Source organism: Sardina pilchardus, chromosome 19 (genome assembly GCF_963854185.1).
Source record: "Sardina pilchardus chromosome 19, fSarPil1.1, whole genome shotgun sequence".
NCBI classification, from domain to species: domain Eukaryota; kingdom Metazoa; phylum Chordata; class Actinopteri; order Clupeiformes; family Clupeidae; genus Sardina; species Sardina pilchardus.
Window position 1 is genome coordinate 14,887,411 of NC_085012.1, and position 71,181 is coordinate 14,958,591.

The 71,181-nt window shown below is 43.6% G+C and overlaps 4 protein-coding genes and 1 long non-coding RNA gene across 10 annotated transcripts in view; 2 read left to right on the top strand and 3 right to left on the bottom strand.

The window, feature by feature from the left end:
* The window catches only part of dip2ca (disco-interacting protein 2 homolog Ca), a 98,396-nt gene extending 84,468 nt beyond the window's left edge, over positions 1–13,928 (bottom strand). For both annotated transcript variants that reach the window (XM_062521898.1, XM_062521897.1), the window contains exon 1: positions 13,609–13,928. In XM_062521898.1, coding sequence (XP_062377882.1) covers positions 13,609–13,687 — 79 coding nt within the window. In that variant the 5' untranslated portion in view covers positions 13,688–13,928. The remainder of the gene's footprint in view (positions 1–13,608) is intronic.
* A 1,206-nt stretch (positions 13,929–15,134) lies between these two features.
* Positions 15,135–34,021, bottom strand: larp4b (La ribonucleoprotein 4B). 5 transcript variants are annotated; one of them, XM_062520573.1, is made up of 17 exons: positions 33,926–34,021; positions 30,396–30,532; positions 25,263–25,410; positions 24,877–25,002; positions 24,598–24,679; positions 23,289–23,425; positions 23,044–23,147; positions 22,777–22,887; positions 22,530–22,583; positions 22,209–22,418; positions 21,976–22,085; positions 21,552–21,842; positions 18,993–19,038; positions 18,679–18,864; positions 18,400–18,527; positions 18,137–18,248; positions 15,135–17,920 (listed from the first exon to the last, which is right to left on the bottom strand). In XM_062520573.1, the coding sequence occupies exons 2-17, from the start codon at positions 30,477–30,479 to the stop codon at positions 17,666–17,668; spliced, it is 2,184 nt and encodes a 727-aa protein (XP_062376557.1). In that variant the 5' UTR covers positions 30,480–30,532; positions 33,926–34,021; the 3' UTR covers positions 15,135–17,665. The 5 variants fall into 5 exon arrangements, with proteins under 5 accessions (XP_062376557.1, XP_062376561.1, XP_062376560.1 ...); XM_062520577.1 differs by lacking the exon at positions 33,926–34,021 and adding an exon at positions 32,350–32,832 and having other exon boundaries at positions 21,552–21,815; XM_062520576.1 differs by lacking the exon at positions 33,926–34,021 and adding an exon at positions 32,350–32,832 and having other exon boundaries at positions 15,135–17,917.
* On the top strand, positions 33,397–59,330 carry LOC134065618 (cohesin subunit SA-1-like). The gene is made up of 34 exons (XM_062520571.1): positions 33,397–33,537; positions 40,542–40,740; positions 40,863–40,986; positions 41,100–41,252; positions 42,971–43,067; positions 43,187–43,263; positions 43,370–43,574; positions 43,873–44,024; positions 44,203–44,276; positions 44,378–44,501; positions 46,192–46,290; positions 46,550–46,629; positions 46,741–46,848; positions 47,655–47,769; positions 48,355–48,472; positions 48,662–48,765; positions 48,943–49,035; positions 49,840–49,929; positions 50,374–50,577; positions 50,724–50,794; positions 50,922–51,009; positions 51,095–51,175; positions 51,461–51,553; positions 51,837–52,011; positions 52,193–52,332; positions 52,432–52,533; positions 52,699–52,847; positions 52,966–53,094; positions 53,210–53,415; positions 53,739–53,913; positions 56,788–56,904; positions 57,129–57,255; positions 57,357–57,437; positions 58,025–59,330. Exons 2-34 carry the CDS (start codon positions 40,712–40,714, stop codon positions 58,046–58,048), a joined length of 3,804 nt encoding a protein of 1,267 aa, XP_062376555.1. The 5' UTR covers positions 33,397–33,537; positions 40,542–40,711; the 3' UTR covers positions 58,049–59,330.
* A 1,489-nt stretch (positions 59,331–60,819) lies between these two features.
* msl2b (MSL complex subunit 2b) lies at positions 60,820–66,999 on the top strand. The gene is made up of 2 exons (XM_062521075.1): positions 60,820–62,297; positions 63,453–66,999. Exons 1-2 carry the CDS (start codon positions 62,156–62,158, stop codon positions 65,159–65,161), a joined length of 1,851 nt encoding a protein of 616 aa, XP_062377059.1. The 5' UTR covers positions 60,820–62,155; the 3' UTR covers positions 65,162–66,999.
* Positions 67,000–69,102: 2,103 nt separating this feature from the next.
* Positions 69,103–70,102, bottom strand: LOC134066206 (uncharacterized). The gene is made up of 3 exons (XR_009936389.1): positions 70,086–70,102; positions 69,733–69,868; positions 69,103–69,461 (listed from the first exon to the last, which is right to left on the bottom strand). It is a non-coding gene; the product is annotated as an uncharacterized LOC134066206 (long non-coding RNA).
* Between the last annotated feature and the right edge of the window lie 1,079 nt (positions 70,103–71,181).

Genomic DNA, 71,181 nt, shown 5'->3' on the forward strand with positions numbered 1-71,181 from the left:
GGGGGGGAGAAGAAAAAAATCTGAAACACCCACTAATGACGTCATCACCGGGCGAAACAAGCGATAAAAATTATACAGAAGCCGGGAATTGCTTCTAAGCCAGTTGCTTCAACGCCCTATAAGCTTTCCCCTTGATCACTTTCTCTTTTGTGAGCACGGATCCATTAACAGGTTGGCTAGGTATAAATGAGGCAAATCAAGTGGCCACCATATTGATTTTCCTCTTCCGCCTTTTATGAAATCAGTGCTGCTGGAGCTGGAGGAGGCTGTGTGGCGGTAAAGGGAGAGGGCTGCCCCGGTGGAGGGTAGGCTGCTGTGTGATGGCAGTTGGTGATACGACACAGAGCACAAAAGGGGCCTCAGTTCCAGCGGGGAGTTCTTCAAACTCCTGAAGCGTAGCTTCAAACCAAACCCCGACCAATCCCAAATGATCCAATATTAAATATAGCGCTGCAGTCTCTAGGGATATACGGACTGGCTAGTGGCTATGTGATTCAATCATAGTCTAACTCTGTGCCAGCAGTGATGCAGAGGGCTAATAAAGCCAGCATTTTCCATGTAAATCAACAAATGCACTTATGAAGCCAGATAGGCCATGGGGATTTAATGTCTTAAAAACTTCATTTCTTTTATTCCTCGGAAAAAAAATCCAGGCAAGATCTTTTTTTTCCCTTTATAATGGAATAGGGATAATTTAGGTCACGCTTTAATTGCAAATGCACATCTCTCCATTTCCTCCTCCTCCACTCTCTCTCTCACTCTCTCTCTCTTTCATTCTGTGTTTGTGCCGTTCCCCCTCCCTCACAAGCCAAAAAAACCCATGACTCAACGCAACGCAGACTCGCTGATGGCACAGCTTAGTGCGACGGGGATGCGCGTGAAGCCTCCACGCAGAAATGCCTTCTCATGAGACAAAGCGCAGGGCTCTCTTTCAAGCCACTGCCTTCACATGCTCCTAAGGACTAAAAAAGGGCCTGCCACAGAGACACAGACAGAGAGAAAGAGAGGGAGAGAGAGAGAGAGAGAGAGAGAGAGAGGGAGAGAGAGGGAGAGAGAGAGAGAGAGAGAGAGAGAGGGAGAGACTATGAATAGAGTGCATTGTCATGGTAGGCCCTCTCGGTGGCCGTGGTCTCGGTGAGGGCCCTCTGGCTTCCTGGGCTGAATAATTAGAGTCGAGGCAGCGGCCTCCAGAGAGGCAGGCTGGGGAGCAGGGCAGCAGGCAGGCTCCCATGACTCATGTGCTTTCTATCTCTCCCTCCGTCTTTCTCTCACTCCTTTTTTCGCTCCTTTTATTCTGTGTCTTCTTTTGCGTCATGTCTGTGACCTCCACTCTTTCCAGTCCACTCTCGTTCACTCGCTCACCTCTCTCTCCCTCCCTCCCTCGGCCTCTCTTTATCTCTGTCTGCTATGTTCTCTGGTTTTAGATCTCTTTTTTCTCTTTTCTCTCTCTCTCTCTCTTTCTCCATTGCCCACCCTTTCCTTCACTCCATTTGAGAGGCGCGGTGATCAGCCATGATACAGCCCCAGTCACGGCGAGAAATGAGATCCCTTCTGTGTCCCTCAGCCAGGGGGGCCGGGCCGGTCGGCCGTGACGCTGTCTTGGATAACGACCCAACCGACAGGCTGCCAGCATCTGTCGCCAAATATCACAGAGTGAGCAAACGTCCCTCTGCGTCAGGCTCCTCCTTCCCCCTTTTCTCTCTTTCCCTCTCCCTCTCTGCCTCTCTCCATTCCAACGAGCGCCACAGCCCTTTCTTTCCCTTCATCTGTCTCGCTGTCTGTCTATCCTTCAGAGCCCTCCGTCCGTTCCTGTCTTTTATTTTTCCGTTTTTTTTTTTCGGCGTCCCTTTTCTGCACACATGCACGGCCGAACAAAATGTGAGAAGCGGAGCGGGGGAAAAAAGATTGTCCATGACTGCTAACGTTTTCAACAACACGTGCTGCTGGGTCCAAAAACACAAAGGCACATTCTTTCCCATGCAGGGGAATGTGAAATTGAAAACAGAGCACATCAGCCAACCTTTTCCACCCACTTTCATTTTTTCCCCCTCCCTCTGTTTGTGTCAAAAAGACTCAGGGCTGTGTCTTTAACACTACCCATGTTTGGATTACAAGAATGTACATATTCATCAGACAGTCAACATATTGCCACCGAAATACAACCTTCAGCAGAGGTCACATTTTTGGCCTGTGTCACCACGCCTGGATCTCCAAGCTTGTGGATAACCATTGGGAAGGGTCCTCTGACACACCCGAACACAGAGTGGGCTTGGCAGCTCTCTTTCAAATAGGCCAAATTCTGGGAATGCCTGCTTCTCCTCATCAATGGTCAGACATTTGCTTTCAGTTCCCATCGGTGTAGTCCCCAAGTGTCCCACCTCTACCAAAGGCCTTGGGAATCAACACGGATGAGAATGAGCAGAAAATTGGCTCATTCTCACGCACACAAACTCAAAGAATCTATAGATCAATACCAAAGCATGGTTGTGTCAATGGTATCGCTGGTACCACATGTTTTTGCAAAGGTCTCCTGGTCCTCTGTACTCCTCATGGACTTTCTTTGAGGCATTATTATAGTTTCACATCCCCGATGAAAGCCCTGACCGAAAGGTTGATCTTTGCTGGACCAACTGACGTTTATTTGTTGGTGAAATAAGTGGGCACTATCATTACCAGAGAGTGGGCGGAAGAGTAGTCGATGGGATTGAGAAGGGAGGGTATTGATTGGTTGGTAATACAGCTTCTCAAAGGATTGCTGATATAAAAATAAGTGGGATGGACTCCTCTACTCTCTCTCTCTTCCTCTCTCCCTTTCGTAAGCTCAGCTGAAAGCTGTGTCATACTAGGGGGGTGCTGGGTGAAACCACCAAAACCTTGAAGGTTGCAGAGATCAACACCTCCCACTCTGGTAAGTCCAGTGTTGGACACGTAAATCTTTTTCTAAAAGATTTTCTAACATCCCCCAGAGCTCCATCGACCACACTTCCAGCTGCACACCACTTGTGAAAACCAACACATTCTCCGAGAGCAACAAAGCCACCAAAATGTCACATCACAAAAGCAGATCTGAAAACATTGACCAAGTCAGGACTTTTTCTCAGTGCCAGTGTGAGTTGCCTCTTTTGGGTGGAGGCAGTGTGGGTGCAGCAAAGAGGGCCCAGGATAAACCGAGAGCCCGACACAAGCACATTGTTCAGGAGCAGCACTGTGATATAAACAGAGGGGCCGATTGAGCCCACATGACCGCATTCCTCCAGAGTCTGCGGGGAAGCACTGGGATAGGCAAACTCAGGGAGGGGAGAGGACGCATGTGTGTCTGGGAGGGTGGAGGCCTCGCCAGGCCGTGCAGTTGCACAGCTCAAGAGTGGGTGACCTGTCTGCACTCAGAGGTCATATGACACCGGAGGCTCCTAACAGGGCCTTGTGCTAACCCCAACCAACCCACAGTTGCCTCACAGGGCACGACACGTACGTTAGCACTGAATTCCATGTGCAAGGCGTAGCCTTGCTAAGCCATGACTAGGAGTTCTTTACTAGCTTCCAAACTGAGAAAACCTTAACATATATCAGTAAGAATGTTAATTAGAACGACAAGCTAATCCGAACTGTATCCAAACTTTCAATGAGTTGGATATACATCAGAAATGGCTTCACAAGGAGGGGAGAAAACTTCTCTTTGATACCTATAAATGCTATTTTTTAAGCTAACTGAAGCAAAATGCAATTGATATTAAACCACATGCTTTGTGTTAAAAACTCTATTCTGGCCAGAATTTGTCAAGAATTAACTCATTTAAATCTAAAAGCAATTTCTCCAAGTGCTTTAGGAACATTTCTTGAGCATTAACATTTCAACAACTTCGGGTGGAATGAGACCATCAAGCTACAGTTGTAATGGCTGTAAAGTAGGCTAATGATTAACTAAGGATAATCCTATTTTATTGGCTGCAATTGGGTGGAACATCTAGGATGTTCTTCAGGCAGCATTTGGCACAGATTTCTTCCTTCCTGATATACTGTAATTACTCTTCTACACACCCTCATTGTGCTTTATGCAGGTTTGACAATTAGCCCTTAGTGTAAGTAATGAACAACTCTGGCAGGCCAAACAAATATGCTTAGATAAATGGCATGGCTATGCCTACATGAGTAAGACAGTCACAGGAAGCAACGTACAGAATTTCCCTAGACTAAGCTTCACTTCACTTTAACTGTCTCACTTCTTCACTGACACTCGATAAACCATCAGGGTGAGAGCTCAGTCTGCATAAACTCAGTGGCTCTCAATCAAACCTTCAGCGCACACAAAAAAAGGGGGGGGAAAAAGAAACGAGGAGACATCTGCAGCTGTTAGCCACACAAGTTCAACAGAGCTCTGCTGTTGCCTTGGTGGTGGCAGCAGCAGCGCATTCTTCTGCTCATGTGTTTGAAACTCAACCCCCCCTCCTCCTCCTCCTCCTCCTCCACTACCACCACCAGGACCAATCCCTTCCCAATCGCCACTCCTCCCAGCCTTGTGAAGTCATACAGGATGCCAGGTGTCTCCCTTTCCTATTTATTTAGCATGGCCACCTCTCTCCGTCTCTCTCTTTCTCTCTCTCTCGACAAGACAGACTGTGGAAAGGAAACAGAGCCTGTACCTCATTGCTTGGCCACGGGGTCAAAGTTCACTCAGCGCTCCCTCCTCCCTCGGCATGTACAGGATGTGGGTGTTTGGGAGCATGTACATGGCATGTGTGTGGAGGTAACAGGCAGCTAGGAAGGCAGTCAGTCAGGCAGGCAGGCAGGCAGCAGCTGTGCACTCTGGTTTTGGGAGGGTCTCTGAGGTGCGGGCTGAGAGCCAGCTCACTCCGAGGGGGCCAGTGGGGACCCGGGCCTGAGTGGCTACTGAGGCTCAGCAGGGGCCCCCGTCGACGAGGCGGGGGGAGAGCTGAGCTGAGTTGAACGGGCGGCCCCTCAGCAGCGAAGGAAGGCCCTGGAAGTGCGGGGGCAGCCGGGTGTGAAATTGTTTACTGACTTTCTCGGAGGACGCCAAGCTACTCTTAATAATTAATGATAACGACAGCGCACAATTACAGGTCATCGCTGCGTGTGGGGGGAGAGGAGGAGGAGGTGTTGAGTATGACCTTGGCTCTCTTCATAGTCACACTTTCTCTCTCTCTCTCTCTCTCTCTCTCTTCCTCTCTCTCTGTTTATCAGTATGGGCAAGATCATGAGGGAGTCCAACTCAGGTTGCTTGGGGATGGTAGACTGGATTTCTGATATTATCACAGCTTTGGTATCCCTGGGCATCCTTCAAACAGTCACAACAAAGAAGTAAACAACAGAGTTTCGGTCTCAAAGAGAACGAGCCAAGGGAAAAACCCCTCACACATACTTTTTTCCAGGCTCAGTTAAAAGAGTCTTAGTGTCCGCGCCAGTGGAATTCACTGCATTCACTCAAGTATGTCAAATGCTCCAAAAGCAGGCAATTTTTTAAACATCTAAAAATAGTGATCAAAGTGTATCAAACTATATTGGGTATTAACCTCTAACCTTTTAGAGGTCATGGGGTCAACAAGGAACAGTGATTGGATTAAAGATGAGACTGAGCAATCTGAAGGTCAGTGGGATGACATAATCCCTGTGGCAGCCAGCACTGGAAACAGCTCCATGGTAGCAGATGGGACTCAGACACGCACACACAAACGCACACACACACTCTCTCTCTCTCTCACACACACACACTTACTTACTTACTCACTCACATACACATAAACATAAACAAAAGAACACACACACTCACACTCACACACACAGATTCACTTACAAAGCAATAACACAGCCATTCTGCATTTTCTTCCTCACACAGGGACTATTTTATGGTGTGTTCAACAGATGTACTGCTTTCTCAGCACATTTCAACCAAAGATACAGAGGGAGGTCAGACAAGGGAAGGAAATCCATCATCTATCATTTTTTAAATCCCTTGTCTGGTGGCATTTGGAAAGAGTGCAGGGACCCGTTTGATCGCAAAAAAATGGCTGTTGTGTGAATCTGCAGCCCAGAACCAGAACCCGAAAGCCTGTTCCAGACAGACACTGGGGCCGGGGAGTCTGTGCTTCCCTCTGTGACAGCAAGCCCTGTCTGCAGGGGAAGGGAAGAGGAAATGAGGTCTTGCAAGGTGCCTCAACATCTGGCTCCTTCACTGTGAGGTGAATTTCATGACTCTCTTTGAGATCCAACCCACTATTTAATTACCTGCGAATGAGACAAACAAAACTCACAGTTTTGAGTTCAATGCGGGCCAATGTGGAGATATGCCATAATACACACAGTGGGTGCAAGTGGCTTCGGGCTGGAAACGTGGCTTGGAAAAAGTAACATGCGGGCAGGCAGGCAGGCAGGCTGCATAGTCAGGGAAATACTCTGACTCCTTTGTGGCATTCAAGAAATGCCATGGCTCATCTGTAGAGCCATGTTGCTGTCTGTGATGCCACAACCCTCACACTGCTAGCCAGGGTAACACACAACCTGAAGACCTGACTGCCAACCTCCCTGTCGGCCCTGATAAACTTAACACGCCCGTCAGTGTGTGCATGTGTGTGTGCATGTGTGTGTGCGTGCGTGCGTGCGTGCGTGCGTGCGTGCGTGCGTGCGTGCGTGCGTGCGTGCGTGCGTGCGTGCGTGCGTGCGTGCGTGCGTGCGTGCGTGCGTGTGTGTGTGTGCATGTGTGTGTGTGTCCACGCATTTAAATGCCAGACACTGCAAAAATACCAGCAGGATACATGTTATGGAATACCTGACATTCCCCGCCCCCCCAAAAATGTAACCAGATTCCAAGGCGTCCCCTACTGTCGCCCACACAGGAGCGCAAACCTGCCGGTGATCAAAGCATCCTTTTAACTGCAGATCTGAAAGTGAGCTGACCTGAGCAGCCCCCACTGAGAAAATCACGCCAATCGCAACAACATCGAGCTTCAAGGGAACTGAGATTTATAAACAACAATAAAAAAAAAAAAAACCTCCGGAGGAATGCTTTAAAAATAAAAGGGGATGATAACGAGATGGCATGACGGCACATTCCTTGTTGCCACGGCAGCAAACTGCTACAGTCGGCTCTCCTCTCCAGTGTTCAAGGCAGTTTTGTATTTCGTCTGAGAGGCGGAGGGAGGGGTGGAGACATTTGGATAAGGAAACTATTTCCTCATGTCAGACAGACACATATGGCCATACCATCACTAAGGAAGGACACATACCTTACATTCCCATGGGAGATGTGTTACAGCTTGGTCACTGTAGTCACACACACACACACACACACACACACACACACACCGCACACACACACACACACACACACCTGTTGACCACACAAAAGCCAAAATGTACTAAAATCATTCTTAGCACTCTGTCTACACTTACAGTAATGCCCCAAACCGGATGCAAAGTGCAGTGTGTTCTATAAAAAGGCAAATCATATCAAACACATCCTTAATGCATTAGGCCTTATAATACTGTAAACACTTTACTGGATGTGTGTTTTTAATTCAGAGTCAGAGTGTGTTTGTTTGTGTGTGTGTGTGTGTGTGTGTGTGGCACAGAGAAAGAGAGAGAGAGAGAGAGAGAGAGAGAAAGGCATTAGCATACTCTTCATTTCATTCAACATTCTGTCCATTAAGAGATCAGTACGACTCAGAGAGAGAGGACAATGGCTTGGCTAGAGATGACACGGCAAATCTGTTCTGCTTGAATCCTGCGCTAAAGCACCAACACATCATCAGATGCATCATCGGAGATGGCCCAGTGGCAGACAGCACTGACAGCCAGGCTATATTCTCTCCTGGAAATCCATCCTCTCCCCAACACTTGACACCGTCAATGTGCGCTAAGACCTCTTCACTGTATACAGAAATCAACACGAACAGCAAAAGTGGAAATGAATAAATAAATAACACTCGTATCATCCGTGTCAAAATGACCGAGGGCAGGCCAGTCGTGCGGCAGCATCCCCTCGTGTGTGTGTGTGTGTGTGAGCGAGCGTCTCCCTGCACCACGCTGGCCCCCCTGATGAAAGGGGTCCTGACCACGGCCTCGGTAGATGTAGGTCACAGAGGATTGTTCTAATCCGAGCCCCCGGAGACTCTTCGTTTTACAACTTAAACCAGACCTCCTGTTAATGCGACACCGGCGTGTGAAACCTGATCCCCAGGCTTTACCCGACACTTAAGGAGCTAATGTTGATTTTGGCTTTTTAACAATCAAAGGGGGGCCTCTTCGCGTGGACACTGGGCCCCCAAGAAGGATAGAGCGCTGTTTGGGGATAATACCAATACTATTGAGTTCAGGCTCAATTAAATCACTCATTCACTCTCTCTCTCTCTCACTCACTCACACACACACACACTTTCTCTCTCTCTCACACACACACACAAACATACACACATGCACACATACACACATGCACACACACAAGAGGAGGGAGCACCGCCCAGCTCACAGGGGACCCGTGAATCTGCTACAGAATGAGCCAATCACAGCCCCGCAAGGCTCATAAAAAGTAGGACACAAACCTACATGGAGCAAAACAAACATGAATGATGATGTCAGACACAATTGTGTGTAGAATTAAGTGAATTCCCCTTTATATTCCCCACAAGTAGCCTGTTTATTTAAACACTGATGTGTTGAAGGATGCCTTGTAAATCAGCTTAGGAGTAACTGGACCAGGGGTCAAAATTAACTTTTTGAAATGTGAATATCTACCAGCCAGAGACAGATGAACTGGTGAAATCCACCAGCCATTCAATAGGAAATACTTATTTTCTGTCTGAAATCTACCAGCCAACTTAAAAATTTACCAGCATTTGGCTGGTGGCTGGTGCTAATTTTGAGCCCTGAACTGGACTTGCACAATCTGGGTTTGTGGGTGAAATACAGATCAGGGAAAGTATTAGTCAAAGCACTACAGTTCAACAGAACTTGATGAGTCAAATTCAACTGCAACGTTTGAATTGCGAATATAAATATTTTGTGCTCAGGTCATTACATGGTAAATTAAAAACGAATCTCCCCATGTCACACGGTATTGTAAATACCACGACTGAACAAGATCGAGCTGGTTTGATCTGCGCAGACTCATCATCACTATGGCAACCACTGATTAAATGAAAACAAAAGGGACGCGGTGATGTTGCTGCCCATGCGCTTTAAACCCTGCAGTCTTGTCTGGCGGTAATGACATCACCCTTTTGATTCAAACATAAACACACATATACTTGCGAACCCACACACACCCACACAGAGCTTACAGATGACCGAGTGACACAGAACTTCCGTCAGGAGATAAGAGGGCTTATCTTCCACTGGGTCCAACAGCTCTTTATTGCACACTGTGCTTTTGGCCCATTTCTGTACAGTTATGGGCGGGGTGCTAGTTCAATGAGTTTAAGTCACAGGGACAGGTGTTCCAACTGTCAACAGGTCAACTGCGCCCTCTCCCTCTCTCACAGACACAAACACACACACGCTCTGACACACACTCACCTACTCTTTCACTCAACCACTCTCTCTCTCTCTCTCTCACTCAATCACACTCTGTCTCTCTCTCTCTCTCTCTGTCTCTGTCTCTCTCTCTGTCTCTCTCTCTCAATCTGTCCTCTCTTTGCTGTCCTCTCACCTTTTGTACTGTTGGCCCCTGTCCACTTCGAATCATGCATCATGTCCGACGGCAGCCACTGGCTCTCTGCTATGATTTACATGTGATGCCAGGACCACCCCTAATCCCCTCACCCCAGAAGGGGAGGATTTATGGTGCCCTGTCACCCTTCTCAATCATGACTGGGCCGGTCCCCCCCCCCCTCCTCTTCCCCCACCCCGCCCCCAGAAGGGCATGGAAGTACTCACATAAGCACGGCCATAAAACACGACTCAGGCCGAGACCTTGAGGTCTTCTGCCACATGCCGTGGGAGCCACGTGGGGCAGTGCAGTCCACGGTCTTCCGCACATCAATTGCAGCGTCTCGCTGCCATCTCACCGGTTTTTTAACTCAACAGGCTACGGCTACGGAGCACGCCGCGGCTAGACCGGCACTCGAGAACCAGCCAGCCGGGGGAGAGTGGCGGCGCGGCGACGCACCGACTGTACACTTCACACACTGCCGTCAGGCTGTCACTCGTCCATCAAAGGCCACTCATTATAAAGGCCCCCTGGTTGTACTCCGACGAAACAAGTCCACGCTGTTGGTGAGTGACAGGTTGCAGCGACTGACATGTGCAATGTGCCGTGATGGAGAGGGAGCCAGAGAGAGCGAGAGAGAGAGCACTTTCCACCATCGGCACGCACACAAACCCAGTCCCTGGGTAAACTGTTGGTCCATCAGTGGCCAGGCAAGGTAGGGTTCACTGACGGGACACTGGGGCAACAGGCCTTTGTAAACTGTTGGTCCATCAGTGGCCAAGCAAGGTAGGGTTCACTGATGGGACACTGGGGCAACAGGGCTTTATAGCACCCTTACAGAGAGGGGAAACGAGAGAGACAGAGCAGAGTGTGCCTCAGGGGTACCTATCCTCCGTCAGACCAAAAACTGGAAACAGCATGTAAGGAGAAGAGACAAAACAAAGAAGACAAAAAAAACTAATGAGGTATGAAAGGCATTGAAATTTAGCTGTTCTTTTGTCCTGATAAATACAGAAACTTGAAACATGACGAACGCAGAAATAGGTCCGGGTATGTTTTCTGAGAGAGACCTTCACCTGTTCTGTCATTACAGCCCTCTGTTGTCAACTGAAGTGACATAATCCACAATCCTCAAAGATAGTGGATAGACAACATGCCAATGAGTTGCCGTCATCAATTATTCAACAACCTTACCACGTCGTCCTCTGCATTTCGGTGAACTAGAGTGACTACACCTTTTATTGTTCATTCATTCGGGGCCCCAAATGAGAGGGACTTGTTGACGTGATAGCTTTGGTCTCTGCTGACAGATTTTGGCAGGGGAGGAAGCCATACTTTCACCTGCACAAGACCACGTGATGCGCAACTGCACAGCTCCGATTTTAGAGGAGACCATCAGTGATTGTCATGGCAATGAAGGGGTTATGTGGGCCGCTGCTCTGACTCTGCGCAGTGGAGCACCAGATGCCGGAGGCCTTGGAGGATGTGTAAAATGAGGCCCAGATGTGACCGAAGTGGAGGACTGCATTATGGGGGGAAGATTTCAAAAAGCTGCAGGAAGTCCAAAAAGCGCTGATCCCAACACCCCCCCGTTCCATCCCAGGCTCGCATGTCTCACTGCATCTACTGTAATAAACCCGCTGGCATCGTTATAGTCCTCCATGACGGTGACATCGCCAAGCACAACAAATAAGTAGTCAATGTAACATTGTAGGCTGTATGCAGGGATATGTTTGGGCAATTCTATTATCAGGAACATATGCAGTAAGTCCATGCTCTTTGTAGTCTACTAGTATCAATAGAATCGGACAGAAATAAATGCTTCTATGTCTCCTAGCCTATGCTGAAATAAGCTATTCCACAGGACTGGTGATGTCATCATACTATTGAATTAGAAATCATGAATACTCTTCACAGCACTGGCTTGTTCAGTTATCAATTTCAGGCAACAGGATCATCACATTTCCCACAATCTATGCTCAAGGCATAACCCATTAATCAGGACTGGTGATGACATATCTAAGAGCATATCAATGTGAATGCATATAGGTGTCGGTCTATATCTAGGCTATATCTGTAGAATTGCATCCTGAAAAGAAAACAAACTATCCTTCCCAATTTCATTGCAATGTTTTCATATGGCCAGTTCTTCAGTTGCATAGCTCCGGGCAAATGGTTTGCTAATAGAAGCCCAGGGTGAAGGATAGACGATGCCAGCCAAACGTCTTCATTTCGCTACACCACTGTGCCGTTGTCCTAACCGAAGGGTCCCGTCTGTCTGGGACGAAGTTAATTCAAAAGGAGTAGGCGGGACCGAACAGTCGCGAAAACATAGCATTGGGTTACATTCCACATAGCCAAAAAAATCTGCAAATGGCACATTCGCGTACAATCCTAGACTACAGCAAAACAAGCACTGGAGCTTGTGCTGATGTAGGACTCGAGCATAGCAAGCATACGCTACAATAGTGATACTGAGGCAAACGAAAAATTAACTCGGTAGCCTAGGAGGTAGGCCATATGTGTGGTTGTGAGTATTCATATATGTGACCATTCACAGCGAAATCAGTCGTTTTGCGCACATCGTTATTTTGAGAAAATCAACAATAACAAACTTCCGGGTTGAATTTCACGTTTTCGCATAATTCGGCGGTATACAGTCTACAGTTTCATATCGTGAACGCATTTCACTGAAAAACCTACGTTTTGACTGTTAAACCCGGCGAAGATTCAACACATTTGCTGTCATTCCCGTTGTGCACGCGCCGCTTAAACAGGTGATTTCTCCTCTTCTGGCATATCGTGACAGGAGAACCATGTCAACTTTGGATGCGGTTATCTTAGCGATAGTTTGTGTAATACCCTCGATATACATATCGTTGGAAAGCTTAGTTTATGGCCGTTCACGTGAGCACAATAACTTAATTTACTAAATTTTACCGAAACGACTGGTTCCGCTTTACAGGGTCACATATCTTATATCACTAATATATGGATCCCAAAGCTAGAGTATAGGCCTGCATGATAATTTGACAATAACCCCCCCCCCCCCTTCCCGAACACAGTCCATGGAAAACGAGAAGAAACGTGAGGCCAAAACATCCATGGGCGTGCATGTTAAACAAATTCTGGTCCACTTAGGCTATCGCCTTAAATGGTTCAGTTCTGCACATAACGGACAATCACGCACAGCAGCAATGAAAAACCACTAGGATGACGGAACAAACAAAATACAGATTTGAGACCACTGCATTGCCTACCCTATGGAAAACACTGCGTTAAAATCAATGGAAAACATAGACCGTATAACATAAACACATTTTAAGGCATTTTCCTTGACTGGTAGCAAGTGAAAAAGACAGAAAAATAGTCTAAGATACAAGGTTATGGCATTTGGGTAAGGCACGATTTGTCTGACAATCAGATTTTAGGAATATCATCGCTTACAGTCTGATCGACTGGGTTCAAATGTCCAAAATATAGCTATTTCATTGGCACTGAATCGTCTTCGGAAGACCATTGTTTTATTTCTAACGTAGACAATCTTGGATACCGTATTGTAGCCTTAGTCATTACAGCCTGCATTCGAATCAGAATAAATGAACTGGGTCTCACAAGGAACTCCGAAATGGGCTACAACAGTCTTCAAGTCTTCGGTTGTTAAATTCAAGGTCAACTAAACGGTTTTAGACCTGTGTGCAATAATGATGATGCTGGAGACAGTCGAAGGAGACAAAGAAAACTGATGACATTATATAGCAGGCTGTCGTTTTCCAACTGGATATTCTGTATTTGCTGTAAAGGCAGTTTGAATGATAATTGCATTCAACATCTGGTGGTGGTGGTGTTTTGAAGGAGGGAGGGGGAGGGGGTAGGGGTGTTATCAGATATTCTCCGCTACAACCGCTTTTAGTTAAAAATTGAATGATGGACAGTAAAATTAGTCTTACCCTCCGATAACTCCAGCTCCAACTCAGCTAATCTGGCTCGCACCTCCAAAGGAAGGGGCAGCGCATCGCGGTCCGCCATTGTCCGTTTTAAAATCACTCTCGTCCTTTCTTCTTTCTCTCGCTCTCAACCAAGTCTTTCAACGCTGCCCTTTCTCCCCACCACAGAAGAACATAAGGGCAGAGGAGGTGGTCGTCCGAGCAAACCGTCGAGGAACAATAATGCTTAGATATTTTTTCTTTCTCAGCGAAACCCCGCCATATCTGTGCGTCTCCTCTATTGGACTCTGTGCAGTAACGTCTTGAGTGCAATGCTGGGCTGTCAGTGCGTCGGTGTGGCTCGCCGTTCGCAGCGGTGTTTGCGGCTCCTGCTTCTTTTACTGTCACCCTCGCATGACGCAAGGGGACGTGCGTTGTGCCATTACCAGACGAGGGCGCTAACTATCGCTTTCATGTGGCAGACTTGTTAGGCCTACTGTAGGCTACCCCATCCAACCGCTCCCTACACGCCCCCACACGTGAGGGGCATAAACGGCACGGACAAGTCATTCCATTCAGACACAATCTTCTATATTACAAAGGCCACACTGTCGGTACAGTCGAAATAAAGGCTGTGAATAACCACTGGAATGTGATTTCTGCTTTTATTCCAACTATGTATAATTACAAAACAAAAGCAATTAATGAAACCATATTTAATTACTTTTTTTTTTTTTTTTTTGCTGAAGTTTCCGCCAATTTCATTCATTCTTGCCATTTTAGCCTACCAGTGACGACTTCTTAACTTCTAACATCAAAACTGATGTTAAATCTTCCCTATGGAATCTACCACGCAAGTGGCGCCCCCTTGTGAACACGTTGGCGTTGCATTTGCTCCAGGGGGACGTTGAGGAGTCCCAGGTAAAATGTTTGGTTGAAGGTCTTTCTGAAGGAGATTTAAGGTACAGTAAGCGACGCTGGATGACTCATGCGTTTGTTTTTTTTTAGCATATGCTTTTGTCTAAAGCAAATTCCATTATATTTGAAGCAAAGACAAAACACTATTGATGTGACACCCTTCAGTGATCCCCAGAACTCCAGTGTTATTTTGTGTTTATATGTTTGATTAACAGGCCTCGCCCACATGGTTCGTTTCCAGTTCACACAGCTAGAGCAGTTCAAGATGACCTTTTTTTAAAAAAAAAGCACAAGCAGATAGTCAGTAGAGAGTCGATGAATGTTACAAATAGTGTTAAGTGTTACCCTTCCTTTAAAAGGCACAATCCATGATGGTAATCCTAATCCTACAATTTTGGTCAAATTCGGTCATTTTTAGTGATCTGTTAAGTGTGCACTCCAATACACAGTAGCACTCTGTAATAGGAAACAGTGGTTTTGTACAAATTCTAGCCAATCAGCACCTTGCTTCAGGAACTATTGGATTGGTTGTAATAACAAGGCTGTTAATCAATAATCTCTCACCAAAAGCAGGGAACACCCTTTTAACTTCTTTGTTAAACGGTAAGACAAAATTCACACGGGAACATCTGTGGCATCCAATTCAGCATCGACATTTATTTTGATACATCTTTTTTTTCCTCTTTTAAACCAATGTAAGGGTACCTCTTTAATATTTTTTTTTCTTTTCAAATTATTTACATCTGTACAGACATCGTACACACATCTGAGTGCACATATTTAATACAGTATCAACTATTTGCATTTACAAAAAAGAAAAAGAAAATCAAAGAACTGAATAAACAGCCAAATGAGATTCTTCCATTCTTCCTTCACTTAATCCCAAGTGTGCTCTGCTATTTGGAGTTCGAAAGACAGAAAAGAAAACAGTAACTGAGCAAGACAAGGTGACAAAGGCTATGTGAACATTTTTTCTTTCTTTCTCCAAAAACCCTTGGGGTGGGGGTATAAAGAAGGGATGAAAGCTAAAAGCTAAGAGAAGAAAATAAAAATAAAAAACTCCAAGTGATTAGCTGAACAGTTAAGGCAAACGTCTTCTTTCAAGTTTAAATAAATTCAAGTTTTTAAATGGTAATTTCTTTTACATAGTGACCCTTTTCTGCACATTTTAAAAATAACTGCAAAGGGGCTGCTTAATTCAACCTTTGTATCGTTTCTCATAATAGGGCTTCAACCCTCCACTCCCCACCCCCTGCTTGAAATTTCAACCTTGTAGATCTGTGCGTCATTCATGTCACACAGCAAAAATGGCCAAACCTTGGTGTCTGTTAGCCCAAGAAGGAAAAGCAGGAAGATATCAGAAGCGAGATGCACTGGATGAGAAGAAGGTCTTCAGAGCCCCCTTATTTGACAGGAAGACGTCCATTAGGAACCTGGCCGGTGGCTGTCTGTGGCCCGATACCGACGCGGCCTGAAGTTTGATGGGAACACAGCAACGAGAAGAGACCAACACTTGACAACAAGACGAAGGGAAAATGAACAAAACCGATGGGTGACCACTGCCCACGAAAATGGAGTGCTCACAAGGACGATGGGGAACATGCAGAAGAAAGTGAAGGAAGAACGCCACTATGCACACAGTTTCTTTGCTTCCGTCAGAGTGAACACCTTCTAGTCCTGTGTGGATCGTTCCAAAATGTTGGGTCGAGACAGACTAGTTGATGTGGGACATGAGGTTTTTCTTCTCCCCCCGTGGTATTTTTCCTAGGCTTTCTCCCCCCCGCCCCAAAACTTTGACAACACAAAAGAGGAAAACACAAACAAAAATAATAACACAACTTACAGAAGAAACAACCCATTAGCACCACGTCAGCATGAGTAAAAGACTTCAAGAGAACAGATGCCAGTTTCAACACAAGACAGAAAACAGGCTAGGCACGTTAAACACACCCAAACTCCCACCCCACAAAACCCTGCTCTACCCTACCCTACCTGAGCCCTTAGCCCAAGCCCCCCTGAGGACTCATCAGTGTGCAGTTCTTTTGACTTCCACATAGAATTAAAAAAAAGAAAAAAGAAAAAAAAAAAAAATACATACATACATAACAAAACTCAAAACAAAACGTAAGGCGCTCAATTAAAATTAGAAACCAAAAATTAGATACATCTTTTTTTTAAAAAAAAGAAAAAATAAATCATACACACAGGACAATGGAATACTTCTCCCCAGCTACTGTACCACGCCAATACAAAGGATTCAAAAGGTATTACTGTGTGCTGGTGCATTGTTTTAGCTTTCCTTTAAAAAGAAAAAAAAAAGAAAAAAAAAAAAAGCGAGCAAATTCTCCAGTGCTGATTTGTAAAACGGTAAAAAAAACTGAGGGAAGATTTTTTTCCAGAATGTTTCAATCATGCAGAACATGGCTACAACACCTGCTTTCAAGGAAAATGTTGGACAAAAGTAAAAAAAAAAAAAAAAATCTAAACCAGTGCTGCCTAACATTACCCTGGTTTAAAAAAAAGATTATATAAAATATATTCATATAGAGATGTATAAAAGAAAAAAAGTGTTCAGCACTAACCCAATTTCCACACTTCTACCACCAACACGTAGCTACATTAAAAAGCATTAGCTTCTTGCCAAACTACTCTGAGTACATACTTTCTATCTGTGCCAGTACTTAATTATCATTGTCCTTGAAAAGGAAAAAAGAAAATCATGTTAAGAGTAGAGAACATAAACAAACACACACACACAAAAAGAAAATGCCTCTGCACCCACAAGTGCTTCTGCCTCCAAGCCCTGATTCCAGTGACAAGCTGTCATGTATGCACTTAAGGGGATTGGGATTGCAAAGCAGCAGGGTGGGGGTTGGGGGCTGTGGGGTGGGGGTGGGAGTGCAGGAGAGAGAAGTGTCACTAGTGAGAAATCAGTGGAGAGAGAGCAGAGATAGTCTGAAATCAGGGAGGAGGATGTGCAGTATGTGTGTGCGTATTCATATGTTTGTGTGTATGCGCGCATGTCTCTGTGTAGGGGTTATTAATGTTGCAGCCCTGACACACACTGGGGAGACGGGTGGTGGTGATGATGGTGGTGGTGGGGAGGGGGGTGTTCTACTTCTCTCTTTTCCAGTCCTTGCAGGAGTGGAGCTGGTGAGCCCCTTCAGGTGTGGTGCGCAGAGGAGGAGGAGATTGCGGCCTCAGTGCCAAGTCTCTCTCCGCCCTCTGGCTGGGGCCTCCACGCCTCGCGGGGGCGCACGGCAGGAGGCTTGGCGTCCTTGCTCTTGGGCTCGGCCGAGTCGGGGGCGCGGATTTCGTCCCCGGAGGCCGGCCGGGCCTCTTGGGGGGGCTGATGCGTCAGGGGAGCCTCCCTTATTCTCTGGCAGATCTCAGCGTAGCTGGGCTTCCGTGGCTCCTGCTAACAAAAGAAAAAAAACAGCTCACCGTTACTGGACAAGGAAGAAGAATGGGATCCAGAAAGGCTCAAGGTGGATTCAAATGAAAGGTGCTCTAAACGATGTTGGGTAACGTCACTTCTGCGGAAGTTCAAACAAAAGAGAGAGTTCTGAAACCATGGAATCGGACCGTGGGAGCAGTCTGGTTGCCAAGCCCTAGGGTAGTCCCCTCCCCTTACCTTAGCTACGGCGGTCTGCGGAGTAGGAGTGGTCAGTGACGGGCCTGGTGCCGCCGTCTTATCTGCAGTTAGTGGCTTGTCTTTGGGCTTCTCAAGTTGAGCCTTCGGAGTGCTGCAGACAGAAGTAGACAGCTCATTTGAACCCAATGTGCCAAGCGCATGAACAATAGGAACAACAGGAACAAATGGTCATGTGTGGGATGTGTTTTTGACGGGTGGCTGAAGCTGGTTGCTGATTGCTGGCTGCGCTGGGTGGGACTTACTCTTGGGAGCAGGCTGGAGATGGGGGCGGCTTAACGTCCTGGACAGGCGGGGCCACAGCAGGTTGGGGTAGTTCTTTGGGAGACGCCAAAGCCACAGAACGGCTGCTGACCAGATCCTTACTCACAGGCTGGACCAAAAATAAAGAACACAAAAACAAAAAACCCAGTGAGATACACAACATTCTCACACCCAACACACATCCACAGCCGCACACAAACCAAGACAAATTAAAAGAACATATAAAAGACCGCAGTCCGCGGGGTGTGGATTTGGGATACCTTGTCTGTCTTAGTGGTTCCAGTGACGATGGCGGACAGCCTGCTCTCGGCGGGGACTTCTGCCTTCACCTCAGGCTTGAGCTGGCCTGCGGCGCCAGGAAGGGGCGGAAAGCTGGACAGGCCCAGTTCAAAGCTGGGCGAGGGGGCGCGCTCTGGGCCAGGAGGAGGGGACTGCGTGGCGGATCGCTGTCCAAAACAAACACACCCAGAGTTCAGCCCAAGAGATGGGCGAGTAGTACACTAAAAAACACTCGTTCCACAGCGACGCCAGAGCAAAAGCCTCACAAATAGAAGAATAGAAGACACACACTTACTGTAAACTTGTCATCCCGTCTCTTTCTATTGCCATACACATTTTTCCTTTGAGAAAACCAAAAACAGCAAAATGTGAACAAAAACAGTTCTACAAGGTTGTCATCATAATACATTCCCAACATTCAACTATGCTCAAACTATGCACCCCCCCCCCCTAATTAAAACATAAATTGTTATGAATTATGTTGTTTAATAAATTAAGATCACTGTTAATGGCTACAATATCACTCACCACTGAAATAATTGCAATCATTGTAATCACAAACAACTGTGAACTAGAATACATTATATCAATATAACAACCCAGGATCCATTAATGTTTTAATTAGTTGTTGATGAGACATTTGATGTTGTAACACTATACCAATACTAACATTTCACCCCCGAAAGGATGTGGCTGCAACGTTAACATTGACATCTATAGTCATTTTGCAGTGGAACTGTAATTGTGGAGACAAGCAATATTTTGCTACATGTGCCAGTGACTTGCAGAAATGTGTTTCGACAGAACTGCAAAGAGTTGATCTGCAACTACTATCAGTCGCGATAGTTATCAGGAAAGTAGACCTCCTCTGAACATCATGCAAAAAAACTAGCTTACTGGTACTATTTCTAACACTCTATTCGGAGTAGTCTAAAAAGAGAGAGCGTGCCAACTGGGCAGGGATAGTAGGTGGCATGGGGTGAATGAGGAAAAAAGTGAATATTTAGATTAGCTTAAGTGATACTAAACTGACGTATCCAGCTAAAATATGTCATAGCTTAGTCTAGGGTGCAGTTGTTTTGGTTTGAATACTGTTTGCATGGCCACATGGAGCCATGGTAATATAGCCAAACATCAGCCTACCCACAAGGACAAAATTAGAGGAAAGCAGAGCAAACATGTACATTTTGCACGCACAAGTGCTTTTTAAATAAAAACTACAATTAGTTTAACTTGGGCCACATTTTCAGAGTTATATTCCAATAACAATGCATAGAGTTATGTCCATATTGTCGTTATTTTTGTACTGTATTCATCTCTAATACACGCCATTACTAATGCTTAGATAGAATAACACTGCTGTGTAAGAGTATTAGACATTATTGTAAAAAAAAAAAAGAAAACCTACAAACATTTCACCCCTTGGACCCTAATTGAATAATGGACAAAGTGCAAAGTCTTAAGGTCTAACTAAAGCTAATTCAACAACTAGGCTAAATCAATTTGCTAACACCATGGGTAGGCTTAAGACCTTAGGTGCTGACACTGATGAGTAAGCTCAATGCTCCTACATGCAACACAATAATTATAATTCATGCACAAGAGCTTTGCTTGTCAATAGACCACCCGACATTTAAACCAGAGCCCCATGTGCTAATGAATTTGAATAAGAGAACTGTAGAAACCGATTTTTCCACACATATGGACCCACTGTCTCCCATGGATATTTGGTCACCCAATGTTGGTTTGGCCTTGAAACACTGATAATGGCTATAACAGCAAAGGAAAAGGCTGAGGACTCATGTGCTGTGAACTGTTTTTGGAACCTCAACAATTTAAATTTCCTCTTACTAAAACCTACCATAGAACTGAAAATAACATGATCACCCCCAAATAACAATCCTTTGGTAGCATAGCTAAGAGCACTAATTATGTCTGGTTCTCGCCTATTGATATGAAGCCATTACAGCTCTAATGTTAGACATTATACATATGGACAAGAACACCTTACAATGCACCACAAATACTCTACTTAGTAGATTAATTTTGTGAATTTATCAACTAGTATAAAATGTCCTAAACAACAAACAATCTTAACAATAGCGAGTAGAGTACATCTACGTGGTCAATCATGTTTGAGGGCATGCATGCATGCTCTTTCAAGCAAAGTGGCTAATTCATCTGCTATACAGCACATCCATTTATGGCAGAGTGAAAATGACCAATTTAAAAAATGTCTGAATTGTTGCCTGGAGACATTGGTAAATAACAGCTTCAACTTACCAGCTGTAGGATAGCTAAAAAATGATCTGCACTGAAATATTTTCAGTTATTGTGAGGATCACTGCACTGGCTAAGCTAAGTATTCTGCCACTGATGTTTGTTCTGAATGCCAAAACTAGCGTCTGTTTCTTTTAACATTAGCTCACTTATTATTGTCGCCGTCATTGACGTTAGCGTGAAAAGGGCGAATTCAACCTCAGACACTTTCCGCTTTGAAGCATTGCTGGTGCTGAGACATAAAGACCCCTGTATACCTTCATTAAGTACTTAAGCTATTGAACTAGCTGATAGCCCAATGAGCTTCTATGCCACCACTGGCTAGACACTGCAGTCAAATGGTTAGTGGTTTGGTAATCCACGCCTCCGACGAAAAGTTTCGCTGGCAGAAATTTGTCTTACAACCCTCTCCGTGCCAGCAATTAGCCCAAACTACAACTTTGCTGCCAAGGCTATTATTTACACAGCACTTAATCCTCCAAATTCACCATCAGATTTTTAAAAACAGTGTCTCGAGACTGACTCCCCAACAAATGTTGGTTCAGTCCAAGACCCGTTGAAGGCATTACCGTACCTGCCACGGCCAGCGCTGAGGGAGGAGTTGGCCCCGTTGGGCTCCATGCGTCCACTGCCAACCTGCTCCCGGCGGGGGTGGGGGAGGCCAGTGGGCAGGCGCGTGCGGCCAGGGCCCAGGTGGTGGGGCGGAGGAGCACGGGCCCCGTTGGCCACGCGGTCTGCAGGGAAGCTGGGGAAAGGGGGAGGGTTGTCTAGGATCCCAACACCAACACCTCTGTCCAGACCGAGAGTGTTTGATCGCACATGGGGTTTGTTGTGGTTTCTGCCCAAGGACATGGATAGAGACAAACTATGAATGGACACAAATAAAGCCAGTTTAAAAATAAATCAATAGAATTTAAAAATAATAATAATAATAATAATAATAATAATAATAATGATGATAAAACAAAAACATCAGTTCCGATGGCAGAAAACAGTACCTGTTTCTTGGGGCATACTGTCTTATATTAAGAGGGGAAGTAGCTGATTTGAAGTTCGGGGACCCTGGAAAGCCATTGATGAAGCTTGGGTTCGGAAATGGAGCCACCTGCTGCATTTAAATAGAAGGTCCAATTTAGAGAAATCATCAGCTAAACAACAATTTAAAAAGCTGAGAAATAAAAAACGAAAAGTCTTTGCTGTTGAAGTGATGGTGCAAGTGCAGAGCACTCACCATGGTGGGATCCAAGTAGCCTTGTGTTGTAGACCAGCCCTGGGGGGCCACCAGTCTGTAGAGAGGGGGAAACTGTTGCTGTGCTCCATAGATGGGGGGCATGTAGTAGGACTGGTAGCGCTGCTGAACGTTAGCAGGCACCTCAACCGGCCGGTAGCCGTTCTTTGGCGCAAATGTGTTGATGGCAATGGCTTTGGCCTTTATGCGGGCCTACACAAGACAGAGGAAGAGGATCTAGATCAGTCAAACGTGCACTCACAAAATGACGACACGGCTGAACACACACATACAAGAAAGACATTTGACTGGCCGAACGGTTACCTTGACTGGTTTTCCTTGAAAGGTTTTCACTTCCTCTCGAAGGTACTGGTATGCCTGAAGCAACAAACATACAAGATATTGATTTATCTACTGGAACAAAAATATGAATTGGATACAAATTAGGGCAATACGATACGCATCTCATGGGTTACAATTCAATGTATTGCAATATATGTCAGGCGAAAGGCGACATATTGCGATTTTTAAGTCTAATTTTAGAAAAACTAAATATAATGAAGGCACCTACCTGTTGTGCATCTGCCTCAGATTCAAAGGTGATGAACCAGTTGTCATTGTAGGCAAACTCACAGTTGATAAACTTGGGTAAGTTCTCACTCTTGAAGAGCGCTTCGACTTCCTGTGAGACCAAAACCATAACATCAGCAGACGCAAACTCAGACTGACAAATTACAGGCTTGCCACAGTAATGTTTTTTTTTTTTTTTTTAAAGGAAGAGAAAATCCAGCAGGGAAATCACAGACAGACAGACAGACAGAGACAGACAGACGCTTGCCTCCACTGGAGTGGCCTCAGGGACCTCCCTCAGGATGACGATGCAGCGGTTCTGATTAGGCCGCACCTTCTCGCCACACTTATCCACCTGGACCAGAGGCAGCGCTGGAGGGGGTTGCAACACGCACACAAAAGAGACATTGAATAGACGGCACAAAGAAGCCAACACAAAGCAGAAGTTCTCATTCATCAAACCTACTTATGATGGGTAAGAGTTTTTGACCACCAAGGTTGAACAATGCTTACATTTCAGAATGTCAGAGATGAGCTCCACGTCGGTGCTGAGCTTCTTGATTTGGTCCAGATTGGCCACGGTGACGATTGGCACGTACTGGTCGCTGTCCATCTGAGAGATGAGGTACATGTCATTGGCGAGGTTCTCCCTGAAAGAGGAAAATTAAGCAAACAAATTTAACAAACAAGCGCAAAAGAGTCGCCAGTCACTTTCAGTGCCCTCGCAAAAAACATTCTGCTCCCTCCCTCCCACCCAAGGTCCACCCCAAACACATTCTTTAGCTCTCAAAAACAAAGATTGGCGTTGAACAAAAACACTCCCACAACGGCAAATTGAAGTCCCACACAAGCATTTGCTGCTACACATGCACAAGAAGCTGTACAAACAAAAGACTCTTTGCTGCGCAAGAGCATTGCTTAAAACACCACAAAACAATTAAGGCAGAGTCTCAATGGAGATTACGACACACTTCAATGGCAGAGCAGTAGGTGCCAGCTTTTGGGTTGCACAATGCAAGGCATCTTGATAACAGCGATACCAAAGCCATACCAGGACACAAGAAGACATCTTATCAACATAAATTTAAAATCACCTTTTTTTTGTATTGATAAATAGATTCATACAAATAATGATATACACAGAAACCAAATCATATTCAGTTTCAGGTTCTTAAGATTTTTTCAGGATTACATATAGCAGTTTAACTGCAACTAAAGTAGCCAATTGTCACATTACACTAGAATCTGGTAACATTATGTTGAGGAAACTTAAAACACCTGCTGTAAAGTTTCCCGCCCCCTTCTCAAACTTTTTCTGCGAGATATAATTGACAAATCAAAAGCACCAACAAGATTCAACTCCATAGCTAGTGACGACTACTCTTCTTAGAAAGAAACAAACTAAAACATTGACAAGACTAATTCAGTTTTACACAAGGATGGTGTACACAGGGCAGAGTTGTTTGCGTCAGTGAAACTACCACACATCACAGTAATGACTCCTTCACAACGTCACCAGCTAAAAATAAGAGGCCTTATCATACAATGATAAGTCAAGTATTTTAGAGCCTTTACCCACAACCAGACAAGATATACAGGATATTTAATCTCATTGTATCCAAAATTGTAAATACCATAAACATAAAATATTTTGGTTTGAGATTGAGTGAAATCAGGAGAATTGTATGCCAATTATTGCATCTACAGCTGAATTCCTGGACAATTAAGCAGGAATTTTGGTAGTGTTCATTTTCCAAATGAAATGGGTCTCGGCCAACCACCTGTGAGGAGTAACATATTATCAGTAGTTCTTTCCACTCACCGTGAGAGGCAGAACTCCAGCGTGGCCTTCAGCTTCTCCCGGAGGTCCTCGGACTGGCTGGAAGGGTCAGTCTCACTCCCACCTTTTCAGACAGAACAAAGAGGGCACAGTGCTGAATTTCAACATACAACCACATTTTAAAATACACAATAAACAGAGGTGTGTACATTAACCTCACATCTAATATTGCATATCATACTCGAACAACATGTAAAGTTTCTCTCATGCTGAAAACATCTAATGTGTAAGATGTTGCCATGTCCAGACTGTAGCCTGTACCTGCCAGGTTGAGCTGCTGTTTCGAGTCTTTGGCAGCACTCTCCATGTCCACAGGCTTGGCCGGTGTTGTCAGGGTGGCATCCATGGAGACTGTTGCATGCTGAAGTTCACAGCTGGTTTCGTACCCTGGTGATTAAATCAGATTGCCTTTATGGTGATGCAATTAAAGGACAACAGCTCATGCAAAGTGCAATGTGAAAAATACACAATATTTCATATTGAATTAGAACATAAGATAAGCTTGAAGTTTTAATAAGTTTAACATGGAAATTGCATAGTTGTCATTAATTCATAAAATTATATAATTTCCATTCGCACCGGTCCACAAATAATATATGATACCCTTGCACAAATCCAGTACAGTGCTACTATATACTATGGTTTACCTTCCGTCACAGAGTCTGCTGGGCCGTTAGTTGTTTCCGGCCATGACTGCAAGGTGTCCGAGTAGGTTGTTCCAGAGGCCTCCAGGTTAGGAACGTGGTTGGCCCATGCTTTTGCATTCGGGTTAAGGTCTGAGACCTTGGCAGACTCCTGAATTGACAACATACAAGAACTTGATTAGCACTAACTTCCACATCAAATGACAATGCATAACAATACAGGCAATAACAACTTAACACACATTGCCGATTGATAGACAATTTACAAAACCCATGATACCATTACACCCTTTGGACAACTTGTACCTGCATGCATAGTACTCTACTACACGTGTGATAGTCCTCCCTAATACTAATTCCTAAATAATACTGATTTACATATAGCAGCCATCTGTCAATGCTATCTGCTGATACTTACTAGTTCATCATAGGCACTCTGCCAGTCCCAAACACAAGTACCATCAAGAGCCAAAAGGCTATATGGATGGGCTGCCATGAAGGCCTGGAAATTCTTTAGTTCATCCTCAGTGGTTTCTTCACCATCTTCACCTAGGGGCATGTTGGAGAAGTCACGTTCCCAAGCAGTATCGACAACATATCCTGACTCTGGATCGGAGCAGAGTGTGATCTGATTCTCCGGAGACCACACTGAAAGGTACTGGCTAGGATTGGCATCTTCGTTGATATCACATTTTTCAAGCAGGTTGCAGACCAAGTTGAGCATTCCTTGCTCCCCTTCCGATTCATCAGTGCTGGCTGCAGTCTCTGGAGGGACTGGAAATGCATCCCCATTTAGTAAGTGAATCTCATAAGATGGCGTAGTGGCATTCGCATCGACTTGGTCTGGCTCCACATCTGAAACAAATGGCTGGCCAAAGTCACTGCTTGAGATATCTTGCTCCAAAGCCACACTGACCTCAGATTCCGTTTGCATTGCGACTCCACTAGCACCAAACAACGTGCCACACATGCCAAGTAGAGGCCCCTTAAATATGTCCGTTGTAGAGTTGTTGCCTGTGGTATTCTCATCAATGGCAGCTGGCCACTGTTCATCGTGTTGGAGAGGCTGGCTTATGCAATTCATAGGAAGTGTTCTGTGCTCAACTACTTCTCCTTCCCCTGAATACAACAGACCTGGATGATTCAGCATCTCACAGATTGGTACCAGAGTCATTTGAACCAGGGAGTTTGACACTAGGTCACCATTGTCTGTCACCATGTCAGAGAGACAAAAACTGTTCTCAGTAAAACAGTCTGTGGCCATGTTAGACATTGACAGAGCACACTGGCCTTCAGGGGTCATATCAAGGTTTCTTCCTTCATCATCTTCACAATGGTTCATCTGCATGCTTTTTGATAAGTCCTCTGATAACGGGTTTTCCAGTATCAGCACCTCTGGTGGTTCCAATGCTACACTCTTGAGATCAAAAACACTCGGATGACCTGGATTCAGGTCCACTAGCTCACCAGGTTCTGTACAAAGACTTGCGGGCTTCACAAATTTGATTCCGCTTAAGTCCCTCTCTGTAGATTCTCCAGTACTATTAGGCTGCGTGCATTTCTGTCGAGAAAGCTGGTCATCACTTCTACAGTCCACTACAGAATCTCCTATAATTGAAGGATCCTCTGCATGGATCAAACACATATTGCTCAGCTGAGTGGCATCTGCAGGATGGACAGATGAATGGTTGACCTGCTCCAGGGCAGGACATTTTTTCTCGACTGAAGGAATGAGAGGTTTGTCCACTCCTTCAAGCTGGGACGAACAATCATTTAGAGGTAAAGATTCACCACGTGCATGCTTCTCAGCACTTGTGATTGTGCAGGAGTGGAGTGCAGACTTGGGGGAGGAGTCTGGGGAATATGCAGCTAAATTGGAAAGGTCACCAAAGTCTTCACATTTGACATTAATGGCAAGTTCAGAATGTTGTTCTTCCACTACAATTGTCTCATGCCTTGCTCTGTTTAAGCCCAAGGCATTCCTCACTTCAACCAAATTAGGGACACAGGTGGGCATAGAATTGTCTATTTCTTCATCACAACCAGAGTTCTCTGAAGTTTCCTCACTTTCAGAACCTACAATGGGATTATGTGAAATTGATACCAGTAGTTCATCACAAAGCAAACTTTGTGAATTCACAGGATTTCCCTGAGAATGAGAGAGGCCTATGTCCATGCATTCACTAGAAATATCTGGTGCGATGGTGGGCATGGCATTATCTATTCCCTCATCAGATCCTACAGAGTTTTCTGCAGTTTGCTCACTTTCAGCACCTACTAACGGACTGTGTGTATGTGATTCCAGTAGATCACCACAACGCAGACTTTGCAAATTCACAGGCTTTTCCAGGAAAAGAGAAGGGCTTATGTCAATGCATTCACTAGAAATCTCTGATGCACACTGGCTGTCAGTATTTTCATACTGTTTAAGTTTTACACTTATATACTCCTCAGTGGCATCACCTCTCAAATTGCTATTTTCTAATGTTTCCTTACATTCAGTACTTACAAAAGGATTGTGTGAATTAGATTCCTGTAGTTCATCGCAAGGCAAACTTTGTGAATTCAAAGGATTTTCCTGAGAATGAAAGGGGCCTACATCAACGCATTCACTTGGAATCTGTGGTGCGACACATGCACACTGGCTATCAACATTTTCATACTGTTTAAGTTTTAAGCTTATAAGCTCATCAATGGCATACTGTTTAAAGTCCACATTGTCATTTGCACTCTCTGTTTCAGTCGGTTGGTTGTGAGCTGTGTCACATTCTTCAATGCATACATGTACATTTTTGGTGACTTCTGTAAAGCATTCAAATGCATTGTGATTAGTTTCTTCATTGGGTGACTGTCTGGCCACAACAGATGGCATGTTTGTCATACACTCAACAACACCGATTGTATTTGTAGAGTCAGTTTCAATTTGTTTAACAGACATCTCAGACACAATTTCTGGCATCTGTAAATCAGGTTCTGGAACAACCACATGCAAACTCGCAAAATGATTATCACAAAGAAGCTCCAAGTTCTCATCCTTGTTGGAAGTAGAGACTATGAGGCTGCAAGACTGCACCATGTCACCACATTCAGCAGAAGCCCCAGCTGTATCTTTACTCAAAGCCAGCCTTGAGCCTTCAAGGTCAACATTAACATCATCTTCCAACTCATCTCTCTGTCTGGATTTGGGCATGTGTGCCGTGCATTCACTGTCCAGCTGCAAATTTGTCTCAGGAGAGTGCTGTGGCTGCTGTGCATGCTTGTAATTGGACACCTCATAAACACTAGTTGAGGCGTGCTGATTTACAGGATGGACCCTGCTGTGCTCCACCACTGGCCATGACTCTTCTCCACCCAACTCATACGAAGACATCTGCCCCTTCCCTTCCAGCAAATCAGGGGTGGCATCGTCTGTGACCTCCATGAGAGCACCACTAGGACATCTACCAGGGAGTAACACAAGATGGTCTTTGACCTCTGGCTGCTCAGCAAGCACTTCATTCAGAGTGTCCTGATAAGGCAATGGGTCCTCATCTTCAAATACTGAAGGTTTACATATGGATTCTTTGGATACAAATGTCTGAAGGAGATCAGGGAGGGCTGGATCATCATTGTGAGATACAGACAGAAATGGTACACTTTCGGAAGATGGAGTAACTGAAGTCTCCATAAGCTCTTTGGAGAATTGTTGGCAATCCAAAGACACAGATTCTTCAACTGGACGACACACAGAAAACTCTACAGCAGAGGGTGAAGTCTCATCACCTACTGTTATGGTTACTGGTTTTCTGTCTATTTCTTTTGCAGTTTGAGCATGGGTCGCTACAACCTGCTCACACTCACCTTCCAGGTCATCCGCATCAATAGTACAAATACTGTAGAAGCTTTGTGTTCGTGTTTTAAAACCTTGTTCCAAGGCAACACCAGCATCCAAACAAATATCTCCACCATTGCACTTCTCTATAATATCAGAGGCTTTACGCTGATATAAGATATGAGCACCAACTGTGGAAACATTTGCTTTTCCTATTTCCATTTGGTGAGCTTCAGCTGTAACCTGACAGACATCCTCTGATGCATCATCCTTCTCCAGTGACTCAACAAAGGCACCCTGTGAATTGACTTCATCAAAGTTAAGCACACCAGTGGAAGGTGATTGCCCAGGTAATGTTTTGAAGCTTGACTCAGGCATATATAAACTCCCAGATGGTGTACCCTCCTTGAACCAGTTTGCCCTCATAACAGCATTTTCAGCTATTTTCCTTTTTACAGAGTTTGACATAACTCTCTCTGTACACGGCTTGATCTGTGGTCGTATTAATTTGATATCCGTGGTCGTTTTCTCCAAGTTTCTATCTCTTGATCCAGTACTTCGTCTTTCATCGGTGGACCTTGGTTTATTGAGAGAGGACTCACAGACAACAGATTCGGTCCAAAGCACACTCCCATTCTGTACACTGCTGCTGCATTTCTCAATTGGACCGAGTCGAGTGGACAGGGCTGCCTTGGTAATGCTGCTAGTAGTATCCACAGGGATGAGCTTGTTCCCATTTTCAGAGGGCTTCACGTCAGCCAGTCCTTCTATAGCGTGTGCATGTTCCCTCGTTCCTTCCTTAATAGGGGAGCCTTCAGGCACAGTCGACTGAAGAAGACCAGTCCTCTCACTGACTAAGTTTGGATTCACTTCTTTACTAAAACAGCAGCCCATTATATAACTACAAGAGAAAAAAATAACACTCTTTCGAAGAAACTAGTAAAAATTAGAAAGCGAAACTCCTCTCACTAGCTTCACAGAGAGAGCGCACGAGGGAGAAAGGCAAACGGTGCTCAAGTTCCCCCTCCCCTTCCCTAAATAGCACATTTAAATTTGTGCAGGGGGTTCACATGGTCCTGTCACTCAAAAAATAAAGTCACAACCCCCATGTGGGATTGTGTGGTAGGCAGAGACAGACTCCGTATGAATGGGATCAGCAAACTGGCAGTGTGCCATGGCCCTGAAACATGAATATTCCTTTCCACAAACCCTGTTACCAACCACCACAGACTAAAATCTCTGATCACTTGGCAACATCGAATCTTCTTGGGATTGGCCCTAGGTAGTATTAAATAATACAAGAGGAAGTCATGGTCATACTGTACCAGAAGGGGGATGTCTTCCTTAGCTTCCTGTGCTTGCTGCACCTGGGGTTCCGCTATAACTTTTGCTTCCTGGTCCGAAGTCATGAGCTGTCCAGATCCCGGCTCCTTGCGGAGGACACTCTGGGACACCAAGGAAGCTTTGAAGAAAAACAAGGTTGTTACAAATATGGGGTGGGGTAGGGGGATGGGGATTTTCTACTATACTTACAAATAAATAGCAGTATTTAAAGTAATATTAAGATTATCAATCCAATACAAAACAATTCCCTCCGTCTCCTTGCAATATATCTCCTTAAACATCTTAACACATGAAACATGATGGAGCAAAATCAAACAGAAATCGGTTTTGTTCTTCTTTTAAAGTACAATTTCAATAGTGGCTAGCTGTTTTATATATTGCATTCATTTAGTGGTGTGAGTGGATATTCCGATTAAATTGGCAATAGTCCTAAATGTGAAACAATGTACGAAAATGTTCATTTTTTTTAATTTTTTTTTTAGAATGGTTCAAAGCACCGGGTGCTCTAAGGGGCACCCGATGGGGCGTGGCCATCGTGTCATTCCACTTAAATGCATGCACCATACATGCAACTGTCTGATAGTCAATAAAGTATGTTGCATTACGCCGGTGAAACTATAAAAGAATGTATTCGCTTTTCATCTTAAAGAAATCTTCCCATATTGAGCAATGTTTAAAGTGAAAGAAAAAGTGACAAATTGAGTTTCGGTAATCCCCTTACAGATTGTAAAACAACGAATGGCATTGCTTTCTCGAGGCAACTGGCTAACGTTATCTAGCTTAGACTAATGTTGTTCAACAACTAGCCCATGAGCCTAAGCTACATCCTGACAGTTTGCCATTAATGTCATTTCGTTACTAATAAGGTAACGATATCTAGCATGGCTGCCATAAGGAAATGTTAGATCAAGCTAGCCAATGTTGTCTGATAGGGTAGCAAGGTTAACGTTAGCTAGCTAGGAGGCTAGCAATCAAATTATGATGCATGAAATGTAGACATCCATGCAGTTTGTCAACTAACATTAAGTAAACAAGTAATTTAACAATATGTTAATTGTGGCTTTTGCATGGGTAAAACTATTTATAAACTTTACAATTCTTAAAGAAGATGATGCCAGTGTAACATTACAGCTGTCGCACAGAGCAACGTTGGTTAAACACTCACAAGCTAACATTGGTTATCCTGGCTAGCCAAGTGTCTCTGACGTTAGTCATCAAGAGCTTTAATAAAATATGCTGTAAACTAGCCATCAAGGAAGCTAAAATAAGGTTAACGTTATAGCGCATTGTACTTATGACTAACGGAATAAGGATACTCAAGTACCCAAACAAACACCCTCAAGATAACGTTATCTGGCTATCGATGGCTAGCCACGATACCTGTTGGCTACCATTGCTAGCTAGTCAGTTCAAAAAACAAACTTGATAGTTTATGGTTACTTACTGATGTTAAGTTAATAGGAGACCGGACTGTGCCACCAGCAACCAAACTGTAAGTTACCGAACTGTCTATAAACTTACTGCTGATTATGGTTTATGTTAACTACGGCTACAAACACGCCAGACAATGAGAGCTGGCCTTCACAGGGTTTACCATCCTGGACTCCTAATCTAGTATTACGTCGAGGATCTATGATAGCTTGCTAGCGATATCTTATTAAAGCTGGCTACATAGGTATCTGTTAGCATGCTAACGTTAGTTGGCTAGTGTAAGCTAATGGCAAACGCCACAGCAACAACAAAAGCTAGCCAATATTGCTTGCGTTCAACATATGCCATCGAGTAACTTAGCAAGCGTTCCCAGATGATTGCAAGTTTGCTTGTTAACATGGTGATTTAAACAGCGTACACAATACACACGTTTTCAGAAACACCGTCAACTGCCATCTCACTCTGATATTAGGATGGAAGACGTAACGTTAGTAGGCGACTCACCTGCCAGCTCTATCTCCACACGAGTGACTGTTTTGGGCCGCGTCGCTGGCTTCAGACAACTCGTCAAGTCAACCCGTTTCTCAAGATAACATTGCGAAACGGATAATCACAACACCGGAAATACCCGAATAAGACGTTACAAAGACTAACTGTAGTGTTTTGACAGTTGGATATCTTTAAACTATTTACTAGTTTAATTCATTTTAGTCTACAACAAACACTCCTTCAACAAAACACGTCGCTACCACAAGCTTGCTAGCTACAAGTACAGCTAGCTTACTCGGTTACACTGTCCGAGATGTTATTCTTCGAATTCGAGTTGCAATGTCAGTGTTGGTTGTATAGAAAGCACGAGATACAGAACGTCTGGACAGTTCCTGGCTAAATCTCCATCTCAGGACAGATCAAGCTAGAGAGCATTATATCGAAAGCAAGTCCGTAATGCAGCATCCATATCTTCAGATTCGCAATGCAACCATTACACTCGCAGCCAAACGAGTCAGCGAACTCCCGCCTCATTTTACTGCAGAATTTTTTCGGTTGGTCGAAATGAATTACGGCAAGCCGAAGAGTCCAGAAATACATGATACGAGCAATGACCGAGAATAACTTTTTCTGACCGACGCTAACGTTTGTCGAGTGTTTTGGTTTCCTTAACCTAATTTACTTTCTCCACATGTTATCTACTTCAATGTATACCAATGTCTGCGAAGTACTTGAATTAATGTGAGATTCCCGAAATAACTGCACGTCTATGAATAATACCTGCAAGGACAGCAGCGATAACGACCCAATTGCATTATATTTCAGTTATATTTCCAAAACAGTGTTTGCAGATCTGACGTTAGACCATCCCCTTTATTCGTTGCTGAAATTGAAAATGGACGTTTTTGGATTATTATTATTATTACAGTATATTTTGTCCCAGGACGTGAGTGAGATCTGATCAACTCATCCCCGACAGTGCTACACTGCTTTCAGTCCGCAAGGGGGCATTCTAACTCCGGTTTAAGGTTACGCCATTTCATTGTGGAAAATGCCACCAGATGGCAGTTTAGGATTGCTTCTCTCCTGAAAGGCGCGGTTCCGCTTGAGGTCCAATTTAATATAAAAAATACGAACAATTGCTATCATAACTTGATTGTATTGAGAAGAAAATAAACACCAGTGCTCAAATTATAGACTCGGGTAAGTTGTTGCAAGTTTTGTTCTTTCCGTAACCTTATGCCAGCCGTGCTGTAGCTACGCTAGTAAACCTCCATTAAAGATGGAGGACACAGAGGAGTGTGCGAGTGGGGGATGGGAATGCTAAAGCAACAGCGGCGGATATGCTTCCTTTGCCTGTTAGCATTGTTTTACGTTTCACTGTTGTTAGCTCATTAGCATGCAAGCTAACCCTAACAGTTCTGTACGGGTGTCCGTGGCAGAAGAGTTTCGGTGGGGTTGTCACAATAGTTTGCCCACTGTGGCGTCTTGATTAGATTGTAAGCGTGCATTAGTTGTGATAAGCATTTAATTAAAGCTTTTAATGATCTGGCTGTTGTAAGAACTGGAGAAAACTCAAATCTACACTCACCAGCTAGCTTGCTATTCTCATCAAGCGCGCATGCAGTCCTCTTGCTGCTTTTCGGACAATCTTCCTGTTGCTCTTCCAGACATGTTGCAAAGCAGTGTTTTGATTGTAAATACAATAGTTGAGGTAGATATTTACATATCGGCCGCGACCAAAGTAGCTAACGTTTACTTAACGTTTGTTAATATTGTAGAATGGTTTAACATTAGCTAAGTTAAGTTACTGTTGACTTACTGTTACCCAGGGGCAATGCGCATTAACGTTACTTCAGATAAAGTTGTTCACCATAATACAGTCACTTTAATTCATCCTGTGATCGCATACTGCTGCTAGGTTTATGCTTAGTTGCCCCATTGTGAGAGTAAAAACGGCATTGAGACTTTCTGATGTGTCTTTATGTTAGCTACATGGAAGTGAATTTCTGTCTGTCTGTTAGTGGCGCCACTTTGATTCATAGTCCGCGCCTTTGCATTCCTCTGTCATTCTTTTGAGTTGCCTGAATTTCGCGGGTAAAATTATTGCATGAAGGTGGGAACGATATGTTAGTTGGCCAACTAATAGACTTTTTAATCAACGTCTTACAGAGCCAAACTACTTACTTCCTTTGTGAATTAAGATTGATTTGGTTGCACTGGAACGTTAATGCTTCGCATATTTTAGAAACGTCCATTGCTGTAAAAGAGAAAGCAATTAGACTAATGTACACATTATTTTGAGTAGGGATCATGTATAGTCTGCCATTTAAAAGCAGGTCCTGTTGTCACAGGGGTCTGTTAAATGCTTTTATATATGGCATCTTCATAGTACCATTATTTGGGTCTTCTTTCTTTGCCCACTATCAGCTGGGTGGTCGTGTGGTAATGTATGTGCACGTCCGGGCAGATGACTATAAATATCATGAAGTGCTATGCATTTAAGGACACCGGTGTAGAGGAAGAGGTTTGCTTATTGATTCATATTTAACAGGATATATTAATTGTGAGCATTTACTCTTGATCATGGTTAAGAAAGTTCACAAAGTCAGAATGGGGAATGCCCTGTATCAGTCAGGGACAACAAGACGATTCTGAGCTGCCTGTGATCCGAGTTTATTGGGAAATCAGTAAGTGACTGAATCATGAATGTTGTCTTAGTCAAAAATGTCGACATTTGAACCAGCATTAGCAAATTGTAAAGCAGAAAGTGAAGTTTATTCAAATTGGCTTTATATAACATCAAACCATCATTTCTTGATTTCTTCAGTTGATTGAAGCTTGGGATTTAAATAGACATTAATGATCTGATCCTCAGAGTTGTTGTACACATCAATGTGGAAAACAGAACGCTTCCACTGTAAAAGGCCTACTCCTTAAGATGAAAAAAAAATGCTAATGTGTGCTGTAGAAATTGGCATGTCTTTATTGAGTAGTAGTAGGCCATTATGCAAGTCACTCAGCATGTCTTCTGAATATGTCATGAATGAATCAAGTTTGATATTTGGCTCAGGTTGGAATTTATTTTTAACATCAGATTGTGTTATCAAATGGAGTGGGGTAATCACCACCCCTGACATTGAATTTTCTTACAATTAAGCCCACAATCCCAGCCTTGCTGCTCATCTTCATTTGTCTCCTTTTTTGTATTTGCGTCATTGTCTGGTTATCCAGTGAAACGGTAATGATGAGCTGAAGAGGCGATTGCAGTGTGTTGGTGTTCCTCTAACACAGCCTCCCCACAGGCTTTCCCCTCCTTCTGTGAGTGTCTGTCGCTCCACTGTAGTGGAATTTTCATTTACCCCTCTGACAGAAGCACAAGAACCTGAGAAGCTCAGCTGTCAACAAAGGAGAAATCTCCGTCCATGTTCTCCTTTGGCCTCTGTGCAGGCTTATCCTTGGTAGACCTCTATCGGGAAGTCTTGTAGATCACCCCTCTGGCTTTTCCTTGCACCTTTTCTGTGTTGCATTCTTACTCATTTCGTTCCTCACTTTGTTCACCTCTATGTAAGTGTGAAGCTTGTTTCTGTCAATATGGCAGGCGTGTGACACGGTCAAATGTTGGGTTTCCATAGTGTGTGTGTGTGTGTGTGTGTGTGTGTGCGTGCGCATGTGTGCGGGAGACTCTTTTGAGAGGAAAGAGCATTCATATTGTTGTCGCTAGTCTCTGCTAAAAAAAAAAAATCTATGCCTTTATTCTAAAGAAACATTATTTCACCGTCAATAATTAACCTTATCAAACATTGCACAATGTATTTCTGTGGGCAACCATTTGCAGCTCCTTAATGGTCACTTTTTAATCTTTTATCTGTCATGAGAAATAAAATATGAGCATCACCAAAAGGCTTTTCCCCCCCTCTGTATGGGATTGTTTGAAAACCACTTTGCATGCTTAACATGTATTCCAGTAGGCAGGTGTTGCTATGGCAACACTGTTACTGTAGGTCCAATGCTCTGCTCCCATTCCTTGATTCTTATTGGGTAGGTGCACAGAGATCAGCAATCATTGCTTTGCTTTGCAGGTACAAGAGAAGTCTGTTTTCAATAGAAACGGCTGTATTGGATCTTGTATTGAAATGGACTTTTTTATTTTAACCGAAATAACTCTGTGTTCATTAATCTGTGCTTTTGCAAAGCCTCCATGCATGCCCACACGGGTGTCTGTTTGCTCACAGTGTCATGATGTGCTCCTTGGTTTATTGTTCAGAGATGGACCAATCAGTGGTTTTAAGGTGGATTCCAGTCACCAATTGCCTTACATTGCTGTTGGTTTAGGGTGGATCCGGATGCTACATTAGACCAACCCAAGCAAAGAAATCCAAAAATAGCTGTAAATAAACCTCAACCATGGCACCTCGTTTGCTAACTCTGGCTCATGCATCTCAGAACACAGGTCGACTTTCCAGGTTGACCAATCATCTTTGAAAAAGTGTCTGATTGCATCATTTGGCTAAAAATCAACCAATACGGATAGATCATTGATTGATCCTTTTATCTAGTACTGTTCATAGAATTAAAAATAGCACTTGATTACTTTGTTGTGTTGCGTGTTTTATGTGGTCGGTGTGATGAGCATCTTGTCAGTGTCACAATTGGCTGTAGCAGCCCAGTATCCACTACCTTATTGGAGCTCAGTGGGCCAGTCCAATACAAGGCCAGCTGGCCGGTCAACAGGGACTGCCCAGTCAGACTCTTCCTGCTCCTGCATGTCTCTTAAATGCTGATTGTGCTGCTTTGTCCTGCTGAGATTTCCCTCCTCTCCCTCTGTTTGTCTCTCTCTCTCTCTCTTTCTCTCTCTTGCACTTTTTCGCGGCATGTCTCTTTGTCTAGGAGAATTGTTTGTGGGATCTTGGCCAAAAGCTGTGGTTCAGCAGTTCAGCCTGGTGAAAACAGTGGGGCATGGCCATTACGTTGTGGTGCTGGCCACTCTTCTGCTGTGGCAGTGTTGGATTATGTTGAGCGTCTAAGAGCCAGGCGTGGGTGTTTGAGGGGGAGGAGGGTGGTATATCATATTTTATGCATCTTTATGCCTTTATGTCGTAATAATGTGATAATTTAGTTGAGGTTAAAGCCCTAACAGAAGGGGTAGGGGGGGTGCTGAAGACTTAATACTTTTCATCGTACGTAGTCTTGGTAATGGTATACAGATGGTGTGTGTGTGTGTGTGTGTGTGTGTGTGTGTGTGTGTGTGTGTGTGTGCACGTGTGCGCGGGCGCGCATGTTGTGTTAACTGCAGATTGGGGGCCACAGACTTGCTGTCATCATTGCTCCTCATCGTGGAGGTTAGTAGCTGGTGAGGGAGTGACTCGGCAGCACTGATGTCGAGAGACACGCTCTGATCTATAATGCAGCAAGCTTAGTGCTAAAACCTGTGAGGTGTGTGTGTGTGTGTGTGTGTGTGTGTGTGTGTGTGTGTGTGTGTGTGTGTCTGAGTGTCTCTGAGGGAGAAATGCAAGACTCAGTCTCCCCCTTTTGTCTCCTCCACAGTTCATTAAGAAAGATGTGTGTGTGTGTGTGTGTGTGTGCGTGTGTGCGTGTGTACGCACACACTGAGAGCCTATGAGACCATCTGTGGGTGAATGGCACTGCTGAACTCTCTAGACAATTGCATCTATTTATACAGATGCCTTGGGCAGCCTCACAGTGTCAGATCAGCCAGGTGAGATTTTGGAAAGCTCATAACCAAGGCAGTGGCTGCTCCTATTAATTCTCCTCTTTCCCTGTGGACTTAAATAGATCAAGTTGGGTTGCCTTGACATTAACTCACCTCCCCTTGTTTGAGGCAAGAAGTAGCTGCTGAGTTGATAAATTGATTTTTACATTACAATGAGACAAGGTCATCTGTCTCCAGCCATTTATATTGCATGCTACCCTCCTGGGTTAAGGCAGCGGATTGGACTGGCGGAGTGTTCTCTCAGAGTCGTCCTAATGGATCATATTCCATCACAGAGTAAGTCTCGGACTCGGAGAGCTGTGGGGAATGAGGCAGCAAGGGAGTGAGGGAGGCAGTTTTGTTTTGGAGAGCATTATTTGTGAGGAAGGGTTTTACAGATTTGCAGTATCCGTCTTCAGCCGGTCTCCCTCTTTGCTTGTAAAGGGAGCTACTGACTGCTGATCTGTTTTTTTCTTGTCACCTCTCTATAAGGATCAGGCAATGGTATATGAGAAACTGGAAATCCAGGGTGCAGATTAAAGCTTCATCAGGGGTGAATGACGAGCGCTTTGTATAGAGTGTCTGAGCTTCAGGAGAAAATCACATCACCTGTGTGTTGATAGGTTAAGCTGTGGTTTAGTGTGGCATGCTGGGAAGATGTGCTCCTCCTCCCAGACGTCATGCGATTCTGCAGCTGCTTCATCACATGCCCGTCAGTATCATTAGCTTTTGACCCCAAATTGAACCGTGATGATGTCACATCCCCCCCTAAGATCAAGGAGCAGTAGGTACGGGGAAACCCCTAGTGTTGTAGTACCCAATATATCTCTCTCTCTATATATCTCTCTCTCTCTCTCTCTCTCTCTCTCTCTCTCTCTCTCTCTCACCTGTTCCCTGTCTCTTTTTTATCTTCTTGTTCTTGTTTCTTGTCCTCTTCATTACCATATTTTTGTTGATATTTTGTATTTGTTTATGTAAATAAAATGAATTGATACATTTAATTGTAATGTGTGTGGTGGAATTGCATCCGTGTGCAAAGTTCTGGAATTGATGAACCTATCTATCGTCTGATAGGCTGGTAGACACACTTCCTCATACAAGCCCTGTTCTGAGATCAGCTTCACTGTGCTACGCTGCCTGGCTGGGAGCCGCCTGCACTTTTCTTTACAGCCATTCCCTGCCATCCACGGTTACGTAATCACTCCACTGTTACATAACACCAGCGTCCCCTTTCAAGCAGTTAAGGGCCAGCAAGTATAAGTCTATCTGTGTACATCCATATTTGATTTCCTTGACCTTTTTATTGACCTAGAAATTGAAGAGAGAGCGACTTCACCGGCGGGGAATCCTGAAGTGGCAAATAATATTTGGTTTAAACTATTGTAACCAGTTCCTAGCTAAAGATCATGAAACTTATTGTAGTAGCTTTGTTGTGTTTCTTTCAGTTTTGTGTACGGTAGTTCCCTCCTCCGGTTGGCCTATACAGTATTTTTCTGTGGTGTCAGCAAAGTTGATGGGGGTGGAGGTGGAGGTGGTGGGGGTGGTCCTCTCCGAACTGAAGTTGGAGCGGGAGTTTAGTGGCCACGAGTAGACCGGAGTCTCTAGCACTCTCCTCTGGAGGTGTGGAGCCATCTAGTGTCAGGACCAACACCCCCACAGCACTCACCTGCCATCCGTGTGGCTGCTCCGCCGCTCCTTCACTAACTCAGGAGCTCAAGTATCCTGTTGCAAAGGGACTGTCCGTCCCGGGAAGCAGTGGTCAAGCCCATACTTTCCATCTGTTTTGTTTTTTTGGGTGGCGAGATCTGCGCTCGCCAGACAACTTTGGTCACGCACTGAGTCATCCATGTTTCTAAAGAGGGCCCTCCAAAAAAAGCTTTCCTAGTCTGCCCCCTACTGTTATACCATGGTGTTGCTCCAAGTGTGATTTGTCTGTTGTCATGACAGATTATATGAAATGACAAATTTTCACTGAAGTAAAGTAGGAGTTGGATGACATAATTAAATTCCTGTCTTTCTTTCAAGGGGAGTGAAATTTATATCGGCCTTGCAACTGATTAGATGTCTAATTCCTTTTGGTTGAAAAACTTCATGGTGAACACTGCCCCTAGTGGATGCCCATGGAGCCGCCTAAATGTCTGTGTAATTGAATTAGCTAATTTGATTCTTCTTGCCATTGTCCTCAACTCAACACTCCAAGTCAGTGTGGTGTCTTGATTTTTGGCCTTAGAAAAAAAAGTGTTATGATGAAAATATTTATAGGGAAGTTAGTATTATTAAATATAAATAAAGTATTCATGAAGTGTGCATAAAACTGCAGTGTTCTGTACTCTGGTGGACACTCTGCAGATCACATAAAAATCACAGACTGTATATACAGTCTATGATCAAAAACATTTTAATTTTAGACCTGTTCAGATGGCATGTACCCATTAATTTATTCTTTTATCTGTTTTTTTTGTTGTTGTTGTTTTTTTTGGTGTCCGTATAACAGGCTATGACCTCAGTGCCACACAGTGACCCCACCAGCCCAGCCGTGTGGAGCTAGAGTCCACTCAGCACTCGAGAGGAGAGCAGCCCGAGGTCCCGCCGCCCCACGTCCACAGTGCGCCCTCCGCCCTCCTCCCACTCTACGCACGAGCCGCAGGACAGCCAGGAGCGGACATGATCACCTCAGAGTTCCCCGTCCTGCAGTGAGTATGGGGATTCAGAGAGTGTTCATTCTGAGGGGGGATTCAATATTGTATTGTTTGTATTGTTGATGCTGTTGATTTAAACTTTGACTAAAGAGTGTGTGTCTGTGTGTGTGTGCTAGGGACTCATCTAATGAGTCAGGACCGGGGGACATGGTGAGCCTGAGCACTGTGAGTGTCAGTGAGCTGGAGGACGTGGGTGAGCCCAAAGGGAAGAGGAAGAGGGGCAGACCAGGAAAACAAGCAGTAAGTCCCGCCCACTGGATCCCCCACGCCTCCTATGGCCTTCCATCTTACATACAGTGACATGCATACATGCTGTCATGTACACACTAACGGTATTTTGGGGTTGTTACCAGGCAACCAATAAAAAGCCTCGGAAGTCACCGGTGGAGACGGGCCAGCTTGGGCCTCCCCGTGGGAAGAGAGCCAATGGTGTGGCCCAGCTGAATGGCGAGGGCGACCCCACCACGCTGTTTGAAGTGGTCAGAATGGGCAAGAGTGCCATGCAGGTGAGGTTGCATTTCTCGACTCCAATAAGAGCACAAGGAACACAGCACTTTGGGCTTGTCAGTATATACAAGTCTAGGTATGCATACACACTCATGCATCTGTGTGAACCTTTCATTATCCACAAACCCACCGTCGAGCCAGGCCAAGAAAATGTGATCTTCAAGCTTATAGGTTATTGGGCAGCCGTGGTGTACTGGTTAGAGCTTCGGGCTTGTGACCAGAGGGTTGCCGGTTCGATCCCCGACCCCCTGAAGTGCCCTTGAGCAAGGCACCTAACCCCTCACTGCTCCCCGAGCGCCGCTGGTTGGGCAGGCAGCTCACTGCTCTGGGTTAGTGTGTGAGTCACCTCACTGTGTGTGTGCTGTGTTAACTAATTCGGTTAAATTGGGTTAAATGCAGAGAAACAAATTTCCCTCACGGGATCAAAAAAGTATATATTCTATTCTATTCTAGGTGATCGTTAACCGGGTTTCACAACGCCAGGAGAAAAAAAAGAAAAAAAAAACATTCACTTCACTATTCTCAGCTGATTGCCCCTCTGTGGCTGGCTAAAAAGAGTAGAGTTAATTATGAGCCACTCTGAATTTTATGTTAATTAAATAAGTATACATCCATGTTGTGATTTGAGCTGGTGCATTTTTTTTTTTTTTTTAATCTGATTTAATGCAGATTTGTGGTCATGTGGTTGTAAACCCAAAATTCACAGATCGTGGTACAAATGGAAATTGCTTAGCTCTTCTGGCCATGGCATAGTTCTGGTTGTTTTCACATATATTATGTTGCGTTGTTAGCCCACGTAGTAAACAGAGACTTTGTTTTTGTGTGCTAACCATTTCTCTGTTAATTGCTAGCAATGTAGGCTTTGAAATAACATGAGTGACTAGTTATTTTACTTTTTCTGGCACTGAATCAACCTCATCTGACTATTATTCCCGCCATCCACCTTAACAATACCTCTCATGTTACTTTATAGCACATTTGTCTATGCTCAGAGTGCAACCTTAAGCACTCTGCATACAAGACATTGTGTGTCAAAAGATACCGGACAGAGTGGCATAGTTGTTGTACCCGTGATTACAAGACGTACAAGACAGACAAGAAACAAATGAACAAATAATACAAATTAAAAGAAGAAAATACATTTAAAAACAAAAATTTGTGTCCGAGTAGACCAATTGGTTGCATCTAACCACTGGCTGAAAAATGTCCAAGGCTAATGATGACTTGCATGAAACCGCAAACAGCTGTGATTTACTGAACTATAGCTGACCAACCCGGAGGATTTTTACTGGCAGTCTTGAGATTACTGGAGCAGCAGTCTTAAGTCATGGCCAATCTTGCTGATCAGCAGCTCGGTGGATTTTGATAGCAACAGTTTGTTATGTTCCATAGTTTGTGACGTTGTTATCAGAGTTCCTTACTCAATCCAGTTATCCAATGGAACAACGTTACCTTGAGATTAACGTTACGGTATCAGTCGACTCCTAATCATAATAAAAGGACTAAGAATAACACAAAAACTATAGAAAATGACATAAATAAAGAGTGAATATGTTTAACTATACAAATGATTAAAAAAAAAAACTGAAATATAACATAATCTGTAACCAGTAGCACCACTTTGGCAGCTGTAGGGTGCCATTAGGGCACCATTTTGTACAATGTTATGTGGCTTGCCCTTGATTGAATGATATCTATGCTCTTTGATCTCTCTCAGTCTGTAGTGGATGACTGGATCGAATCCTACAAGCAGGACCGGGACGTGGCCCTTCTGGATGTCATTAACTTCTTCATTCATTGCTCAGGCTGTAAAGGTAATTTGTGTTTGAATGGAGCTTCAGAATTTGTTTTTGTTTTTTTTGTTGGTTGGGTTTTTTTTTTTTTTTTTTTTTTTATTATGTGGATAGTGGTTCTTAACACAAGTCTCTTTCAGGAACTGTAAGAATCGAAATGTTCCGGAACATGCAAAATTCAGAAATAATCAGGAAGATGACTGAAGAGTTTGATGAGGTATGCTTTCCCTACATGCACACCATTGTAACCATCTGCACAGTTGTGGCTGCCAGTCTGACCTGTACAAATTGCTCAACCTTGGCCACCCCTCTGCCTCTCTCAGGACAGCGGCGATTACCCACTGACCATGCCAGGGCCCCAGTGGAAGAAGTTCCGCTACAACTTCTGCGAGTTCATCGGGGTCCTGATCCGACAGTGCCAGTACAGCATCATCTACGACGAGTACATGATGGACACGGTCATCTCACTGCTCACTGGCCTGTCCGACTCACAGGTCCGAGCCTTCCGGCACACCAGCACACTAGCAGGTAATCATACACGTCTTTCTTGACCACCTGAACGCTCTACAAAAAAAATATATATATTTGCTACACTACACATCTTTACATTTCTTTCTTTTTTATATATATATTTATTTTCTGAAGAAATTTCACAATGCAGGCGATCAAACAATACATTTTCCTCCTCATTTCTATTGTACTGTATATGTATAAAATAAAAAGAGGTATGTAGGTGACCATGTTCAAAGCCTATGTATAGAGTTTGACGGTATATATGAAAGTAGAGTGGCTTGTATCGGTTTTACGGTATTCTGTTGCCTTGTAGCCATGAAGCTGATGACTGCCCTAGTCAACGTGGCCCTCAACCTGAGCATCAACCAGGACAACACACAGCGGCAGTACGAGGCAGAGCGAAACAAGATGGCTGGCAAGCGCGCTAACGAGAAGCTGGAGCTTCTCCTGGAGAAGAGGAAAGAGGTGAGACCCCCACCCCCATCCCCACCACACACACACACACACACACACACACACACACACACACACACACACACACACACCCGTGCCTTTCACTCCCTCTCTTGATTCCCTCTGCTCTGATTCCGCCGTTCCCGTTTGCGCTCTTCTCATGTTCCCCTGCTTTGATGTTCCCTGGCAGCTCCAAGAGAACCAGGATGAAATAGAGAACATGATGAACTCCATCTTCAAGGGTATCTTTGTTCATCGCTACAGGTATGTTGTGTAATGAACAGACTGAATACGAAATTATTTCCCTCGTATCCTTTTTTATTTATTAGATTTTTGACATGTATTTATGCACATGCTGCTTGCAGGGATGCCATCGCCGAGATCCGAGCCATCTGTATCGAGGAGATTGGCGTGTGGATGAAGATGTATAGTGATGCCTTCTTGAATGACAGCTACCTGAAGTATGTGGGATGGACCCTTCATGACCGGGTGAGGACCTGCATAGCATTATATTTCATTGTGTCCTTTGTCAGATGTGTAGATCTTACAACAATAGAATTACTTAAATACTAGTCAGTACCGGTATATGCTGTAAATGTGATGATTTGAGTAAGTATGACCTCACCTGTATCACTTGAAAAGATATTTGTGAAATCAGTCAACTGGTCCACTGTTGATACTGTTGCGTCTGTGTATTCATAATTTGCCTGCAGTTGTTTTGCTCCTTTTGAAAGGTACTTCAGTGGCTGTTCAGTGAGAGAATAAGTCAGCCTCAGGATTATCAGCGCATTTTCATTTGCAGTGTAGTGGCGTGCCTGGAAAACTAAATGAACTGTTTCAAGGATTGTGGCGTGCACTATATTAATGGCTAGTATTCAATTTAGGCTATAATATAATATAGGCAGGCACACTCAGGTGTGAGAAAACACTGTAGGTTTATTCACGACACAGGGTTACCAGCGACAGCACCTTCCAGTATCAAGGCAAGGCCTTCGTATACATGTTGCTTACATTGCAGTAATGCAAATCACATGGGTCCTTACTTGAGCATACAATGGTCTTTTTCTAAACTCCTCATACATGCAGAAATACAACAATGCATGTATACTTCTCGGACATGGCATGTGATGTCTTGTGGCTACTCCAAGGAAGTAAGATAATGAGTCAATACAATACATATACATCCTTCAGCATTTTCTTGTCATAGTGTGCTCCCTCACAAGAGATTCCTAATTTTACTGCCTCTGGCAGAATACCCTGACTTGTGACAAAAGGGGTCCTTTACTATTGACCTTTATTAGAAAGTCGTGACATGGCAAAGTTGATCCATAGATTGCACATAATATGAAAATGTAATGTTAATCACCTCTGTGTAATACATTTAGATTAGTATTCATGTCTAATACATATGAAATTAGTAATCACTGCTATTACCTAAGATTTTTTAGTGATCCAAAATTTGTACCACAATAATTTAAAACTTAATAAAAAAAATAATTTTAAAAAGCAGCGGATACTTCAACAACTGACGGTCTGCCATAACGTCACATAAATTAACAACTTAATAGATAAATAAATAGAGTGATGCAGAAGATGTTCATAGTTTTGGCATTTTATTGTGAGTGTCACATACAATTTGTGTGTACAATCTGTAGTTCAGGTAGTCCTCTGACAGGGTATGAATCCTAATAATCTGAATTACTGTTGTTGTGGTTGCTTGATGTTTTGAAAAGCCTCAACCTTTTAAATCCGGTTGTCTACTCAAGAAAAATATCAGCGTGAGCTGGGTCTCCTTACAATTAATTTGTATGTAGGCTTTAAACACAGGGCAGAGCAACTGTAAGACCCAATAAGATCCCAGCCAATGTTATTTGATGTAAATATACCTGTTTCTATTGACATTACTCACATTATCACCTTTGCCAGTCAGGTGTTAATTCACTTCTCTATAGAAATCTTTTTCAACTTAGAAGACTATAAGAATTTCTGCTAAGGATATCCTATTGAAATGGTCAGTATTTGCATCAAAAAAGCTGAATAGTTAGTACATTCAATTTTATTGGTTATTGGTATGATTAAATTAAATAGTTTGGCCCTCCTGTAGTTTGCAGCGTGTAATGTAAATTCATGAGCGCTTTCCTCTAATTACCCCTAACTAATTCACCTGTTGTTTGTTCAGCAAGGAGAGGTGAGGCTCAAGTGTCTCAAGGCCCTCCAGAACCTCTACACCAACCGCGATCTGTTCCCCAAGTTGGAGCTCTTCACCAACCGCTTCAAGGTACCCCTGCCCGAGCCCAACACACACCACAACGTTTCGTTTTAGCGTTTATTCCAGAGATATGTGTACTGTATGTCATCACCACACATATATCGACTCTCCTTTTTATGCATAGTGTTAAACAATGACTCATTTAGCCACCTGCCAATATTGTTTTGTCATATTGACATTGCCACATTACAGACAGATCTAGGAATAAATGTGAAGTCCTCAGCATAGCTAACCTCTCTGGCTCTCACGCCTTCTCCTTCTCTCTCAGGATCGTATTGTGTCCATGACGCTGGACAAAGAGTACGATGTGGCTGTGGAGGCCATCAGGCTGGTCACTCTTATACTCCAGTAAGAAACCCTGTTCTCCCATGACATGTGCTGTCTCTTGATGTTCCCTCTGCGGTCCACATCTATCCTTCGGTTCTTCCGCTGATCTGTCCCTGTGATGCTGTGTTTCAGGGGCAGCGAGGACGCCCTCTCCAACGAGGACTGTGAGAACGTGTACCACCTGGTGTACTCGGCCCATCGCCCTGTGGCTGTCGCCTCTGGGGAGTTCCTGCACAGGAAGTGAGTGGACGGAAAGAACGTGAGGACCTGAGGGTCTTCAGAAAGTTGTTTTTTTTCCCCAGTCAGGCGTAGTGTGGCATCAAGCATCATTGTCACAATTCTGAGTTACTGGGGCGCCGTATTTGTTAAACTGTACAATTAACATGCTTTATGCAATAGTGATGAGTACATTGTTTTCATTATTATTTAGTATATCACAAACAAGTCATAGTTATGGCATTTACATTGGAAGTAGATACATGTCATCATTACTTAATGTATCTTTTCATCCAGTGGCAAGTTGATTTTCCCAGGGGAGTAATGAGGTGTAATAATTCATAAATGCAGAGAAGAGATTCAGGGAAATTAAGGGTTTCCCCACTCTCTCTTAATGTAGATGAGCAGAATTCCTCTCTATCACCAGCAAAGTTGGGACCGTAATAGACAAGTGAGCAGATGACCTGGTCAGGGTCAGAACTACTCCCAGCGATCCCCTGGCACAGACTAAAGAGTAATCCCTCTGTAAAACAACCGCAAGAATGCTCAAACATCTCCCATGTTAAAGAGGAACTATGCAGGATTGGCGATTTCATCTCTGGTTTCGGTTTTGTTGTTCGTTTTCGCTCGTTTTATGCTTGCATTTTCTCTGCAGAGCTTCCCCGACAGCTTTAGCGTGTATATTTATACATGTATAGGCTATATTTAAATATATAAATTGCAAGCGTGGTTCTTCGTCTCAGACTTCCAGATGTAAACAAGGAGCGATCGTCTCCTGCAGAAAGTTGCATAGGGTCTCTTTAAAGTAAGCCGGTGTTCTCTCCCTCCAGGCTCTTCAGCAGATATGACCCGCAAGCAGAGGAGGCCCTTGCCAAACGCAGGGGAAGGAACAGCGCCAATGGCAACCTGGTCCGGATGCTCGTGCTTTTCTTCCTGGAGAGTGAGGTAATGGGGAAACTAGATCAAATATTGACATTGGTCACCAAACGTGTCCTGTCGGTAACCTGCACATAAAATCTAACCAGACCAAAAAGTGCTCTAGATTCTTCTTTGGGCAGTATTCTGTTTCAACCTAAACCTCATCTCATTAATCAATACCAAAGCCTTTTCTGGAAATGCGGCTTTTCATTCCCGAGTCTGGTAGGCTTAAAAGGATGGAAATTTAATGGAAATTGGAAAAACATAATTTTAACAACTTAAATGATCCTGTAAACCAAGAATGAATGTATTCTGGATTTGTTACTCCACCAAAACTTGGCATTAACCACCCAGACAAATCTGAAGGAATAGAAACCTAACCAAGTATGTTAAATTAAGTCTGGGCAAAGGTGCTGCCTCTCAACTGTCCTACCACATATTTGCTCCAGCCATTCTCTAAAGCAGCTGGTTCTACTTGACACAACTCTTCAGCCAGATAAACAAGCTAATTTCTGAGAACATCTGTGTGAAGTACACAAAATCTCTGATGTTGGTTTATTGATCTTTTAAGATCTGAATGGATCATATTGACGCGTGTTGTTCCTCACCTAGTTGCACGAGCATGCGGCATACCTGGTGGACAGCCTGTGGGAGAGCTCGCAGGACCTGCTGAAGGACTGGGAGTGCATGACCGAGCTACTGCTGGAGGACCCTGTGCAGGGGGAGGAGGGTACGTGCTCATAACACATGTCCGCTGCGCTTTATGAGAAATTAAAAAAGGGTTTCTTTCTTTTCAGCTAATACACTTATATGGCCAGATCTAATTGTTGTATCATGTATCATGTATTATATTGTATGGATGTGTTGGTGCTGAAAAGTAACAGTAGACTGTTGTTGTTGTTGTTGTTGTTGTTGTTAGTGTTGGGAGACCGGCATGAGGGTGCCCTCATAGAGCTGATGGTGTGCACCATACGGCAAGCAGCAGAGGCTCACCCACCAGTTGGCAGAGGGACAGGGAAGAGGGTAAGCTCTCTTTCTTTCTTTCTTTCTTTCTTTCTTTCTTTCTTAACAGTAAAAGCATATCTTTTCAGTTATCATGACATTTTAAATTGAATATCATAAAAAAAAAAAATTAAACTCCTCATACTCCAGTCTTGGTATCATACCACTCAAGTGCTTTTTGATCTCTCCACCCCTCAGGTCCTCACCACCAAAGAGAGGAAGACTCAGATAGATGATAAGAATAAGCTAACTGAACACTTCATCATGGCGCTTCCCATGCTGCTCTCCAAGGTAACGGTTCACAGCAAAGAATATATAACGGTGACTGCAGTCACACTAGAAATGTAAATCTTGAGTCTTTCCGTTTGTTTGTGTGACTTACCATTTTTGAATAGCCTATAATCAGGGAATAGTACTTCAACATCCATTCCATTAGGTCTCATAGCAAGAGGTGATTTTGGTCAGGGGAAACTTTTGTGGAAAACTTTGAATAATTTTCTCAATAAAGGGAAATACCAACACCTAATCACGAGGCTTGGCATTACTTCTACACTCCATCATGGGAGTTAACAATCTGGAGACCACTAACTGAAATTGTACACTAGAAGTGCATCAAACAACTGCAACATCCAGCTTTAACTTCCAGGTCTTACATTTAGGCAGGGATTTTTCAATTCCTCTCAGCCCTATCTTTGGATCAGTTTTGAAATGTAAGACTATATAAATCTTGCAACGGCTCTCACCCACATTTAGGCATTAAGTTTGGCTCATAAAGATGCACACGAGTGAGGATGTGGCAACACCAAACTGCTGGCCTGGCATAATACCCTGCCTTATTTGAGTGAACTGTAATGAGTGTAAAATATGTTTGTGTCATATGAGATTAACATGTAATGATGATGATACTGACGATATTTGAAAGAGTGGTCATCTGCACAAACCTGTTTAGCCTCTCCGTTTTTGCAAAGGTTGTTTTCTAATTGTACTAGGATCTTCATATTTGGCTATAGAGCCTCTTACAAGGCTATTGCAAATTACCATTACAGTGTTACAAATCCGCATTCTAAGTCCAAACTCTTTTCTTTATCTCCTCAGTACCAAACGGATTCTGAGAAAGTAGCCAACCTCCTGCAGATTCCAACGTTCTTCGACTTGGACGTGTACAGTGCTGGCAGAATGGAGAAGGTATGTGGAACCACCTCCGGCCGCTCACAAGACGAGCGTCTCTACGCATCCACACATGTGGAGTCTCTGCCAATCAGATAAATCAGGTTTTGGATCTGAAATGATGGCCATATTTCTTGGCCGACGAAAATGAAATACCTCTGTGAGGGCGAACTGGCAGGACATCACACTGTTCCTTTTGTTGTTACTCTATCCTAATCTACCCGAATTAACTTGCCGTCACATTCTGGAGGAAAGGCTTGAAGCCTATGCCATGTAAATCAGTTGAATCTCTTAAGTAAATTTTGGAATCTGGCGAACACATGTGTTCAGGACTTTATTGCCTGCTCGTGGCTTCTCTCGTGTCTCTCTGTCTCCTTTTTTCCCCACAATGATGAATCCTGCTCTTTCTTCTTCCTCTTTTCGTTCACTCCTCCTCCTCCCTGTGTCCTTCGCTCCCGGTAGCACCTGGACGGGCTGCTGAAGCAGATGCGCATCGTGGTGGAGAAGCACACGGAGCCGGAGGTGCTGGAGGCCAGCAGTCGCACGTACAGCATCCTGTGCAGCGAGGACCACACCATCATGAACCGCGTGGACATCGCCCGCAGCCAGCTCATCGACGAGCTCGCCGACCGCTTCAACCACTCCGTGGAGGACCTGCTGCAGGAGGTGGGTGGAGGACTCTCTCTGGAGTGGGAGAAACGGACAAAGAATTGACCCAAACGGGCAGAAACTCCTCAAGTCAAGCTTTTTCGTCACGTGTTGTTGATGTTGTTATTGTGGTTAATTGATGTCCATGTCGTTTGATGTAATAGGGAGATGAGGCAGATGATGACGACGTCTACAACGTCCTTTCCAGCCTGAAGAGGCTCACCGCATTCCACAAGTATGATTACTGAAACCTCTTAAAGTGCACATGAGGTGTTTGTTTAATGACTGTAAATGTTTATATGTATTTACAGTAGTATGAATTCAGGGAACTGCCTAATAGGAATTTTACTGTCTTCCTCTAGTGCCCACGACCTGACCCGATGGGACCTGTTTGGGAACTGTTACAGACTGCTGAGGCTGGGTATAGAACAGGGCTCCATGCCAGAACAGGTAAGAAGTGGTGATGATGATCATGATTTGACTGGCTAGACTGATAGTGGGTTTTTAACATGTGCGCTCTGTGTCTTGTACCCAGATTGCCACCCAGGCTCTTCAGTGTTCTCATTACTCCATTCTGTGGCAGCTGGTGAAGGTCACAGAAGGCGTGCCTTCCAAGGTACCCTCTTTGCTAAAGCACTAATGAGTAATGACACGTTTTTAACCACAAAAAAAAAGAGAGATGCTTTGTAAAGTTGAATCTAAAAGTTGTTTATATCATTGCACAAGCTACCGGTATGTATAAGGATAACCAATAGTTTGTTTAAGAGTTAATCACATTATTGTTATTTTGTGCGTGCTTACAGACCTACAGAGTTGACACCGTGGTAACGGTGAGCCTTCCGATGTTTGTGTTTTCTCTCATTCCCCTATCCTTCTGTCTACCTTCTCTGCCCATCCATAGGATGACCTGATAGCCCTGCGGCGAGTGGTGAAGTCTTTCCTGGCCATATGCCAGCAGTGCATGTCTAATGTGAACACACCGGTCAAAGAGCAGGTGAGACGTCCTGTGCCGCAAGGCTAGAGGAAGGGAGGTGTAGCATGGAGTGCCCTAAGAGACACCAACTCTTAACTGTAGTTAACTATAGTTACAGGGCTGACAGCCAACACCCTTTTGTTTCCACTTTCATGTTAAAATGTTTCAAGTCTCAGATACAGACAGTTGTTTTTAAAGTGTTAAATCCCTGTCCCCCTTCTACTTAGTGGTTATCAGAAAAAAGAGCCTACGGTGTTCCTCGGGGGCTCTGGCTTTGCTGATTCATTCTCTCTCTCATGCACAGGCCTTCATGCTGCTGTGTGATCTGCTGATGATCTTCAGCCATCAGCTGACATCAGGCGGTCGCGATGCGCTGCTGCCGCTGGTCTTCAACCCTGACACCAACCTGCAAAACGAGCTGCTCACCTTCATCCTCGACCACGTCTTCATCGACCAGGATGACGAGAACCAGAGCATGGGTGAGGCCTCAACACAGGGACCAGGTCTGCCGAAACTGTGGCCGCCATGCCAAATCCCACAATTTCTGTGCTGCAAATGCCAAATACTGTGGTTTTGAATGTTGTGCAATACAAATCAAACATCTCACCCTCTCTGCTTTTGATAATTGTTCTGATTGATCGTTTCAATTGTGACCTCCAGAGGGTGACGAAGAGGACGAGGCCAACAAGATTGAGGCTCTGCACAAGAGGAGGAACCTGCTGGCGGCCTTCAGCAAGCTCATCATCTATGACATTGTAGATATGTGCACTGCAGCTGACATCTTCAAGCACTATATGAAGGTAGAGTAGCAAGTGAGGGCAAACTGAATAGGTTGATTGACTGAATTGTGATTTATTTTTGATAACATGGATCTGGAAAAATGATTATTCTCCCTACAGTATTACAATGACTATGGAGACATCATCAAGGAGACATTGAGCAAGGCCAGGCAGATGGACAAGATCCTGTGTGCCAAGACACTCATCCTCAGTTTGCAGCAGGTGGGTGGCAAGTCCATCTTGCTCGTGTTGCTGTTGCGTTATTGACACGACAAAGACTCACTTGCCTTAGTGCTCTATATTTAGCTTAGCCGGTCTTCTCACCTTCTAAATCTGCGCATTTTTTGTTCCTTGTCTCACTTTCTCAAATGTTTTCTGTTTTCTCAGCTCTTTAATGAGCTGGTACAAGATCAAGGTCCCAATCTGGACCGCACCTCCTCCCATGTGAGTGGTATTAAGGAACTTGCCCGTAGGTTTGCCCTCACCTTTGGTCTGGACCAGATCAAAACCAGAGAGGCTGTGGCCACACTGCACAAGTAAGTCCCTCTCAGTCCTACCACTGTGGTTAAGCCAGAATCTAGTACCTCATCCATAGTTAAGTTCACATAATGAAATGTCTTCACTGATTTTCACTGTTTACCTTGAATTTTGTAGAGATGGCATCGAGTTTGCCTTCAAGTACCAGAACCCGAAAGGGCCTGAGTTTACTCCTCTGAATCTGGCCTTCCTGGAGGTACTGTGTGAGTTCTCCTCCAAGCTGTTGCGGCAGGACAAGAAGACTGTGTAAGTGTTCAATGCTCAATTCAGGCCCCAGAAATAATGAAGATAACAATGAACAAAATGGCTGTTCACTTGTGTTTCGAAAGATAGTCACGTGTGTGGTTGTTTACGTCTTCAGACACTCCTACCTGGAGAAGTTCCTGACGGAGCACATGATGGAGCGGCGCGAGGACGTGTGGCTGCCGCTCATCGCTTATCGGAACTCTCTGCTGACGGGCGGCGACGACGACCGCATGTCAGTCACCAGTGCCAACAGCAGCAGCAAGGCCAGCTCCATACGCAGCAAAAAAGGCCGGGCTCCGCTCCAGAAAAAACGCATCGATGGTGAGGAAACCTCTGATCGTCTCATCCTTCGTCACTAGTTCCATCTCTCTTAGTCTAAACCTGAAAACTAACAAAGAGGGAACAACTAGGAGTGTCTCTTCAGTACTCAAGAACTATTTTCATTATTTTAATTTGTATGGTCTCACTTCATCCAGTTTTCACTCATGTAATTAACATTGTATGTCTTGTATGCCTGTTTTTCCTGGGTACAAGTCAATAATGTTTATAGTAAAAGAGTTAGCTTCGTATCCTAAACTGTTGTTGTGAGCATGCTTTCACTCAGTATTCTCCTCCACCGACCCCACCTTGTCTCCATACCCCAGAGGACAGTGTTGACGGCTCGTGGATGATGCGCAACGACACGCTGCAGACACCAGGGGCGCTACAGACGCCACAGCTCACCTCCACCGTGCTGAGGGAGAACCCGCGGCAGGCGGCCGAGCACATACCCGAGCAGGACTCGTCCGAGGCCGGCTCAGAGCCGGACTACCTGCACAAGTACGGTCTCACTTTTTTAAGTATATTTTTTTGGCCTTTTTTGCCTTTATTATGATAGGACAGTGAAGATGTAGACAGGAAGTAAGTGGGAGAGAGAGAGATGGGGTGGGATCGGGACATGACCGCAGGTCGGAACCGAACCTGGGTCCCCGTGGGCACTCAGACCCGTAAATGGCACGAGCGCTGTAGCCCGTTGCGCCACAGCGCCCCCACAAGTACGGTCTCACTTTTAAGGGCCGTTCACACCAAGAACGATAACTATAAACAAATATCTCTTTTGTTAATATGAATGTCGTTCACACATTAACCTTTAACAATAACTACATGTAGAACGATATTGTTGGGGACGATCACTTTCAGAGCGATTTTGAGAACAATAAAAAGCTAACCACCAATCAGAACCCATCGCATTTTAGCCATCACATTTATTAACATGAGGAGAGTTTTTTTTATCGTTGGTCGGTGTGAACGCTTTTATCGTTATGGTTATAGTTATGGTTATAGTTATGGTTCTTGGTGTGAACAGCCCTTTTCCAAGCCTTCAGCAGGTTACCCTTTACTGTGACGAGTAAAATGCTCGTTTCTACAACCCCTGGCATAAATTATGGAATCACCAGTCTTGGAGGATGTTATTCCAGTTGTTTAATTTTTTTTTAAAAAGCCAGATCAAAGACATGACACAAAACTAAGTTAGTTTCAAATGGCAACTTTCTGGCTTTAAGAAACATTGTAGGAAATCAAGAAAAAAAATAATTAATCAGTAAGAGTTGCTTGTTTTAGACCAACCAGGGGGGAAAAAAAATATGGAATCACTCAATTCCAAGGAAAAAATTATGGAATCATGAAAAACAAATTGACAAAAGAACAATTCAACGCACCACTAGTACTTTGTTGCACCACCTCTGGCTTTTATAACAGCTTGCAGTCTCTGAGGCATGGACTTAATGAGTGACAAACAGTACTCTTCATCAATCTGGCTCCAACTTTCTCTGATTCCAGTTGCCAGATCAGTTTTGCAAGTTGGAGCCTTGGGATGCACCATTTTCTTCAAATTCTACTACAGATTTTCAATTGGATTGAGTATTATTGAAGATGTAACGATCGCCGTCTCCCCAATGCCTTTACCTGACATGCAGCCCCATATCATCAACGACTGAGGAAATGTGCATGTTTTCTTCAGGCAGTTGTCTTCATAAATCTCATTGGAATGTGGATATAACTAGATGAAAGTCATATTCAGTGATGAATCGCGTTTCTGCAATGGGCAAGGTGATGATGCTGGAACTTTTGTTTGGTGCCATTTCAATGAGATTTATGAAGACAACTGCCTGAAGAAAGCAAGTCATTGATGATATGGGGCTGCATGTCAGGTAAAGGCATTGGGGAGATGGCGATTGTTACATCTTCAATAATGCTTATATTATTATTTATTATATAAAGTTTATATTGACATTTTGGACACTTTTCTTATCCAATCAATTGAAAGGATGTTTGGGGATGATTACATCATTTTTCAAGATGATAATGCATCTTGTCATAGAGCAAAAACTGTTGAATTCCTTGAAGGAAGACACATGAGGTCAATGTCATGGCCTGCAAATAGTCTGGATCTCAATCCAATTGAAAATCTGTAGTAGAATTTGAAGAAAATGGTGCATCCCAATAGCCTGGGTTTTCCCATACTGCCTTGCGCGGTGATTTCAATCCCGCTGCTAAGCCAGTCTGGAAACTAACGCCCAAATGTTCAACTGATGTTGGCGAACCAATCACAGAACATCCGAGAAGTTTCCGTTGCCTTCTTGCGTCTACATTCGACGCCAAAGGATTTACGGCAGCCCTTAGCGTTGCATACGAACGAGTTGGGTGAGCTATGCGCATTTGATAGACATCCGTGGCACCCAATGAACGGCTCTGGGCATTTTTTCAAATACGAGAAAATGAACGTCTGGTTGCCAGACCACGTCTCATTTGAGAAGTGGGAGGCGTTAGCCAGGCTAGCATCCCAAGGCTTCAACCTGCAAAACTGATCTGGCAACTGGAATCAGAGAAAGTTGGAGCCAGATTGATGAAGAGTACTGTTTGTCACTCATGAAGTCCATGCCTTTGTAAGCTGTTACAAAAGCCAGAGGTGGTGCAACAAAGTACTAGTGGTGCGTTTAAGTGTTCTTTTGTCAATTTGTTTTTCATGATTCCATATTTTTTTCCTTGGAATTGAGTGATTCCATATTTTTTTCCCCTCTGGTTGGTCTAAAACAAGCAACTGTTACTGATTAATTATTTTTTTTCTTGATTTCCTTTAATGTTTCCTAAAGCCAGAAAGTTGCCATTTGAAATGAACTTAGTTTTGTGTCATGTCTGTGATCTGGCTTTTTTCTAAAAAAAATAAACAACTGGATTAACATCCTCCAAGACTGGTGATTCCATAATTTATGCCAGGGGTTGTATTACAGTGGTATGAATAGCCACTGTACATTTTTGGCAAGAAAGTCACTAGAGTATAAGGTACTTCATAGATGACCCAGTCATGTTGGAATGCAACTGGAGGCGTCAAGCCATTAAAGCCCTCTGTTTTCCCATTGTGTGTGTGGCCACAGCCCTCTTATCTGCAGAAGGCTAGTTGATGCTTATTGTTTACACAATTCAACAGGTTCCTATATAGTTTGAAAGATAATTCAGTTACATATCAAAGTCCATTTCAGATTATTATTATTGTAAATTAGCTAGTCATTTCAATGAGGATCTGTTCCAAAGCCCTGCATACAGACAAAAGCAAATATCTCCTTTGATTCAAAATCTGTATTTGAATAAGCTCAGCTGTTTGATGTGCAGATGTGTGTTGTTTGTATTTGACGGAGTGGTACTTTCCCTTTGCAGCCCACAGATGCAGATGTCGTGGCTTGGTCAGCAGAAGTTGGACGAAGCCAGCCGGAAGGACAGAGGGGGCATGAATTACATGACCAAGGCAAGGGGTGCAGGCGTCAGACCCTCAGTGTGAGTACCATTCAACAACCACTTTTAAGAGAAACCGGTAATTTCCAGTAGAGTCTACTGCACTGCGCCGAGTGTTGGCGTAGCTCAGCCTTATCAGATGTGACCGTTTGTGTGCTCAGACACAACAATGTGAAGCCCTGCATCCCTAGGAGGGCCTGGCAGCTCTGTGTGCACTTTGGTTTGTGATTGCTCAGCTGAAAATGAAATCTGCCTCCTCCTTTCAGGCGAGGTCTCATGGAGGACGATGCTGAGCCAATCTTCGAGGACGTCATGATGTCCTCCCGCGGACAGTTAGAGTACATGAACGAGGATGACTCCATGGTTATTGAGGACACTATGGTCATTGATTTGGTAAGCTGGTATTCATTGTTATGTCAGAATTTCCTTAAAGCGTATAACACATGGGTCACGTGACTAGAAAAAGAGATCATATGACCATTTTCCTTTTCCAGCCACCATCTAGGAACCGGCGAGAGAGAGCTGAACTCCGACCAGATTTCTTTGATTCCGCAGCCATCATAGAAGACGAATCTGTAAGTCGAATACTGTTGAAATTGACCAATTGTAAATACTCTCTCGGTTTGCAGAGGGTCATACATGAAATTAGCTCGGCTTTTTATACTCCGATGTATATATGTACCCTTTTTGTAACGTTAATTGTAATAGTGTAGAAAATAATCATGTTGTCAACTGTCAACTGTTCAACTAGCATTATACAACTAAGAAGCTCTTGGAATTAACTAATTTCCAGTGCATCATTTCCTCACAGCGTTTACTCCTGTGTAATACTGTAGACATAGTTCAGAAACAGACCACATGAAATGAAATAGAAAGAAAGTAATATTTTCCCAGTTTTGGAAATCTAGTCCGACAGTAATTTCCTGTGTACGGTATTAACCGAATTGTGTATAAACCGTGTTTTATGCAGTTTAAAAAAACAAAAACAAAAAAGCATAATAAATATTAAGAAATAAGACATTTTTCAATGTATAAACCTTGGCTTGTAGTTGGGAAATTGTGGTGTACAATAAGTTGCAGTAATAGTGAATTTATTGTTTGTGTAGGTTTTCCATGTGCATAGCTGTTATAAAGACTGTTGTGGTGATTTTTTTTGATGCAGGGCTTTGGTATGCAGATGTTTTGAGAAAGTCGGAGACTGGGATGAGATTTTCTACTTCAGGATCTGGTGTCTTTAAGAGGATGCATCAGTTAGGACGGACAAGACATGGTCTGAGATCACTGGCTTACTGACTTCTGATCGCACCAACAGTATGAGTCAAACTCCTCACAGGCGATATCATTTTGTGTGTCCTCTCAACCTGCCCCAACAAAGTTCTGTTTGTTTTTTTTGTTTTTTTTTTGGTTCGTTTTTTGTTGTTCATAGTATTTCTCGGTGTATTTCACATGTTGTACATAAAAACACAAAAAATACTCCCATTAATCTTTTTTTTTTCCTTTCGATTATGTGCCTAATTGCATTTGTAACAACACCATAATTCCATAAATATCCGACCTGTACATCAATCAAGGATTTGGATTTCATCAAATCCTAATTGCAGTTCCCTACATATGCATTTTCTTGACATATCAAAGCTCTGTCTGGTGCTGGATATGCGTGGCATTACCCTTCTTTCTTTGACTCACACTGGATGTATGTTCACCCCCAATCCCTACACAGAGATAAAACATATCACCTGTATCTTCTCTTTTCTAAACGTTTGTGTCCTGAGAGGGCTGGGGGACAAAAGACCCTGAACTCAAAGTAGTCACACGTTTCTGAATGTCAGGGTGAGGGCAGTTCAGTCCAGTTTTTCTCACAACATCAGTAGTTACTGCTTAGATATGCAAGAATTTGGGATTTGGATTCATTGTTCAACCTAATGCCTTAACAGACAGTATTGTTTGCATTTCATTGACATTTTGAGCAGAAATTGAAGCTTAAACATTGACACATTGCTAAAGCAGGGGAAAACGGCAAATTATTTCACCTATAGTACTATACTGGAAGTGAGGGGAAAAAAGGATTTAGGACTTCTGGCTAACCTCTGATGGTTGGTCTTCTCCTGTGAAGGTTGTTTTTTTTTTTGTTCTGTGAGGGTGGGGAACATGAAGCATGTTGCATTGCGTTTTTGTGATTATGGAGTTTGGCGGTAGGTGACATTTGGCGCCTGATTTAAGGCTCCGCTCCTCGGCACAAGACTGTGGTCCCAGAACTCCTTATGCTCGTGTTTCTGCACAATCTAATATGAGCAGTTTTAACAGGCATTGTTGCAGTTTTACAATATGCATTTTGAAAGCATTCTTTTTTTTTTCTTTGTAAGAATATTTTGAATAAAGCTATTTAAAAATATTTGTAACCATGTTTCTGCTATGCCACTGAACTCAGGTGTTTATGCTGTTTTAGATGATCTATTAAACACACTTCTAAACCAGATCATTACAACTGTGTAACAGTTACCATTCACAAAATGTTTCAGATTAAGGATGAGTGCTGACAAGTGACAGGTCAATTTGTTGGACTGTGTTTCTAATTACCAAAGAACAATTCCGGGAAAAAAAATTGGAGCGAAATGTAACTTGACAAACACACAAGGTCGGACATACTGCTACAAACATCCAAACAGAACTGTAGGAAAGTTGAGATCAGATGTATGTGGTAATGACTAATCAAACATTTTAAAACGAATTCAATGCCCTGTGACAATAGGGCAGTAATTGAAACTGTTTGCAGGGGTTGATGTTTACATCAAGTTGAAGGAGAAAGTGGACTTGAGCCTATGGGAACAGTCTTGTCATTGCTGCCATTCACTTCTAGAAATTCACTAGCATCCACTAGACTAGGGTGTCATGATTTGAGGGAAATTAAAAAAAAAAAAAAAAAAATTGAAAGTCAGCTCCAGTTAAATATTCCAAATGTCGCACTTCTCTTAGGAGAACTTCATTGTCTGTCACACAAGGAGGAAGGCCTGACATGAATATTTGTAGATAAGACAAGACTAACCATTGGGACGGAGTTGCCAGCTGCAGCTGCACCTGCACCACTCTAGCTTCCAAGAAACTAGATATATTCTTTGACTGTTTATTCTTTTACTATATGATTGTGTGCGCATGCATTTGTGCATTTGATTATGTTAGTGAACAGGATTTGGACCCCATGTTATGTTATTCCTAAGTAGGCTATGGCAAGTGACCAAGTTTATATTTCAAAGTGAGTGGAAATAGGTCTAGGCCTCAGGTTTGATTGTTACAAAGCTTTTGACCAAGTCATGGGAGCCACATCTGCCTGGTTATATGATTTCAGTTCATGTTAGGCTATTGTTTTCTGAGATCCAGTTGGTAGGAACATTAGTTGAAGGAAAGATTATGCTGTACAAGCGTGTGACTCGATGATAAGATATATATATATAAAAAAGAGCACAACATGATGAAGCTATGGTTTACAATATGTCTTATTCGCACGCCCATTTCTAGCATGCCTTCCCATTTTTTCAATTGGATAAATGAAATGACTCATCATATAACAAGCAACAAAAGCATAGGCCTTCGAACTCTACTGTATTTGTTTCTGATGAGAAAAGATAGAAAGAATAAATAGCCTACTTTATGTCGTATATTTTAACATACAGTAGGCTAGTGGGTATGAACTCAGAACAGTGCAATTGTGTAGCCTGCGTGAATAATCCTTAACTTTTCCCGCAAAGCAGGCCACGATACCAGGGACAATATACAACAGGACGGAAGTGTTGTATTTTCATCTATCTCTATTTTGTAAGTATATGAATTCGTCTTCAATTGATGCTGTGGCGGCCTGTTTTGGTTTTTATATAATGTAGTGAAGAGCATTATCGCGAGATCTAACGTGAACTCTCGCGAGATGGAGCACCAGCGCCCCCTCCTTGTGCTAATGCGGAGGAAAAGGGAGGGGAGAAACCTCCATAGCTAGCTCTAACAGCCTTTTCAAATATAAATACATTTCATTATCGCCTTGAATATTCCTTTTGCTCGGAATTGACGTAAAATTGTTCATGGACACAATCTATGTCCACTTAGAAAGGCATTAACGTTCGAAACGCATCGAAAAAAGAGGCGAAACGACTGGATAAATCCAAAAGAAGAAAAGCGGCCTATTTTTGTTCCTGATATCCTGGAGCCGCAGCTCCACACTCGCGGCCGGTGTACAGACTGCAACCTATTAATCGCTCGTTTGTAGGGTTGTTTGCTGCGTTGTGTATGTCCTTCTCCGTACCTCGTGCATTTCCTTGCATGGTCAGTTTTTGTTTTGCTCGCTAGGACGTTTGTAAGCTAACCCCGTTTCATTGTGGTACAAAGGGAGAACTTGTACCAAGCGGGGCCTGTTTTGTTTTTGCATCGACAGCGCCATGAAAAGCGGGGGGCAATAACACATAAATTGTGCCTACGTTTGGATCATCACTGATTAGCAGAATGTTTCTCTATTGAATACTACCTTGCTGCTTTGCTGGACAATATCTCGTAAGACTTTTGGAAGCTAACTCTTTCAACAACGAAGCGAGGAAATGAGAACGAAACTATCTTTGAGCTCGGTTTGAATTTGGTACAACCTGCTCAGCACTGGTAATTGGAAGCTAGCCCTAGCTCGCCAGTTGAAGAGCGCCACCAATGCATTGTTGTTGAATTTAGACTTCGACAGTGAGCTGTTCATGGAATTTTATGCAAGACGATTGGCCGATTTTAATGAAGCAGCACTTAATTTTTTTCTTGACATTTTATTTTGAAAAATTCTGACTCATCGGAATTTGTTGACTATTAAGTTTTTCGATGATGATTCTTTGGGCACATTTCGTGCCGTGGAAGAGGGGAAAGCGATGAAAATGGACTGGCCATTATTGTGAGGATTTCCACTGTGCTTCCGAGTGCAGACTAATATGTGCGTGTCTATCAATAGCTATGCTCCGGAGCTAGTTTGTGAGCTAGCTATTTCACATCGTATTTCCTGTACATAACAGGGAATATTAACGTATCAGCATTTCATTGTGGTAACCAGATCTGCTATATTTATTTTTTTATCAATCCATGCTAACTGGCAGACTCGCATGTCCTGTTCATTCCGTGGACATTGTACTCGACGGTTTTGCGAGTCAGGTCCAACGCACCAGCAACACGACTGTTTGTGGACATTGAGAAGACACTTCGCTGGAGGACCTGCTGCGTTGTGCTGGTGCTGTTCGTTATTTCTCCCAGGACTGGATCTATCTAGCGCGAGGCTGCTGAGATGAACCCGGTGAATGCGACCACTCTCTACGTTTCAGCTTGTCGTTCGGTGCTGCAGTGCGATCCACGGGACCCCCAGGCTTTGGCCGAACTCTATAAGCTGTTACCTTTCTTCAGGCAGTCTCTATCCTGCCTGGCTTGCGGTGAGCATCGATTTGTTTTTGGTATAATTTTTTAGATGTGATTAACGTTAGCCTTAGCATCCCGGCTAGTTTGACTGGACACGCCCCCATAGGCCGAGTAAATGAACACCGATTCTTCCAAGGATGCCATGGCAATTAATTATACCCTTGTTTCAAATGTATGGTTTAATGTTTTTCCATTTGTTCGTTCTCGGCCCACTGCTAACCAGCATATTTGTTCCATGGTCTATTTTTTAAACAGTCAGATAATAGCTATACACACCTCACTGGCCATAACAGCCAGTAAACATCCCTATCGACGTTCACATAATCATCAAAATGATGACGTACGTGCGCAATCGTTTGACATTTCTATGCATAGTCGTCATGTTGTCACCTCTGATATGCCGCGTGCTTTTTTGCAGTAATGTTATTTGAGCAGAACATTTGAAGTGCAAATGTAGCGGAAGGCAGTCAAGTGGGCATAGCTCGTTCCGTGGGCTGTTGTTTCCCCGCAACATTCTGCATGAAACCCAGTAGGAAAATGCTGTTGGTTACTGGGTAGTATTGTGACCTTATATTTATTGGACGTTTTTATTGGCATCATGACGAGTCTTCCTTACATCGATTTTCTTTTTTTAGCAAAACTACTAATGAACTCACTTGTTTCAATATATTAGCTACAAAAAAAAAAAAAAATTCCGGCCATCCCTTATGTCGGATCCGCTCCCAAATTGAATGGGGTCTTCCATGGCCCGTGCTACAGCTTTCCACAATGTTTAATGAAAATCTGGCTGGTAGATTGTGCGTAATCCTGCCTCCTCCTACGGTTAAGCTTCTGTGTACGCTTGCCGTGGATGGATGTTTACTTTGAGCGTTCGTATGTCAGTCCCCTCCACTCCTGTTGCTAAGGAAGCGAGATCTTAATGGTTCCCTATAAAGCACAGATGCTGATGTACTTCAGACCATTGCCAACGATGCTTTGAAATGAATCATTAATAGACAAATGCATACTCTGAGGATATAATTTCTCTGATTTATTTATTTTGCAAGTTATGGTGCACAGAGCTTCAGGAGGCTTGGTGAATCTTTGCAACACCGGTCATGTGATGTAACTACATCATGCATTGTTTGGAGGTGACTAATGCTGTTTTTATTTATTCGTTTCTGTTTCAGGGAATTTGCTTCAAGATCCAATTGCTCCAACCAACTCATCATGCCAGCACTATGTTTGTAAAGCATGCAAAGGCAAGAAGATGATGATGAAGCCCTCATGCAGTTGGTGTAAGGACTATGAGCAATTTGCAGAGAACAAGCAGCTGTGCATCTTGGTGGACTGCTATAGGAAGCTATGCGAGTACATTGCTGGTTCCCCTCTCGCCCCACACATCGCTAATGCGGTTGGCGAGTCTCCGGACCTGCTAGCGATGCTTAATGATGGCCTCTCGCTGATCGAGGACTCGCCAACGGAGGAGTCAGACGTGGCCCTCCTGCTGAACCTGAGCCGCCTTTCCCCAGCACCTTCCACTTCTGAGAGGCACCCAGATGAGGTGCAGCCCCCCCACCCGCCGGCCAGCGAGGGATGCGAGCAGCCCCTCAGCCCCCTGGAGGTCAATGGGCTACAGGGCTGCAATGGACTTGCCAATGTAGATGAACTCAGTGTCAGTCTACCATCGCCAGCAGGTGGCGTCCAGCTCACCGTGGACATTGAGGGTCCCATGAAACGGGACAAGTTTGAGGGGAAGCTGGACGTATCGGAGGCGGTGGCCGCTGCAGGGGATGAGCTGAGCCCTAGCAGCATGGACATGTGTGGCTTTGGCGAGGAAATCAAGCACAGTGGGGGCACGCTACTCCTGAGTGTGGAGGAGGTGCTCAGGACTCTGGAGCCAGAACCCCTCACCCAGGAGGACTGCGGCACCATCCTGCAGGCTAGTCAGGACTCCTCGGGGAACCTGAATGGCCCGTTTGTCTGTTCAGCTAACAGCTCCACCAACACCACATCGACCGACTCCCCACGGCCCCTTCCTTCACTCCCATTAAACTCTTCAGAGGCCCTGGCACCCCAGCACCCAAACTCTCAACACCAACATTCGCACCCCTCTTCAGGCATGTCCTGCTCTGCTGTCACACCCAGAGTGCCTCGCTCCAGTCGCAAGCGCTCGCGCTCGGAGAGTGACAGTGAAAAGATCCAGCCCTTACCCATCTCCAGTATCATCCCTCTGGGAGCCTCTGCCCCTGTTGTTATCAAATCTGAATCCAAGGTGCCATCGGTGATGCCTCACATGGCGTCTGTTCCCAATGGTGGGGGGCTGTCAAAAGTAGGCAAGACGTTGGTAGTGTCCAACAACAAAAATGTCAAAAAGAGCCAGGACCATCATGGGCCCAAAAAGGCATACGCCAAGGCCAAACAGGGCACCCCAAAGTCCAAGGACAAAACAAAAGAGCGGACTTCCAGCAGCACGTCAATTCCAGGGAGCCCCACGAAAGTGGTTTACAAGAAGCCCCAGGAGAAGAAGGGCTGCAAATGCGGCAGGGCCACTCAAAACCCAAGTGTTCTTACATGCCGTGGCCAACGCTGCCCCTGCTACTCGAATCGCAAGGCTTGCCTGGACTGTATATGCAGGGGCTGCCAGAACTCCTACATGGCCAACGGCGAGAAAAAGCTGGAGGCCTTTGCCGTTCCGGAGAAAGCTCTGGAGCAGACACGGCTAACCCTGGGCATCAACGTCACCAGCATACAGGTGCGGAACCCAAGTGCGAGCCCGGCCAGTGGTGTCCTGAACGTGACCTCGACCGCTGGCTCGCCTGTGCCCTCCTTTCTATCAGCGGGTTCCCATGACGACAAGGGATTTGATGAGGCCCTAGACATGCGGTTTGACTGTTGAGCTCTCCGCCAAGACAAGCTCACTCACCATCGCCCCCTTATTCCAGCCCAGCTCACACCTTTTTTTTGTTTTGTTTTTTTGTTTGTTTGTTTGTTTGTTTGTTTTTTACTTTGTGAGGTGGCACTGCAGAGGAGTCATGGAGGTGAAGCAGCCAGCGGAGTTCCACACAATAAGGCAGCTACTGTGGTTTTTGTTTCCAGTTCACATTGATTGGTAAAATTTACTAGGTATTGCTGAAGCTTGTGCCTGTAAATCACTTGTAACATTTTTTCAGTTGTTTTCTCTTTTTTTTGTCTTGCGCTCTGTGGACAAGAAGAGCTGTTACTGTAAGTCAAGAGGTTTCAGTTGGAGTTTTTAATTTGCTGGTTATTTCTGAAAAAATTCTACAAGTGATCTACAAGGCACGACCTTTAGCAAGGAAATAAACCTGACCTCATTGTTGTGGGTCATGCTATGTGCATATTGTGGAAGAAAGCATTGAGTTTGCAGGGTAGAAGACAAGACCTGTTCATATGAAATGGTACCTGCTATGTCAGTAGAGACTGGTTGTATTTATATTAAAAGAAAAAAAAGACAAAAACTTTTTTGTACACAAGACTTAAAAAAAATTCCATTTAAGAATACATTTTATGGTTTATTTTATAAGTTACATTAACAACATTTGCAGTATTTATTGGATGTCACCTAACATAGATTTTCGGTCCATCTAGGGCATCATCAGGATACCATTTCTACAGATGCAAATCACTGAGATGCAGTATGTTTCTGTCTAAATTATGTTGCTGTCCTGTTTGTGCTAGTTTATTTTTGCTGTCTCAGACTGTTTTCCTCCCTTGGGGCATTTAAATACCTGTAATATAAATGTAACATTTCCACAAAAAAGCAAAAACAAAAACATACTCTTGCTTTGGTGGCTCATTTATATGACTTTCTGTTGACTGCCATGTTCCCTACATTTCTGCTTACTCTGTCTGGACCAACTGCAACTGGTGCAGTAACATGTAGCCTACACTTTATATCAACAGTTGAGCTGTAGGCCACACTACTACACAACCTACTGTCAACAGCCAAAGAATTGAAGAACAGATGGTGCCACCGGACGACTGATATAACCGTCATTTAATGTCTGCAAATAAATTTGGAGATGGGTGGTCTTTTAGGGCAAATTTTCAGATTGACTGGAGATTTTGTGTAATGCTCCATGAATTTATACCTTCATTTCATTTATAGAAAGCTGGATGAGAGGTCTATTCACATTTGTACTAATAAGAAACAGCATATGAACATGGTAAGTTTTATGTAAAATACGATGGTATTCCATACCTGTTGACACCTTTAGTTGCAGTGGCCTACCCCTGCTATCCATGTCCTCAATCTATTCTTGATCTAAGGAAATATGATTAGTGTGTTCCTCATTCAGGCGTGTGAAAGGTAATCATGGTCATTGAGCTGGTGTAGGCTGCATATCGATACATTGTACGCATATGACCATGGCGGAGGTGATCTTGGATGCTGGTGCTGGGATGACAAATAACGTGTCATTGTTTTTACACTTAAGTACCACAAGTCGGCAGAATAGCATTGGGAACGCTACAATCCTCCAAGGTTACGGCGCATGAAAAAGGCGATAGAGTAACATTTTTGTAGTGAGGTAGGCTACATGGATGTTTTTTTTCACTTTTGAGAAAAATGCGTTTTCTTCGCGGCCTGGATCAACTACACTGATATAATAGGCTTCAAATATATGCGTATTCGCAACGTCATGTTATAGTCTCTGGATCTGAAATAAAACTATATAGCAGCCAGAACTGACATCTGTCTGGAGCTTGAGCGCTCTTCCCAGGTATGTTGGTGCGTTGCGTTCGAGAAATCTGAATAATGGGAATGTTCCCAGTGATTTTATCGTTCTTATGACTACAAGCGTTTGTGCTTTGCGGTCCGAGTGTAAGAAAAACATGGATGGCACAGCAAAGGTTAACACACTAATCCAAACAAGCTATATTTGCCCAAAAGTAGCCTATGTCGTGCGCTTGAACAGTTTTCAAGTGACACAAATGGCAAATGCCCAAGGTCACATACATCGCTGGACAGTTCACACGGACTACAATTGAACTACAGAGTGATGACCATATAACTGGGAAACTTCTGAAAAATCTCCCCCAACTTTCCTCGGTTTTGTTCCAACATGAGGTGGCGTAGTCTACACGAGGACGCACCATTAATCGCATTGCCTGTGTGTGCTGGTAGGCCTACTGATTCCTAAACTGACGTGGAGGCTGTGCAGATGTGCTGCAGTTTTATGTATTGTTATGGTTATGGAATGGGATTTGGTAGATGCTTTTGTCCAAAGCGACATTAATAAAAACAAAAATGCACTAGTGAATTTAACAGTGAACAATATAAGATGGTCAGACTAGGGCATATCAGTAGGCTAAACAATAATGTCCATTCCATCCATTCAATCAGATAGCCTACAATGGCATGGTGCTATGTTAAACAGAATCTCAATAATAATACGGCTAGGTGGTTTGGTTGAGAGTATTTTAAGTATTGGATATTGCAATGAGTTAACAAACTCAGGTTTGTCACTGTACTTCCCTATCCCTGGACAACTCATTCCACCATCATGGAACTAAAGAGTCTTGAATTTGTTGTGTTTATGGCTGGCAGACACAACAGACTAACAGAAGACCGCAGTGGGCTGGGTGGTTGAGGATCTTGATCACTGAATTAAGATAGCAGGGAGCAGATCCAGTCAGGCTATAGCCCTAGGCCAAAGTGAGAGATTTCAATTTAATTCTGGCTACGATTGTCAATCAGTCGGTCGGAATAGGCTTTCAATCTCATTTCATGACATATTTAAAACCAACTTGGGTTAGGCACTTTTCACTACTGAGGAGCTCGCAATGGAGCCCCCGAAGGGTTATGATGGGTATTAACTTTTTAGACGTGGGATTTTTAGTGTTCATTTTGTTCCCCTTCTCTTTCAAAACTTTGAAACAATTTGGTAAGGGTTTATTGCACCAATGTAAGCTTCACTACTGGTTATACCCCTGCAAGTTGTAATAAGAATAATAATATAATAGAGCTTTTCTAAGCCTTCAAAGACACTTTACAGTTTTGAGTTTAGTCCTAATGGTCTTATGAGTGTGTTTGCATCGATGGACCTGAGGCAGAGGGTGCACTGTAAAAAATTTACTGTAAAATTTACAGTAACTTACTGGCAACAATTGGCCAGTAAGTTACTGTGAATACCTTTTACAGTAAAGGTACTGTATTTCCATTTACAGTATTTATATATTCACTGTAAAATGAAAAACAATTAAATACTGTGATTTCAGTTGTATTTACAGTAACTTACTGGCCAATTGTTGCCAGTAAGTTACTGTGAAAACCTTTTACAGTAAAGGTGCTGTATTTCCATTTACAGTAACTTACTGGCCAATTGTTGCCAGTAAGTTACTGTGAATACCTTTTACAGTTAAGGCACTGTATTTCCATTTACAGTAACTTACTGGCCAATTGTTGCCAGTAAGTTACTGTGAAAACCTTTTACAGTAAAGGTACTGTATTTCCATTTACGGTAACTTACTGGCCAATTGTTGCCAGTAAGTTACTGTGAATACTTTTCACAGTAAAGGTCCCGCATTTTCATTTACAGTATTTTATGTATTCGCTGTAAAGTGAAAAACAATTGATTTTAAATTAAGATTTTTTTTTTTTTTTAGTTGTATTTACAGTATTGGTTGTTTTCCTGTAGAAGCTAGGTCAGTTAAATACAGTGAATTCAATTGAACTTACATTAGCAATCATTAATAGAATAACTCATATTCCAAAATATTTCAGTTAACTGCAGACAATAAAACAATTTTAACTTTTGTTATTTATTTAAGACATTTCAAATGTATGACTGAAGTGGATGTTGACAGACAACAGTAGACATGGTTTGAATTCAACCACAACCTTATCTGATTTGACACAGATAAGGGGGTTAAAAGCACAGTGTGTGTAAGTGCAGTATGGCAACTGGCAAGTCTATGTCATGTAGTATAAGGAGTTGTGTGTGTACAGGATGCGGAGTAAAGAAACTCATCCCCAGTCTGTTTTGTGGGTGTTCCCTCAGTCTGCCACGTGGGAACAGAGACGTCTGCTTGACCTCAGTGGTTTAAACAGTCCGTGGTCAGAGCGTGAAATGTCTTTTGAAATACTTTTGGGCCGTTGTTGTACTCTTCTGGAATAGGTATCCTGCAGGGTAGGGAGAGGTGCTCTGATGGTACCTTTCGCGGTAAATGTCAAGTGTCTGAAAAAGAGAAAGAAAGCATACATTACAATTGACCCCGTTCATGTATATACAGTAATTAATGCAAACTACTCCGGTTGTGTGACAAATAAAAGCAAATCCACACTAGTCAGGTGCAATAGATAGAAGTAATGCAGATGTGTACAATACACCACCATAGCAAAGTTTGGGAGTTCACTTTGATATGTCCAGTGTTTTTTTTTTTTTTTAAGGGGACATTTTGAAGTGACCCTACACTTCTGAACAGAAGTATGTCTATGTGATATCATACCTAATCTCATAATTGCCTGCGGCAACTCTGCCTTCATGCGTACACCACTTTTCTGATGCCTAACATACTGTAGGCCATCTCCCATCTGACTTGCAATAGCAGCCTCTGGCTCCAGGCTGGGACTTCTGGATGGCTCCTAAAAAGAATAAACAGCAATTGCCATATGATTTGTTAATAAACAGCAATTGCCATACAAAACAAATCATAGCTTTAAAAAATAAGCAAGGCAATCAGATGTAGAAATAGAAATGATAATTACCTTGCCATGAGGCACCCTTGCCACCCTTGTCACCATCTATGTTACTTCTTGATATCAGTTTATTTATGAACATAAATAAAACACAAACACTTACACCATGTTGAGGGCAGCAACCATGGCTAACAGACATCATCAGGGTAGTGCCATCAGGTAGTGCCATCAGGGTAGACCGACTTCGCCCTGGACAGTTGTTGACAGTTGAGCCCACAAAGTCATAACAGACACATGAAAGGAGGGGATAAACTAAACAGTTACAGACACAAATACAGTACATGCACACATATTAAATGCTATATGTGTGTGTCTCTATTTGGTGAGTGAACTCACTTGCAGGCTTGGAACTTCTTCCTTATGGAAGTGACACACATTTGGAACATTCCAAAATGCACACAGCCTAAGTGTCTCTGACACAGCGTTCTCAGGGCAGCAGTCCTCACACCACCTACTAACAGAGGGAACAGAAAGAGGCTTACATTAATTAATACATTGCAAAACACATAGAACATGAAAAGACCATCACTGAAGCACTACTACACTCACATGCATCTTAAATAAACACATGCCTCAATGTAAGTCACCAAACATTGGGCAAATAAAGGCTATAAAATGAATACCATTTAGCCAAACACTACCCTTCACAAACTAAAGATCCCTTTACTTATCGGCATGATATTTCTGGTAATTGAAATTCCCCAAATGCTCCCCTTTCACATCCACTATATGACGGATCTATGAGCATGACTATGCAAAACTACAGTTCCTAAATTAGGGGTGAGATAACTTACACATCAGCCTACTTCATTCATTTGTTTTACTGGTCCTCTTTCCAGTTATAGCAACACTACATATTATGCATCAACACTACATGTATTAAGTTTAATGTTAACTACCCATGCCCCATGGAGTTCGCAAAGTAATGTTACTAACTAGCTGCTAACGTTAACAACTTACACCTGTGTCTGTCTGCTAACTAACTTCAGCCTTCAGCCTGCATGGTAACAGCCACTTTAAGCTAAGCTACTTGCGTCTGATATTTCATTCAAACTAAAACTCTACATTCATAACGACATATCAGACTGAATTGTTGCTAGATATGATATTGACTATCATTCGAAAAATCCCACATTACATGATGGTTAAGTTAGTTACTGGAAAAGTTAACATTAACAGCTAACATCGCTAACGCTAGC

Coding starts and splice junctions, on each gene's coding strand:
- larp4b (XM_062520573.1), bottom strand. CDS start 30,479: ATGACTTCGGACCAGGAAGCAAAAGTTATAGCGGAACCCCAGGTGCAG. Junction 23,148..23,288: donor CATCTCTGACATTCTGAAAT/GTAAGCATTGTT, acceptor AACCCCCTCCAG/CGCTGCCTCTGGTCCAGGTG. Junction 22,888..23,043: donor CTGAGGCCACTCCAGTGGAG/GCAAGCGTCTGT, acceptor TTGGTCTCACAG/GAAGTCGAAGCGCTCTTCAA.
- LOC134065618 (XM_062520571.1), top strand. CDS start 40,712: ATGATCACCTCAGAGTTCCCCGTCCTGCA. Junction 46,849..47,654: donor GGGGAGTTCCTGCACAGGAA/GTGAGTGGACGG, acceptor CTCTCCCTCCAG/GCTCTTCAGCAGATATGACC. Junction 48,473..48,661: donor CCCTGTGCAGGGGGAGGAGG/GTACGTGCTCAT, acceptor TGTTGTTGTTAG/TGTTGGGAGACCGGCATGAG.
- msl2b (XM_062521075.1), top strand. CDS start 62,156: ATGAACCCGGTGAATGCGACCACTCTCTACGTTTCAGCTTGTCGTTCG. Junction 62,298..63,452: donor TCTATCCTGCCTGGCTTGCG/GTGAGCATCGAT, acceptor TTTCTGTTTCAG/GGAATTTGCTTCAAGATCCA.